At 43.0% G+C, this 72,089-nt stretch overlaps 1 protein-coding gene across 6 annotated transcripts; it reads left to right on the top strand.

Moving 5' to 3' along the window:
• Positions 1 to 974: 974 nt before the first annotated feature.
• On the top strand, positions 975 to 35,614 carry FAM124B (family with sequence similarity 124 member B). 6 transcript variants are annotated; one of them, XM_042853589.2, is made up of 6 exons: positions 975 to 1,682; positions 7,083 to 7,114; positions 14,614 to 14,966; positions 20,039 to 20,162; positions 23,550 to 24,292; positions 32,192 to 35,614. In XM_042853589.2, the coding sequence occupies exons 5-6, from the start codon at positions 23,561 to 23,563 to the stop codon at positions 32,834 to 32,836; spliced, it is 1,377 nt and encodes a 458-aa protein (XP_042709523.1). In that variant the 5' UTR covers positions 975 to 1,682; positions 7,083 to 7,114; positions 14,614 to 14,966; positions 20,039 to 20,162; positions 23,550 to 23,560; the 3' UTR covers positions 32,837 to 35,614. The 6 variants fall into 6 exon arrangements, with proteins under 6 accessions (XP_042709523.1, XP_023958998.1, XP_023958999.1 ...); XM_024103230.3 differs by lacking the exon at positions 20,039 to 20,162 and having other exon boundaries at positions 14,614 to 14,680; XM_024103231.3 differs by lacking the exon at positions 20,039 to 20,162 and having other exon boundaries at positions 976 to 1,682.
• Positions 35,615 to 72,089: the final 36,475 nt, after the last annotated feature.

Below are 72,089 nucleotides of genomic sequence, written 5' to 3' on the forward strand. Positions count from 1 at the left end.
GGGCCACCTCTTATGGTAGTATAACCTAGTGGATAGGGCTCTGATCTGGGACTCAGGAGGTGTGGGTCCAATTTCTGGTTCAGCCATTGGCCTGCTAGGTGATCTTGGGCAAATGATTACATTGCTGTGCCTCAATTTTCCCATCAATTAAAAAAGGGGATAATAATATTGACCTTGGAAAAGGGCTTTGAGATCTAAAGATAAAAAGTGCTAAATTAGCAGTATTTATTTATTTATTATTAATGGAGTATCCCATAAACCAACTTTCCTTCTCACATACTTTTGGATAACAGCCCTGTAGCAACCACAGCAATTGCATTAGTATTAGAGCTGATCAAAACCCCGAAAGTTTTCCCAGGAGAAATTACAGTTGAAAAATCTACATGTTTGAAATTTTTCAATTGCAAAATTTGGGTTTCCTGTGGGAAGCTTTGAACTGATTTGAAACTATCAGTTGTTTAATTTGGTTTAAAATGTCATTTTGTTTGGTTCTTCAGTTAATCCCCTCCCTCCCCCAGATTTTTGTTTTAAACCAACATTTTGACTTACTGGTAAAAGTTTCATTATTATTTTTTTTTAAACCAAAACATCCAAACAACATGACATTTTAAGTGTAAAAGAAATAACATTTTGGTTTGGAAATTTCCTGTGAGAGAACCAACTATTTTGTCTGAATTGATACTGTCCAGGGGAAAACTTTGGTTTCCACACAATTGTTTTTTGCAGTGGGAAAACTTTCCTCATGAAATACTAGAGAGACAAGGTGGGTGAGGTAATGTGTTTTATATTGGACAACTTCTATTGGTGAGAGAGACAACGGTCAAGCTTACACAGAGACCTAAAGAAGTGCTGTGTGTGGATTGAAAGTTAGTCTCTCTCACCAACAGAAGTTGGTCCAATAAAAGACATTACCTCACCCACCTTGTCTCTCTAATATCCTGGGACCGACACGGCTACAGCTACACTGCATCCAGACGAAGAATGTCGACCAGTTTTATTTAATGTTAGGAAAGTTTAAATGTGTGGGTAGCTGTCTTTAATACAGTGTGATAGCTGGAAAGGAAAAGAAGCTAGCACCACTCGGCCAGGCAACTCTGCAGGTGGTCTGCGGCTCACTGTGGTGGTCCATATACCACAGTTAGGGAGTCTCTGGTTTGGAGCCAGGATGAGATAATTTAAGGGGAGAGTGCTGGCCTGGTGGATTTAGCTGGCTGGATATCTTCCTCCCACTTCTTTCCCCCCCAATCTCCCTTTCCTATGGCTTATAAATTGACTATAAAATGTCCTTGATTTGGTTGCAATGTTTTATTTCTCAAGTCGCTCCCCTGCTTCTTCCCCTTGGTAAGTCACACATGCACCCTCCCGCCTTTCCTGTTCTCTCCCTGGAGGTATCTGCAGCTGCTGTCCCAGACTAGGATTTATAGTCCTCTGGGATGATCTCTGGACCAAGCTTCTAGCTAGCAGCTGCTGGCTAGGGCAGGGGAGGAGCGAGTTGAGTGGAGAGGAGGGAGGCGTGTGGTGCAGCAGGCTGGAGTGTGACTGGCAAGTCCGGGCGGGGGTAGCGAGGGTCTTGCTGGCTCAGAGCACTGCACTGAGAGCTGCTCTCTAGATGACATGCTGCTGTGAAAGAACATCCTCCTGCTGCAGCATGAGTGCCTGGGCTCAGGGGAGGATACTACAGGGTAGGTGGGGGCTGCTGCTCTTGTGTCTCGGGAGGCCGTGGGGTGTAAGCTGGTTACTAATGGGTTTGTTGTTTGGTATCTAGGTGGCAGAGCTCAGACAGTCCTTTCTCTCGGACACTCACTCTTGCTGCTGGCGCCGCTTTACATAACATAAGAATGGCCACGCTGGGTCAGACCAATGGTCCATCTCGTCCAGTAGCCTGCCTTCTGACAGTGGCTGGTGCCAAGTGCTTCAGAGGGACTGTACAGAACAGAGCAATTATCTAGTGATCAATAATCTAGTGTGGTCCAGCCCCAGCTTCTGGCAGGCAGAGGTTTGGAAGTGGGCAGAGATGAGTGTTGTGTGTGTACGCAGTATTGTAGAACAATGATTTCATGCCAGTGTGAGTTTACCTCTCTGTACTTGAATTTCTTTCTTTGCAGAGGGGTGGGTCTAGTGGGTGCTTGGTAGAACTAGGGAAGGGGAAATGGATGCAGGACTGGCTGTGGAGATGGAGTTGGAGTCCCTGCAGTAGTGGAGCTGACTTTCTAAAGCTTCCCAGCCTCTTTTATCCCTTTGCTACTAGACTGACAGACCTGGGAGCGGGTGGGGGGAATGGAGGCTCTGTCAGACAGTCAATTCTTCAGGGCCGGAATCTTGCCTTGTTCTGTAAAGTGCCATGTTCAGTTCTGGCACTCTGTAAACAATGACTGTCGGGGGTGGGATGGGGGAGAATCACTAGAACACTTCTATTACTAAAACTGACAAGTATCTGGTGGCTGATGCCGGTTCTGAATTGGTCAGAAAATATTCACAGACCAAGTCCTAGCCCAGCCCATGAATCTTGTGCGGTGGGGACTTGGAAAGCAAAGAGTTTAAAATGTCAGACCCAATGCAACAGGCATGCTATTGTATTCCTCCCAGGAAGGGGGCATTCAAATGGCTACGTAGATTTGCTGTGGGATCATGTTTCCTCTTCGCCACTTTATTTTAAAAGTTTATTTTAGAGTGTGTAAATGTGTGTGTAAGTGTAACCCAACCCCACTGGAACTACCTGGATGTGATCCCACTGTTGAGAGAAATCTGAGCACACACAGATTTCTTTCTTTCCCAGCTTCTTCAGGTTTTACTTTTTAATCAATGAGAAATAATTGTCTTTATTTAAAAATACCTACTTTCTCTGTTTCACCCCCTTCTCTAATACTTCAAAATGTAAGGACATTTTTGGTGTTGGGGAAAACTCTTTGTTCTTGTGGGATCAACTAACTGGCTAAGAACATGAGAGGTTACCATGGTAACTTATGCTTATTCATTTCCTTTCTGGGGTATTTGAGAAATGTGCCCTTTTGACTTGTGTTAAACTTCCCTTACTCTAGTGCTTCTCTCCTCTCAGCCCTGCCCTGCAATCTGAAGGTAAATGTAAAAACAAGTGATAGGGCTCGTCATTGATTGTTTTGGCATTGCTCTTGATTGTGAGAATGAGATACATATTGGAAGCCAGTGAAACCAATTCGTTTGCCTGTTGCTGTTCTTGCTGATGTTAAATGCATAGTGCGGTTTTGATGAATCCAATAGAAAAACAGTCTATGTTGCTTGAAAGAGAAGTGAGCTTTATGGTTAAACAACAAAACCAATGTGGGGAGAGGACTTTATTAACCATGTGTTAAATTAACAAATTATAAAGCACTGTTTGCAACATAAGCATGTAGCCGACACTGTATGTACAAAATATCATGGCAAAACTAGTGTTAAACTTAATTGCTATGCAGTTGTAGAATGAGCTATTTATGGGGCTAAACCCTGTCATGATCTATAGAATCACAGACCTTCTTATACAGAAGGTATTTAGTAAAGAAAGCAGCTAAAACTAGAGACCCAAACAGGCTTCCACAAAGCTTGAGTTCCCACATTGTTTACCAATCACCACACTTTGGAACTCTGTCCAGCACACAGACACCTAGTGGCTGAATAATATACTACAAATAGACATTGCATTTCAAGCCCTCTCCTTCATGAGTGCAGGAAGCCCTGTCTGCAGTAGAATCCCTGTTGAGGGAGAGGAAGGATTTCAGGAGCTTGTGCAGGGACTGCAGAACCCAGCTCCCAAGGGGCTGTTACCGAGGCTGACCATAGTACCTCAGGGATGAGGCAAGTGTATCCAGTCCTCAGGCTGGAGTAGTGGCTACAGAGACGTTCTGTTCTTGCTCTGTAGACTGTTGAGAGGGTCTCCAGCCCAGGTGTTTGGGCTGGTGTCTGGAAACAAGATTTGCCCCTAAAATTAATTTAAAAAAAATGCCATCCCCCGACTCCTACACTCATATGTGTGCATGGACTTAGTGTTGCTCAGAGTAATATGGACTCAGCTGTGAGTTTGAGCCGCGTACAGAGTAGGACCCTAACCATCCTAAGGAACCATTGGTGCCCATAAAATGTGCTGAGGGAGCCAAGGATACATTTGTTTAACTGATTCCAGAGGAAGCAAGTAATTACTTCAGAGCTACATGTTAACTCTGCAATAATGGGCTCTTCCTCTGAGGAAGGCATTTGCCTATAAAGAATGTATACTTTTGTGGGGTTATTTCTCAGTGGAAATGTTTCACAATGGACTTTTATTAAAATGCTTATATTCAGCTCACTTCCCCCTTACATAAACCCTGTGTCCTAAGACAAGGGAGGGTGAACAGGATGACCACATGGGCAGCTCTCTTCAGTGGAAAAAATGTTGCTAGTGCTGTGGACATTGCACATGTTATGGTGACTTGTTTTCTTCCCATAAAGAAAAGGTGCATCTTCCTGATGGGAGCATATCGTCATTCTTTGTTTCCTCCTATCCATGCAAGTTCAACATGTGTTTTTCTTCTTGCTAAAACTCAGTGTAATGTCCAATTGTATCCATTGTGAATACCTTAGACACCTTTTGAGGGGCTCAACGTACTTCACCTAAGTTATGATGATGACAATTTTTCATTATTTGTATTACAGTAATGCCTAAAGGGCCCAATCAGGGACCCAGGCCCCATTGTGCTAGGCACTGTCCACACATGTAATAACAAGAGGATCCCAGCCCCATAGAGCTTATGCTCTTAGCATATGATAAGACACAAAGAGGCTACAACTAAATGGGGGTAAGGACAAGCTAACAGTGAAATGTTCATACTTAATATAACTAGCAGCAGTTGAAGCACACCACCAGCAGGCTCAGATTCACCTGCTCTGAGTTACAGGACAAGTGTGCTAGACTCTGAGCTGCACTACATGTGCTTACCGATAGAATTCAAGAGTGAAACTGAGTTGCTCACATGAATCAGTTGTTTTTTCATTAGTTCGTTATTTCTCTTGAGCCTGTCAATCAGGACAGTGAGTAATCAGACACCTGCTCTTCAGTAATAATTACTGTAAAAGAATTGGCAAGGCACCACGCTGCGTTCTCTGTGTTTATATCAGGCTTATTAATCAGATCAGTTGAAGCATTTGGTTCCGGCCTAACAACATTCCATGACTTTGCTCCATGCTTCCAGAGTTTCTGTGCTGTCCTGTAATTTGTTGCGAGGCCAGTTCTGCCTTTGGATACATGAGCACAGCTCTCATTAACTCCAGTGGGAGCAGTGCCCAGGTAGCTTAAGTATGTTGGTCTGAGATGTTAGAATGGGCTTCTCCAAAGAAATTGCCCACCTGCCTGCCTGAAAATTCCCTTGTGTGAAGAGAAACATGTTTCAGAGGATCAGTCTGATGACTAGATTAGGGCTAGGCCTCCCCGTAATGTGTTAGAACTTGTAAGAAGGTAGAAAAGCTACAGAAAGGGTTTCTTTCTTGGGGGACTAGGCATGCGCCAAGCTCTGCAAATACATCCCTATCCCTCAGTTCAAAGGCGGCCACCACTATCATGTCCGAGGATTGTTCTTCCCTGCCAACTGTGGGGCCATTGCTGTCTACAGTGCCCTGGCAGCATGACTCCAATGGAGTCATGCTTTCAGGGTTTCTTTCATTTACAGCAGTCCCATCCATGAGGGGACATTCCAATGGGGGGAGGGTGTCTGCCGAAAGTTAACACAGCTTGTGGATGAAGGATGATCTTGTGTTTAAGGCATTCAACTGAGTCTGGGAATCCATTCCTCTGTCTGCCACAGATTTCCTGTGTGACCTTACGCAAGTCACTTAATTTCTTTCAGTTTACTATCTGTAAACAGGGTTAGTTGTACTTACCTAGCTCAAAGGGGTGTTGGGAGATTGATGTTTGTGAGGTGCTCAGCTCACTGTGGGGGACATATAAGTACTTTGATGGAATATTTTGCAGTGGAGTTCCTACTGGGCGCCATGCTTTGGTCAAGGGAGGGAGGTGCCACTGAGGCTTCTGTCTGCCTCTTTCCTTATTCTTAAATCCATACGTGAAGGGTTCTAGGGAAATGATCTCCCCAGTAGCAGTTCTGTGGAAGTGCTTTGGGTTAATTGCCAGTCTAAGGTAGTGTCCTTTCTCTGCTTTCAATCAGAAGTTCTGAGAGAGAGCCTCATGAATGTTTGTGAGGAGAAATGTAGGTGGATATTTTGTGTATTGCAACAAAAACTGTAAAATGTGCATTCCCAACCGCCATCCCCTGGGAATCTGTTTTACTGATCCCACTTGTTTAATATTAAAGATTTTAGTATTAGGAAATGAGTAGTGTGAGAGGTCAAGTTACTTAAACTTAAAATGTCAGAGCAAGTTGGTAGTAGATTGGAAATAGAATCCAGGAGTCCTAAATCTCAGTCCCATGCTCTCACTACAGGACATTCTGCCCTGATTAATTATTATTATTATTATACTACATTCATTCACTGACCTTATTTATACCCTTCCATAGCTGCTAATGGATGAGAAATTTTGAAACTCAATTAAAAGTGTTCACATTAATTGATTTAATTGGTGAGGATATTTTGCACCTGCTGTGACCTTCTTCCCTTGATGAAATTGCAGAAGCTTGGTAACCTTTCTGAGACAAAGCACATAGTTGTATTGGCAGAAAACACTATTTCCAAGGTGCATAATGAACTTGGACCAGGATTAGGGAAGTGAAAGCAAGAGGTAACAACAGACATTGAAAATGGAGTCACACCAAAAACAAAGTGTTTCAAGCTCAGTGCATTCCAACAGTTCATCTGCAGCTGTGCGACGTGACTGCAGTTGGGAAGCTTCAGACTGTAGAAGGCTTTAGAAGGGAGCATTTGACACTGAGGGCAGATTTTACTTTCCAAAACTGAATATTGCATGAAAAATTGAAGGCAAGCAAGAGCAGTGGTATCTCAAGAGTATAATGGAAGTGATCAATTTTAATAGTGAAGATAGCTATTGACTCATCCAGCTGTAATTCATAGTTTGTAGAAGCTTTTAATTTCAAACACAATATTGGGCAAAATAGCATTGACACTTAATTTTGTTTTCACAGATCTCACTGCACTGGAATGTGATCAACCAGCAGTAAGTAACTTTCCCCCTCTAGACAATGCACTTGTTTATTAAATAAATTTTAAAACAGTGTGTGGGGTGGAGGGACAAGGAGGATAGTGCTAATTCAGTTCTTCCAAGATGAACTTTCTAAGAACCTCGCTGTACTTACTTGGGCTTTTTCCCTGCTGAGGACTGCACCCTACCAAAGACTAATACCATTTAAGTCTTCTAATGAGCTTCAATGTATGGGTCTAATCCTCAATTACGCAAAACACTCAAGGCCGCCCCAGAGGTCTGGGGCAAAGCAATTTCAGGGGCCCATTCCATTAAAAAAAAGTTGCAATATTATAGTAACATGTATTTGGAAATGTAAAAAATAGCCAGTGAAAGACATTCAAAAATTAATTTTTAATAATTTGAAAATACATGAAATACATTATTTAAAAACATTAAACCTTAGTGGGGCATTTGGTCACTTCCTGGAGAAAGGAATGTTGAAGTTAAGTACCTAATCAAGAGACACTTAAAGGACAATGAATCTTGGAATGCTCCAATCCACATAAGAAGTCTACTTGAGGACATTCAAGGTGGTATGTAAACAGTGGATGCTACTTGTAAAAACTGTGAGTCATGCATGGACATGTGACTTGCCCAGGTAACTCCTAAACTCCATCTTGGAGCTGGACTGTGCATAGGAGTGAGGAGGGGGTCTCCACCCACAAGAAAAAGTCTATTTAAACCCCTGGGAGACCCCTCCATGGTGGTCTTCTGCTGGCTAAAGAGAGAGCCTTCCTACCCCCCAGGATACTTGAAAAAAACTGGAACAAAGGGCAGTGTGCAAGGGGTGTGAGTGATTGCTGGACCCAGGCTAAAAGGAGATTAGTCTGTAAAAGGGAGAATTCTGGAACTGGTGAGGATCTTATCTGTATTCAGTTTGATTAGACCTAGATTTGTGCATTTTATTTTATTTGGCTTGGTGACTTACTTTGTTCTGTCTGTTCCTATTTGGAATCACTTAAATCCTATTTTCTGTATTTAATAAAATCACTTTTTACTTATTAATTAACTCAGAGTATGTATTAATACCTGGGGGAGCAAACAGCTGTGCATATCTCTCTATCAGTGTTATAGAGGGCAAACAATTTACGAGTTTACCCTGTATAAGCTTTATACAGGGTAAAATGGATTTATTTGGGTTTAGACCCCATTGGGAGTTGGGCATCTGAGGCAGGAACACTTCTGTTAGCTGCTTTCAGGTAAACCTGCAGCTTTGGGGCAAGTAATTCAGACCCTGGGTCTGTGTTGGAGCAGACGGAAGTGTCTGGCTCAGCAAGACAGGGTGCTGGGGTCCTGAGCTGGCAGGGAAAGCAGGGCTAGAAGTAATGTCTGGGCATATCAGGTGGGTGGCAGCTCTCAGGGGGTTTGTGTGATCCAAACCATCACAGGTAGTTAATTGAAAAATTATGTACCCCATGTGTTGCCCCCAGCCCCTTACCATGCCACTTACCCCCGCCCCTCCCCTCTCTCGGAGCCTCAGCACGCCGCATCCAGGAGCTGCCCTCAACAGCGCTGCAGTGGCATGACTCCAGCGGGACCTGAGCTCTTGCTGCTTGGCCGGAGTTTGCAGCCCTGCACCCTTGCCACGCGGCTCTGAGCAACAGGAGCTCAGGTCCCGCCGGAACCACGCCGCTGCAGCGCTGTCCAGGGCCGTTCCTGGACGCGGCGCGCTGAGGTGCAGGGGGATGGGGGAAGGCGGGAGCGGGGCCTGGGGCAAATTGCCCCACTTGGCCTCCCTCCCTCCCCCCTCCCCCCCGCCTCCCCCCTGGCAGCCCTGAAAACACCTATTGGAAACAATGGGAATTCAGCACAAGTCAGAACTGCTGGATTCATCTGTGGATTCTTAGCAGGGAGATGTGTGTTAATAATTCCTAGGAGGGAATGTGTTACGAGGGGAGCTGGTAATTACAGTAGTCAGAAAACTGGCAAAACTTCACTAAAAAGTGAATGTAAAAAAAAACAACCCTAAACTGAGTCCATCTTAATCCAGTGTTTGAACAGAAACCTATGTGAAGCATCAAGGCTTGATTCTCCATTGCTTTGCACCTTGTCTAGTCACTCAAAGTGGGTGTAAAATACTACCCAAATCAGAAGAGCAACATTTTAGACTCAATCCTTCAAATGAAAATGGCCCGATAAAGTGCAGGGCAACAAAGAGTCAGGCCTTCAGTTTCTTACTAGGAACTGGCAAAGAACCATTATAGAGAATTAACCTATTTTAAGGGTTAGAAAGCACATTCTTAAATCAATGTGCTGCTGTGCTTTGAGCATTCAGCTCATTAGCTGTAATGGGAATTGTGCAGAACTCAGCATATACCCCAGGAATGGTAATGCCTTCTCTTTGCCATTATCTTCACTATGGTAGTTTCTTCCTCTTTTTAATCATAATGATGTAATATTCACATTACAGTAGCACCCAAAGGCCCCAACCATGACCCCATGGTGTTAGGTGCTATATGAAGAGAGAGGTAGCCATGGTGCCTGCTTGGAGCAGTTTACTGCCTGCTATTGTGTTGGCCATCCAATGTGAATTTCTTTGGTTTTACAGCATTTGACATTAGGCCAACTCTTTAAGGGTCAGCAAACTACTAAAGTATCAAGAAATAGTGAGACAGAGGGAATAACACAGTGCCAGCTGTGTTGTAAATTATCTATTGGACAGGCTGCCAGACCCTCCTTTCCACTTGGACAAAAAGTGGACTTAGTTATGCACAGTCACAAGTGCAGCATAAAGCAAGATCTGGCTGCTTTTCACATACGTTTTCTAATGCACGGAGTGCCTAATGCTTGCACAGGGCTCCCAGGATCAGGCCAATCATCCTGTGTCATGAGTCCAATTGCTACAAATGGTTATTTCTAACATGGTCTGTTGGCCAGAGGTGGTGAACTCCAGGCTTCTGAGTTTGCAACTTCTACCTAGTGTGGAACAAGTCATCCCAAACATTTTACACAGCAGTATAATATATTGTACCAGTTCCACCATGTAAAGCTGGAAGATCACTGTCCCTGTTTTTATGTAATTCTGTCCTCTGCCCAAACCTTTCCATAATGTCGTGCACTAAATAATCCCAGGGGTTTTGCTGTGTCTGCTGCAGAAGCCATTGTAGGACCCTGCACGTCACTCCCCCAGATGCTAATATTCAATGCTTTTCTTGTGTTTTCTGGTTAGAAGCTGCCCCTTTTAAAATTCCCCTAGAGGGGGTTAATAATCTCTGCAGCTTCTCCCTCATGATGTTGGCTGGCAAGTTAATCAGTGACAAGATCTTAAACTCCCACATAATGTAGGATCCATGCCTGGTTTTTTAAATTAGAATTATAGGTGTATTATTCACTATCTGGAGGAGTTGCCTTGAGGAAGGGGAGTAATCTGGAGTCTCACACAGCATGGATCTCAATTGTTGCTTAAAGTGAAGACTAGATTCATTGGCGAGCGTGCCATCTCCTGGTGACTTGCTCTTATTAACACTTTTTAGGGTGCTGTTTATTTCAGCATCAGTTTATTGGCCTCTTCCAGACCCGAGGGAAAACTCCGTGTGGCTCGAAAGCTGGTCCCTTCCACCAGCAGAAGTTGGGCCCATAAAAGATATTATCTCATCCACCTTTTCTCTCTCATTGGCTTTTTAAGCATTTCTCTGTAAATCACCTTCAATATAATTAAATTTAGACTCATTAAATAATCCATGAGACCCTGCATGCTGCTATTTGATTTAGATCTAGTTTGTTCCTGGAAGATTTTAAATTGTGGTGTGATTTCTGTAAATTACCAAAGCTAAAATTTTCAAACATAAGTGAGTGCCTGAAATTAGGCACCTAAATCATATTTAAGTAGTCTTATTTTCAGAGGTGCTGATCATCCGCAGCTCCAGCTGGCTTCAGTCAGAGAAGCAATTGCTTAGAATCTCTGAGAATCAAGCCATTATTTAGTTGCTTAAATATATGGATGTTGGTGTTTTGGTTGCAATCCTGCAAGCAGATTTGCCAATGCAGATCCTTAGGCTGTGTAAAGAGCTCAGCTCTCATTTAAACACCAAATAAAGGCAGTGAGATTTCCAGACTGCTCTGCATTCAGAACTCCCATTGTTTTCAGCTGGGGATGTGGGTAGGAGATTATCCATTGTTCTCAATGGGAGCTCCTCAATTCTTGTGAAGATCTGGCCACTAGGGGCTAATTTCAGTACCACTAATTTCTCTCCAGAAAGAGAGGTGCACTTAAAGGGTTAACACAGCCAGTAGGAAGTGTCTAGAGGAAGGAAAGGTAAAAATTGAATTTGTTTTTCCCTACTGATTCTGATTTACTTTGTTTACATTTAGCTATTGAATATAAGTGAATTTTTCACTTTAGTTTGGAGTCTTTTTCCCTGCCAGGTCCCTGTGCATTAGCCCAGTCTGCAGATACCTCAAAGGAACATTGATTTGTTTGTGTGTAAAAAAAAAAAAAAACCACTGTTTCCACTAGAAATTTTGGAGACGTTCCTGGAGCCATTTCTGTTGGCTTCAGGGTCTGGAGAAGCTTGTTTTAGGGCAGACCTGGCCTTTTGCATTTGTCTTCTAGGTGGCCAGGAGCATGGTGTGCCCCTGCACAGGTGCTCTGGGGAACAGGGCACAGGAAGCATGTGCGGTGGTGTCAGCTGCAGTCATGTTCTTGGCAAGTTCTAGTCACTCCAAGATGGATGTGGCAAAGTTAATGGTCTTGCCACCATCTCTGCACCAGCCAGCAAAGTTGGCAAACCCTGGTGTGTTCCCACAAGGGTATAGCAGCAGCTGCCCTGTCCCTGCACATCAGGAAGATACAGGGATATTTTCAATTTTTTCCTTATACCCTGACATCTTAGTTTTTTATTGATGTAAAGATATTTTTCTAATGGTACCATTTTATTTTTTAAAATTTATTTTTCTTCTTCGTAACAAAAATCTTTAGTCTCCAAGTCAATGAGCAGGAGCTGGACACAAAGTCCTACTCCATCCTATTACCCCCCACAATAGTAGATCTGGAACTGATAGTTCCCTTTCAGATGTCCGCCATCTGTACCAAAGAGATATTATAATTATAGTGTATAATACCCAGCTATGACATAGCACTTTTCATGTGTAGATCTCAAAGCACATTACAAAGAAGGTTACTACCATTTTACAGATGGTAAACTGAGGCACAGAGAGGGGACGCGATAGGCCCATGGTCACTGAGCAGGTCAGTGACAGAACTGGGAATAGAATCCTGGTTTCTCAAATCACCATCAGTTGCTCTATTCGCTACACCGCATTGCCTCCTTTATCATTGCACTAGTAGAACTGGTTGAAATTTTTTGAACAAGAAGATTTTTCACTGAAGAATGTGGGGTCTTATTTATTTAAACAAAATGTTGTGGAAAACTTGACTTTTTTGAGGTGTAATTTTTTTTGTAATTTTAGTGAAAAATATTGATTAAAAGTTGTGAATATTTTTATAAAAAAAAAAGGGGGGGAGCCTCGCTGGAAACTTGTAAAATGGGAAAAATCTGAAATTTCAGTTTTTTTGGAGAATTCTTTTTTTAAATTCAACCAGTTCTAGGTAGAAGGTGTTTTTCCCCCAGATTTTAATGAGCCTCCACAAGGCTGATTTACTGTCTAGTGCAATATTTCCCAAACTTGGGACGCTGCTTTTGTAGGGAAAGCCCCTGGTGGGCCGGGCCGGTTTGTTTACCTGCCCCGTCTGCAGGTTCCGCCGATCGCGGCTCCCACTGGCTGCGGTTCGCTGCTCCAGGCCAATGGGAGCTGCTGGAAGTGGCGCGGGTCGAGGGATGTACTGGCCGCTGCTTCTAGCAGCTCCCATTGGTCTGGAGCAGCGAACCGCGGCCAGTGGGAGCCATGATCGGCGGAACCTGCGAACGGGGCAGGTAAACAAACCGGCCTGGCCTGCCAGGGGCTTTCCCTACACAAGCAGAGTCCCAAGTTTGGGAAACACTGGTCTAGTGCATTATAGGTTTTTAACTATTTTTATGAAAGGTTAAGTACTTAAGAAGAAATCTTGGAGCTGGTTTAAGACTATCTTTTTGGAAATGCCACTCATCTTTCTGCGGTAATATAAACCAGAATTCTTTGAAGCTGGTATATGAAAAGGGAGAGAAAACTGCCTTGATCAGTCTTCTAACCATTTGCCTACTTACAGCTATAATCAGGCTAGCACATACTATAGTTACCCCAGTTTTATGTTACTCATAAGAGGTTGAAATGGGCAAACCATATTTCACAGCTTTAAAAAGGCATACAATGTGACCGCTCAGAGCTGAGAGTTAGGATTTCGAGCGGCCGGAAGCTGAGGCACATGACTTTTAGCATTCAGTCAGGAAATCCTAACTTGCTGGCGCTTGAGAGTGCAGGATTTTCTGCAGAGTGCTCTGTGCATCTTTGGTTACAGCAGTTCCCTTGATGGCTCTCCATCATTCTTGTCTCTGGATTGATTGGAAAGCGCACATCAAGAAAGTAGTTCATTTGAAGGACTGCAGAGATTTCCTTCTTCACTTGATCCTTTCATGAAATTTTTACTTGGATATAGTTGTGGTTGACTTTAGCTGTGTAATCTGAGAGAGGCAAGTTTATGGCTGTCATCTGTAAAACCACACACGTCCCTGCCAGGGCTGTCTGAAAATGTCTAGTAGTGGGGAGACTGATTTATTCACTGTGTTCTTTGTTCCTTTACCCCTCTTCAATCAAGCTACTGTCTCTCATGCATTTAATAAAAATAGGAGCTGGCAGGGGTGGGAGGGCACAGCAGCCTGGTTTAACAAAGTTGCTGAAGCTCACAAATCCAGTCCTCCAGAGTGTAGGTTTGAGGCCACCATCTTTCATACCTATCTTCAATGACTCACTCCTTTATTTATATAGAATTAGAGTTCATTCTTGATGGGCCTGATACAATGATGTCAACAGAAAGACTCTCACTGACTACAGTGGGCTTTGGATCAGGCCCCAAAAGAGCATTGTGAAATCTGAATCCACCAATCTCCCTCAATCTGAAAAGTGGGTTCTCCTTTTCTTGTACTGATCGTCCATACAGAACCTATCCAGGCCATACAGGAGGAAATATTGGTCCCCCTGAAGTCAATGGAAACTTTGCTCATAGAGTTTTTACGTCAACGCATAGTCTCATTCCAGTCACCTTTCTGCCTCTTAAATTGCCTTTGCTGCTGGTGGTCTTTGTCCATTTTGGTGTTATCCAGTGTGATTGGATGGGAGAGGAAATGTTCTGACAATTATGCAGGTTTTATAATCTGAGAGACCAGAATCTGTATGTGCAGCTCCCATTGATTTCCAGAGAGATGCCCAACTTTGTGCAGAACTGGGAAACTTTTTTATGACTCAGTTTCTCCTCTCCTCTTGCATGGTTACCTGCTGGGTGTGAAGGGTTTTTTTTTTTTTTCTTGAAATAAGACAAGCCATGCAGTCTCTGGGAGGAAATCACAAGGAGTCCTCATTTTTTTTTTTTCCCGATACAGACTAACACGGCTACCACTGAAACCTGTCCATGAATGAACCATCAAGAATTAAAATCACTGGGTGAAGGTAATTAATGCAAATCCTTAGACATGGAAACATGTCCCCAGAAGTACCACCCCCAGAGGAAATCCCATATCTTGGGTTTGCCCAGGTTCAAGAGGCCCAGCAAACAAAGAACTGAGAATTGTATAAAGTGATAAACCTGGTAAGGGGTCATTCTCACCTGATCCAAGAACTGAAATGACAACATGGCCAAGAGGGTTGAGATCCTGCTGAAGGGGTTTGAAGGACTTTGAAACTCACGAGGAACTCCATGTGGAAAGTGGGTGACACCTGGTAAAACAGGATGCACGTAAGCTGTTCATTGTTTTCAAGATGTGTTTTTTCAGTAATGCTGATGTTCTGAATAAATATTTTTGCTTTATGAAGGCTGGCTGGTCACTGGCTAACCTTGTCGTCGTCCATGGGAGCGAACATGGTGGCCGATACTAAACTGAAGTCAGACTTGCTAAGGTGATCGCAGTGAGTTGCAGAAGGAAATAGCAGCTTTAAATCCCTGATCTGGAGGAATAGGAATGCAGGATTGGACCCCAAGAAAGGTGATGGCTAGAGGCCTGAGGCCTGAATGGGGTGCCCTCAAGGAGATCATGAAGGGATCGGAGCTGCAGTTACCTCAGGAGCTGTGACATGTTAACGGAGAGCAGGATGTAGCCCTCAGATGATCACTGCTCAAATCTGAAGGAGCCAGAAGCAGAGGATGTGATGATGCCTCTTTAATTTAATTTTAAATGTTATTAATGTAAATATATGTATTAAATTTATTCCAACAGCATGAAATGTATGGTAAGCTCCATGTTCTCCCAGTGCACAAATAACTCTCGGGACCACATTCTATTATCCTTTCCAACAGGTTTTAGTCTGAGAATGATTCCTCCTGGCCTTGCATTGACACCAAAATACTTAGGGGTTGTGCTAGGATAGACTAAAACAAACAAAAAAAGAAAGTCTTTTCCTGCCACCGCCCTGACCACATGGGATTCTGTGCTATCCTGTTCAATGAAAGGATAAAGGCATTAGACTCCTTTAATTTCAGAAAACCTGACCCGAAGTAGTACCTTCCGCCAATTTAAACTCCCTCTAGACTCGGATTCACTCCTGTATTTTGATTATAGTTAATCTGATTCATTTTCTTCTGAAATATATACATTAGGCTCATTTTATATTGTATCAAAACTGCCTGGATCTTCATTTACTGAGCTGGAGCAAACAAAAGGAAAATAAAGGTTGTTTCCAATCACAGATTGTGAATGGGCTAGAGAGCACTAGTCACCGTAGCTCATATTGTCTGAAATCGGTCCCTGTCAATCTCCTCCTGAGGAAACCCACATCAGCTCTGTCACTGTGGCTTTCTTGCCTCCAGATAAATAGCAACAGGGTATTTAAATAGGAGAATTGAACAGGAAATGTCCATATCTGCCCATAATTCTCTGAGTGCCACACTGCCAAGGGAGTGAACATTCCCCAAGCTGTATTTTTGAGTTAGCAAAAAGCTGCCTATCATCTTAGCCAGTAAGGGAACGTTGTCTGGCTATAGATCTTGTGAGCCATGAAACTCTATCTTGTCTGTCGATCTCTTTGAATACTGTTTCTTAAGGAAAGAGTCTCAAGCTGCTGGGGCTGTCTGTGAGAGCTTGTCGGAAGCTTGTTTTCAAAGGCAGCCTTTGGCTAATTTTTGAATCTTCATTCCTGATGAAATTTTTGAATCTTCATTCCAGCAGCCTAAGGTGCAGCCTCCTCATTAGCTCCCTCAGGTAAGATAATCGGGGGATGCTGAGGTTCCACTTCATTCTCTTGTTGTCTGGTATGATCTCATTGTCTTATGAAATCAGACCCTTTTGCATCCTAGCATAGGTCTGCATTTTCTGGACCTCTTCGATCATTGTTAGTTTCCTTTTCTGTGTTGGCCAATTATGGATAAGAAACTGGAAACTACAAAAGAGAAGCCTGTGTGAATGCATTTAATATTCTAGCAACGAGGGGTAGTTGTTTTTTTCTTTCTTCCAGTCATTGTGGTTTTACTTTCCTGGAAAGTAGACATAAGCCACAGCCAAACTCCTTTAAGTTCAGGCATGTTTAGATCTGAGCCTGACCACAATGAATAAATGGATTGGTCAGTGGCTGTTATGAAAATGCTTTGTGTTTGGTCTTGGACCTTTTCCAAGTGGTGGGTCCAAAAATCAAGTTAACCAGGATTCAGAAGGGTGGGGATGTGTCAAAAATCAAAATTCCAGGTTGACAATGACATGCATGCTCTTCATGTTTCTTCTTTCTTTATTGGAAAGTGCTGAAAACCTGGCATTTTGGAATGAATTTTACAGTAAAAAGGATGCAAGAAGTGTTGGTAAAATCACCTGTTTTGCAATCGTTGTTGTAGCGTATTGATTACACAAGGCCCTGTCCAGAAGTGCTTAGGCAATTCTTACTCAAGCTAACCTCTTCTATTGACTTCAGTGGTAGCTTTGTACCCATGGGGGTTCTGAAAGGTATTGTGTTTAAGTTCAGAGCCATAGTTCCGTTAGAGCTGAGAATTCATTGACTATCCTGTAGCTAAGAGGGTCTTTAAGAGTACATATATGCTACAGCTGGGTATGAGCCAGGGGCGGCTCCAGGCACCAGCACACCAAGCGCGTGCCTGGGGTGGCAAGCCGCAGGGGGCAGCCTGCCGGTCGCCGTGAGGGTGGCAGTCAGGGAGCCTTCGACGGCGTGCCTGCGGGAGGTCCGCCGGTCCCGCAGTTTCAGCAGCAATTCGGCGGCGGGTATGCCGAAGGCGCAGGACCGGCAGACTTCCCGCAGGCATGCCACCGAATCCGTGTTACCAGCAGACCTCCCGCAGGCATGCCACCGAAAGCCACCTGACTGCCGTGCTTGGGGCGGCAAAATACATAGAGCCACCCCTGGTATGAGCCTCCCAGCCCAGGCAGACAGACACGCACTAGCTGTACTCTAACTAGTTCGCTAACAATAGCAATGTGGCAGGGGCTAGCTGCCTGAGTACAAGTCTGCCCAGCCCACTGGCTCCATGTTCAGGTGGCAAGCCCGTGCAGCTGTGGCACTGCTATTTTTAGTGTGCTAGTTCGAGTATAGCTAGCGCATGTCTGCCTAGCTGGGCTGGGTCCCAGCTACAGTGTGTTCATACCCGAAGAACCCACTTTTTTACCTGACTAAAATCACTTGCCGATTTCCACATTAGCGCCTTATTTTGGATTGGTATAACCCGGCATGTATTGTTGCATCCTTTGAGATATCAGTAGCTGATTTTCTTCTCCACCGAATGCTGGGAGAATGATAGGAGCCATGAACACCAGATCAGAAGTGGAGCTAGAGTTTTTGCAAACTTGTTCATTCACATATGGTTTTTTTTTCCTTCATTTGCTCTCCGATGTATTAAGTACATTGTATAGCCCCTCTGGTGTGAATATATAAAAGCACCAAACACTTGTAGGCCACTTAAGAGAAGCACTGTGCTTTTAGGGCCTAATCCAATGCCTCGGAGGCAATGAGCATCCCCAACCCCTCATTGACTTCAGTGGGAGCGGAGGGCTCTCAGCACCATACAGGGTCGGGCTCGTGCTATACATTCCATGTAAAAATGAAATGCTAATAACTTTGCAGTTAATTGCCTTTCATCTGAAGATCTCAAAGCACATCACAGGCATTAATGTGGCAAACCTCACAATGACCCTGTAGTGGGGGTAAGTGATATTATCCCCTGTTGTACAGATGTAGAAATTAAGGTTCCAAGAGCTTAAATAACTTTTCCAAGGTCACTGGCTCTGTGGATATGGGGAAAGCAGTGGATGTGATAGATCTTGACTTTAGCAAAGTTTTTGATAAAGTCTCCCACAGTATTCTTGCCAGCAAGTTAAAAAAAAGTATGGATTGGATGAATGGACTATAAGGTGGATAGAAAGCTGGCTAGATTGTCGGGCTCAATGGGTAGTGATGTCTAACGGCTCGATGTCTAGTTAGCAGCCAGTATCAAGCAGAGTGCCCCAGGGTCGGTCCTGGGGCCGGTTTTGTTCAACATCTTTATTAATGATCTATGTGATGGGATTAAATGCACTTTCAGCAAGTTCACAGATGACATTGAGCTGGGGGGAAAGGTAGATATGCTAGAGGGTAGGGATAGGGTCCAGAGTGACCTAGACAAATTGGAGGATTGGGCCAAAAGAAATCTGATGAGGTTCAACATGGACAAGTGCAGAGTTCTGCACTTAGGAAGGAAGAAAAACATGCACCACTACAGGCTGGGGACCGACTGGCTAAGCAGCAGTTCTGCAGAAAAGGACTTGGGGATTACAGTGGACAAGAAGCTGGATATGAGTCAGAAATGTGCCCTTGTTGCCAAGAAGGCCAATGGCATATTAGTAGGAGCATTGCCAGCAGATTGAGGGAAGTGATTATTCCCCTCTATTCAGCGCTGGTGAGGCCTCACCTGGAGTATTGCATCCAGTTTTGGTCCCCCCACTACAGAAGGGATGTGGACAGAGTCCAGCGGAGGGCAACAAAAATGATTAGGGGGCTGGGGCACATGACTTACGAGGAGAGGCTGAGGGAACTGGGGTTATTTAGTCTGCAGAAGAGAAGAGTGAGGGGGGATTTGATAGCAGCCTTCAACTACCTGAAGGGGGTTCCAAAGAGGATGAAGCTAGGCTGTTCTCAGTGGTGGTAGATGACAGAACAAGAAGCAATGGTCTCAAGTTGCAGTGAGGGAGATCTAGGTTGGATATTAGGAAACACTATTTCACTAGGAGGGTGGTGACACACTGGAATAGGTTACCTAGGGAGGTGGTGGAATCTCCATCCTTAGAGGTTTTTAAGGCCCAGCTTGACAGAGCCTTGGCTGGGATGATTTAGTTGGTGTTGGTCCTGCTTTGAGCAGGGGATTGGACTAGATGACCTCCTGAGGTCTCTTCCAACCCTAATATTCTATGATTCTATGTCACACAGGAAGTTGGTGGAAGAGCTGGGAATAGAACTGAGGTTTCCTGATTCTCTTTGTGATTTCCTTTGCCCCCTGTTGGAAAGTGGATTTCTCTTTTCTTTGCTCCGATTGCATTTGTACACTAGTTTGTTGTTGTAGGGTTGCTACTGAATTGTTGTTAGGATTGATTTTCTTTTATATAAAAGAAATGAAGCATTTGTTGTGAAAATAAAACCCAAAGGTAAAGAATTACACAAACGTGCTTGCAATTGCTATAGCTTGCATATACATTTCTAAAGTACATTAATGGCCTGGTTGTATATTGTACGGTGTTTCCCAGACAGTTCCTCTGGCGTGTGAATGGTCTATTCACATGATATTCCTTGAGTGGATTTACTGTTCTCATGGGATTGAACTGCTACTTTTCTAATCTCTTACAGAAATCTTCCTTGGTATGTTCAGCTCTAAGTCTTTTCTCTGCATAAGAAATTAAACTTGTCTGCTGAAAAACCTTGTAAAACTTGAATGGGTTAAAATTCCAGCTACTTCAGAATCCACGTCTGGGTAAGAGATAAAAGCACATCATGCTCAACAGCCTCGCGGCATTATCCTCATGCTGATGCTGACCCCGCTGAAGTCAATGGAAAGACTCTCACTGACTTCACTGGAAGTTTGATGAAGACCTAATGCCTATATATTTTTTTAATTTTAATAATTCCCCTGCCTCTCTCCCTCCACAAATGCTAGCTTGTAAAATTTCACTTTAAAATACTCTTACATTATTGAATGCAACACAAAAAACATCTCCTCCCTGAATATATTTTTACATCGATGGGATTTTTTCTCAGCCACGCCAGGATGTCATAGTGATCTGAACAGAGGTGGAAAAGCTGTTTGTGTTTGCAGAGGTATTGCAGTGAGCTTGATGTGACTCACCACGAGGAAACTAGTTCTCTGTTCACACCTATGAAACCACTGCTCTCTGTTCACACCTATGAAAACTAAAGGCTTGCCAAAAAACTAGTATATCAGCTCCTTCGCTCCTGAGTGTACATGCTGTACTGCAGAAAGGGGAGGAGACAGCAATTACTTGTAATTGGATTATTACTGCACTGATCTCTTCTTCTTTACTTTCTTCCCCCCCCCCAATTTAGGGGCTTTCTGGGACATAGGAGCGGAACAGGTTTTTTCCAACGCTAAGCAAGAGGAATGCTTCTGTGCTCCTTTTTCAGTGCTACTCATGTACTCAGTATGTTGAAACTGAACATGATCATGCCACTTTCCCTTTGGTGCTCTTGCTAGCACCCTGGGGAAAACAGCATATTTAGAAGTAGCAGCACATTGGTGATCCTGGGGAGAGCAAGTGGGGACTAAGGAGGGAGAAAGATGCACACACAGACAAACGCACACAATGGGAGTGAAGAGAGAGAGAGACACAATGGGAATGGAGGGAGATGGGGACACACACAGAGTGGGGATGGGATGGGGTGGAAACTCACAAACGGGACAGTGGAATGGAATGACTGCTTAGTCAGGGAGGTATCCAAAGTAGTGGCTGATGATTCAGGTGTTTGTGTTGGTAAAAGGGTCAATAAACACAAGGCCCTGAATATATTTTATGCTCTGATCAGTTACAGTGCGGTTTCTTTATTTGTCTCCTGGCTTGTATCATCATCTTCATCCTTCATCATCATCTATATAGTAGGTTGATCATAAAACAACCACAATAATGGTTTTCTTTTACATATGAGCACAGTAGTGACCCGATAGCCTAGGATACCCCCTCCAAGCTGCTTGGCTCAGCTGCATCCTGCCTAAGAGCATGGGTATCATTTGCACTAATGTTACTTACTGAAAGCCTAACCCTGAAGTTCCTTCTTAGTGCTATTCAGTCCTCCTCACTCAGGCAAACACCCCATTCATCTCAAACACAGAGGAAGCCAGCTGACTTTGCTTCCCCATTCGCTGGCAAATGAGGTTCCACATACAGTTAATCAAATATTCCCTTCCCTTTGGGCTGACAAAGGTGCCTTAGAAAAAAATGTTATTCAGAATTCATTTACAGTGTTTTATCTGAAGCCTTAAACACTTACATTGCTTGAAGTGCTATAATTGGTTTCTGTTCTCCTCATCTAATTCCTGTAACTGTCGCCAGGGTAGTTCTCCCCACCCCTCCCAGCATTTCACTGCAATTATTGTCAAGTAGCCAGGGCTGTAAAACAAACAGATTTTTGTATAAACCTTCCCCAGATTTTATCTATATCTAATCTACAATTCTGTATTTTATATTGGGATTATCACCATGGTCAAAACTTAGATTAATTAAAATAAGACTGATTCTCTCTCTCTCTCTCTGTTTATAAAATATATATTTTAAAGGCAATACAAAAGTGGTCCTTTATAATGAGACACATAAGGCCACAAGGTTCAGATATGGAACCTTCCAAACTTTGAGGTTGTTCAGACCTGGTGTTTTGGTTCAGTCCATTATGGTTCAGTCCATAACATTTGGACTAAAATACAAACTTTAATGAACAAGGCTGCTGTCTGCACTGTTGGATCAAAGTTTGGATAACAATCCCTTCAAAACCAGAAGGTTTTATTAATGTCTGCGTTTGGAAACACCGTCGTTGAACAACAATAGCTGTCATTTTGTGCACCCTACTTATTTGGAAAGAGGAAATGCAAAGAGAGCTGTAGTTCCTAAACATATGTAGTCAGATGCATCACCAGAAATTATAACCCTTGACCTAAAGACATGCAGAAGTAAAGAAAGTTCAATCTGAAGAATGGAGGTTAACTTGCTCTGTGTAAATTGCTTCTGAATTGGCAACATGATGAACAACCCAGGAACAGTATTGTTTAGGGCTCCTAGAGAAAAGCTGGAAGGAGTAAAGTTTTCAGCATTCTTTTTGTAGTTGGGTAGAAACTATATTAAACTGTAAAGGCAAAACAATGGTTATGATCTGCTTCATGCATGAATAACAAAAATGTACCAGCCTATCCAAATACAGCATAGCAATAGTAATGCACCAAAAAGGAGGGGGGGAAACCTGATACTGGGATTGCTTTGGAATAAATGTAATAAACAGGGCACTGTAATATTTCTATTAGAACTGAAGGGCAGCCTGCTCTCTATGCTGTGTAAAATGACACAATGGGAAAATTAGATTTAAGGCATCTCCCTAAACTCTTATCTTTCCTTAGATTGATTCACATCTGCACTAATTGTTATCTGTGCAGTTCACATTTGTTTTTCTTTTGTTAGCCTGTTTCCCTTTCTTGTTTTAAAGAATAGTTTATCTGCACACCCTGGAAGGGTGTTACTCATAAAGATCACAAGCTTTTAGATCAAGCAAAACATTGGCACGTTGACTAAAAAAACAAAGCATGCTGAGGCTTTAAAACACAAGTGCCGCATTGCATTTGCAATGAGGCAGTAACTGTGTCTCTTGTTGTCCGTTGCCAGGGTTCTGCTAGATCTCAGAGTTTGCATTTCCATGGTCAACTGGCAAGTATATTTTTAAAGTAATCTATGCATTTGAGAATAACTGCGCTAGTATTTCAGTGTTCTTAATCCCCACTGTATTTCACGATGGACGACAAAAATGTTAGGGCTTGGGTTTTTTGTTTTTGAGGGGGAATGTCAGATGGTTTCTATTTGTATTAGTTGGTGGTTAAAGGACTGGGAGTAAGGGAATGAGATTTATTCCCAGCTCTGTCACTGTTCCTCTGTATGACCTTGGGCAAATCCCTTAACCTCTCTGTGCTTCACCTTTTATCTGTAAAATATAGATACAGCTACAAGTCTTTACTTCACAGGGATGTGTGAGGCATGTAAAGCATGCTGAGATCTTCAGATGGGAAGCAAAAGAGAAATCCGAAGTATAATTGTTTAGGATTATTCAGTGTATACAGAAGCACTCATCTGTCTTTATTTTTATTCTCAAGGTGATTTTACAATGGATGGAAGAGCAGACTCGTTAGTGATGACTGTGCATCTTCTTGCCACCTCTGGGCATTCATTACTCCTGCAGCAAACTCTTGATCGGCTTCTGGGGTGGATCTGTCTGGATGTTCGCCTCTTCCTTGTATCCGAACGTGTTACTCCAGTGAAGTATTATGAGAAATATCACCGGAAAAGCTCTGGATTTCCTGGGATGTCCATTCTCCTTTTCCTGCATGAGGACTTTGGGGAAGAACGGATTTTTCGGGTCCATGATTTTTTCCAGCACCCTCCATGGCAGGATCACCACATGCAACATGCTAATGGGAAACAGTACCCTTATGCACCTGCTGGCCAGGAATTTTATGGTCTGGATGAGCATATGCCTGTATGGGGTGTACGGCAAGTTCATTATGGCACTGAAATTCTGCGCGTGACTCTCTACTGTAGCTTTGATAACTATGATGATGCAGTCAGACTTTACGAGATGATCCTACAAAAAGAAGCAACTATGCAGAAGAGTAACTTCTGTGTCTTTGTGCTGTATGCAACACAAACCGTTGCTGTTCAGCTCTGCTTGAAGCAGCTGCCCCCGGGGGTCTCTGTTGAACTGAAAGAATCTTCCGTGTTGCAATTCAAGGTCCATGAAATTGGGCAGCTGGTACCTCTTCTGCCTAATCCATGTATTCCTATCAGTAGCACCCGATGGCAAACTCAGGACTACGAAGGAAACAAAATCTTGCTTCAGGTATTGGGTTTTTTATGTGTGCTGTCTTTAATTCAGTAGGTGACTTGCCAGCTAGGAAGAACACAGGGTCTGATTGGAAGATAGTTATTTATTATTATTTATTTCTTCCTTCGAATTTATAAAATATTTATAGCTGTCTATCCCATACTCTGGGTGATTTCTCCATTAATAAAACCACCCAAAGTAACATAAAAAGATTGCCAGATATTTTTGTAATATCTCCCCCTGGGCTGATATGACATTGTGCAGTTAGACTTGATAAATTATAACCTGAAATGCAAGTACGGTACTTTGCAGGCTGGTCTGTAGACAGAGTTTCACCCTCAGATGAAATTACTGTAAGTGCCTGAATTATTTCTTTATGATAAGGGTTTAGAGTGGAAATGCTTTCAGAAGCTGGTTTCTAGCTGTGCTGTTGGGTGCCACCCAAGGAAGGGTATGTTTGGGTGTATGGTATCTGTCAATTTTTGTGAAAGTTTAATAGTTAAACTGAGCTGCCTAGGCTGTACTGTACTGCCTAGGTTGGAGTGAATAAATCATAGTGAATAAAGGCTTGTTTCCATGGGTGGGATTTTTCATGTTAACTTTTGTTTTTTGGCTTAAACTGACTTGTGTTCACATGGCACAATTCTTTTTAGAATAATCTTGTGTCCTTTTGCAAATTAGGTAATCCATTTTGAAAGTGGATTTAGTCCATTTCAGGATGAATTATTCTGGAAAATGGTTCAAGTGGACCTGTCTGTATTTTGGATGAACTTTTCCACCTCTGGCAGTCCTCCTGCTGTCCCATGCTCAGGGCCAGCTCCAGCGCAGGAAGCAGGTGCTTGGGGTGGCCAATGGAAAGGGGTGGCACGTCCGGCTCTTCGGCGGCAATTCGGCAGCGGGTCCCTTAGTCCCTCTCGGAGGGAAGGACCGGCTGCCGAACTACTGCCGAAGAATGAAGCGGCGCGGTAGAGCTGCCGCCGAAGTGCTGCCGATCGCGGCTTTATCTTTCTTTTTTTTTTTCTGCCGTTTGGGGCGGCAAAAAAGCTGGAGCCAGCCCTGCCCACACTGCGTTGCTTTACATCTGATTTGACCTGTCTGTCTACTTATGTGCACTTTACTGGTCTGGAAGTTGGGAATTTGCATTCACCTCCCCCTCAATATTTCCCAGGAAATCCACTTCAAACATATTATCCCAAAAGGCCATTCTTGTTTGGCACATTGTTCAATATAGTTCTGTGATCATTCAGGCCTTACATTACATCTCCTCCCTAGAGGTTACATACGATCCCAGCCCACAATAACACAAACTTTGCATTTAGTACAATGGACCCTAAGGACCCTTAATTCAGTAAGGTTTCTTCAAGGCTATGGCAGGCTATCATGCATATCAGATATTGTGCATATCTGTCACAGGTAGCATCCCCATTGTACGGTTGGGGAAATGGAGGCAGAAAGATTAAAAGCTTGATGCGTCTGAGGGCCTTGTCACAAGCTGGAGATAAGCATTATACACCTAGCAGGAAGCATCCAGCACTTGGTGTTATTGGGCAGTAAATGAGTCACCCAGAGCTAGAAATGAAAAGAATGAATTCAGTGGCTCTGATTCTCCACTCACTTTAAACCAGTTTAACTCCCTTGACTTTAATGAACTAACTCCTGATTAGCACCAGTGTGAGGGAAAGAATCAGGCCGAATAGCTTTTAGACCATAAGCTATTTGAGGCTGGAACTGTCATTTCCTATATGGATGTATAGCATCTAACACAACGGGGCCCTGATCTGTAGGCTCTTGGCATTGCTGTAATATAGTAATCATTACTAAGAGTTAACCTTAAAATGGCTTCACCTTCAAATGGTGGACAGGAGTAAGAGCTATGAGAGCAGGCCTAGTATTTGTAACATGCTTTTGAATCAATCTACCTGAACAATTTAGAAATGTCAATTTTGGGGTTGGAAAATAAAAAATTTTGTGCAAATTTTTCAACTAGTTTATAGATTTAATAGATTTTTTTGGAAAATTCAAAATTTCAATGAAAACATTTCAACTAAGTGTATCGCTGAATAATTATTCCTGTGGATCTAAATTACTCAACATTTTCCATTTAAACATGTTTATGTCCTAGTATTTTCATTCATTTTCTCATACTTCTGCGTACAGTATAGTTTGGATTATTTCAATAATTTGTAGCAATCCTGCGTAGTATTTAATTTTTCTCTGATTCTTTGGCAGAGTGATTTTGCCTTCATTTTATTTTTTCCCTTTCTATTCCTTCTAGAGATTATTTGGTACAATTCCTGCTAATCCATCTGCATGGCTAATTTGTTCACTGATCTCTCACTGTTAATCCTCAGTGCAGCTTTTGCTTTTATGTGTTCGTACTTTTCATCCTGTCTGTCTGCAAACGAGGTGGTTACCACCTGATATAGGCAAGGGCTTCACTTTGACAGATGCATTTGAATTCCCTGGCAGGAGAGGATTAGGATTTGTTTTTTAGCTGTGACTCATCCTCCTCCTGTCAAGGGAACTAGGAGTCAGTCTGAACCTGGGATTTGTGTTTTGTTTTGTTGCTTCAAGCAGCACATTGATATGCTGATAGTTTGGCATGAAGAGCCCGATCCTGTGATCCAGGGACTATCATATCCCACTAGAGGTAATGGCAGTTGATGGCTCTCAGCACCTCCCAGGATTGCATCCTTCATGCTGAAGAAACTACAGTATCCCTGGTTTGTCAATTAAGAAAAGGAACAAATCCTACCGAAGTCACAAAGGTTCCATATGATCCCTTGCTAATGACCAATTAGCATTAGTTAGGGCATCTCCATGTTGAATGACTCTTTGGAAACCAATTTAATATTATTTAATAGTTTGTCTCTGTTAAGGGATCACCTTCCATCTTTTCAGTCTGTCCTTCCCATTGCAGAATATATCTTGGATGACGGTTGATCAATTACAAGTATAAAATGTCCTTGGCTTATCACACTTATTAGTCAGTCTGTCTATTCTTCGGAGAATCATAGGTGAGCATTTTTCCCGTTATGGCAGGTGTCAACAGGTGGCGCTGTTGCACATAACCTTCCAAGTTCTTTTGTGTTATGACTTGTCTACATGGTAACACAGTTGCAGCAAGGTGTGAATGTAAAGTGCTGCACTAGCTTGCCTTGCACTAAGTGGACCCTACTACCACGCACTAAAAGGTCTGTAGTGCGTTTTGACACTAACAGCAGTATGAGGAAGCACACTACAGAATGTTTAGAACATGGTAGCATGGTCCACATGGCAACTTAGTATATGTCAGGCTAATATACAGTACGTTCACACCCTGGGTTGCCACACATTAAGTTGCTGTGTAGACAGGCCCTAAGTGTTTGAGCAAATGTTCAGTCTTAGAAGGACATTGCTATGTGTTGTTAGTGACTTAGTTACACTAGATTCTGTGTATAGGCAGTCTAAGGAGAGGGAGCTGTGTGAGCAGCAGGAATGTTTGCTCACTGCCTTGGTCTCCGGTTAGAGTCAGTTCTTGAGGCAGAATTGCTCTCTGGGCATTAGTGTTGAGTTGAGATGCCTGAAAGAAGGGATTGCCCTGCATGCTGTTTGTGTTTGTTTCTGTTCCAGGACTGGCATACGTGTGTAAATAAAACAAATTACACTTAGAATACACCCAGACTCTGTCACTGATTTCTTCACCACTGGGAAGCCAACTTGCAATGCCTCAAACATCTGATACCACTTGGCAGAGGGGCAACTCTGGCATCAGACTGAGACATGGATAATGTAATGTAAGAGGGGGCAACTCTATTCAGATAAAGATGCTTGGTTATCAAAATACATTTGGTGACTTAAGGCCTGAACCTGCAAACCCTAACTCACATGACTTGTGCTTACTTGAGTGAGTAGTTCTATTACTTCTATGGACTTTATTCCTTACTAAGAATTACTTCCAAGAGTCAGGGTTGGCAGGCTCTCCCCCATAACAAATTACCATTCTCCTTCCGATCCCCCTGGGGTTTTTTTCTTCCAGCAAATAAATGATGCAAATTGGAGTCCATTATTATGCTTATATTTGGGTTATTTATTATGGGATAGATAATGTAATTGATAAGAGACCTGATATTTCACATGCTCACCCATCCTCAGTGTTCTCAGTTGTCTTCCTTGAGTTATCTTTAGTTACTTTACTATTCCGTTCTTTGCCCTTTCCCGAAGGGTTTATAGGTGATTCCTAATGCTCATATTTTTGATATAATCATAGAATTGTAGGGCTGGAAGGGACCTCAAGAGGTCATCTGGTCTATCCCCCCCATGCTGAAGCAGGACCAAGCATACCTAGACCATCCCTGACAGGTGCTTGGAGGTTTTTAAGACAAGGTTAGACAATTATAGGGATTCAAAACCTTCCTTGGTCACCTATTCCAGTACTTAACTATTTTTATCATTAGAAAGTTTTCCCTAATATCTAATCTAAATCTCCCTTGCTAAAGATTGTCAGCTACTTCTTGTCTTACCTTCAGTGGACATGGAGAACAATTGATCACCATCCTCTTTATAAAACACCTTGACATATTTGAAGACTGTTATCAAGTCCCCCACAGCCTTCTTTTCTCAACACTAAACTTGCCCAGTATTTTTAACCTTTCCACATTTAAAAGGTTTAGAAAACCTGATCTCTTTTTAGTTGCTCTCCTCTGGGTTCTCTCCAGTTTGTCCACAACTTTCCTGAAGTGTGGTGCCCAGAACTGGACACAGTACTCCAGCTGAGGCCTCACTAGTTCCATGCAGAATGGGACAATTACCTCCCGTATCTCCCATATGACTCTTCTATTATAATACACCCCAAAATGATAGTGGCCTTTTCTGCACCGGCATCACACTGTTGGTTTGTATTCAATGTGTGATCCATTATAACTCCCAGTAGTATTGCACTACAACTGTCTAGCCAATCATTCTCTGTTATGTAGTTGTGCATTTGATTTTTTCCTTCTTAAGTGTAGTACTTTGCACCTGCCTTTAATTAATTTCATCTTCAGAACATAAGAAATGCCATACTGGGTCAGACCAATGGTCCATCTAGCCCAGTATCCTGTCTCCAACAATGGCTAATACCAGAGCTTCAGGGGAAATGTACAGAACACAGGGCAGTTGGCGAAATCTACCCCTGTTTTCTTCTCCTGTCTTCTGGCAGTCAGTGGTTTAGGACTGCCCCAAGAGTTGGGTTGCATCCCTGACCATCTTGGCTAGAAGCCATTGATGGTCCTGTCATCCGTGAACTTATCTAGTTATTTTTTTGAACCCAGTTATATTTATGGCCATCACAACGTCCCCTGGCAATGGGTTCCACAGGTTAATTGTGTGTTGTGTGAAAAAGTTACTTCCTCTTCTTTGTATTAAATCTGTTGCCTATTAATTTTTTGTACATTATGGGAAAAGGTAAATAACACTTCTTTATTAACTTTTCCCACATCATTCATGATTTTTAGACCTCTATCTCATTCCCCGTTACTTGTCTTTTTTTTTTTTAAGCTGAGCAGCCCCAATCTTTTTAGTCTCTCCTCTCATGGAAGCCATTCCATACCCTTTATCATCTCTGTTGCCCTTTTCTGAACCTTTTCCAGTTCCGCTATAACTTTTTTGAGACGGGGGTGGGTGGGAAGGGAAGACCAGAACTGTGGGTGCACCATGGATTTACATAGCGATTATGATATTGACTGTCTTACAGTCCATGGTTTGGGAATCTTCTCTACATTTGCATATCATGCTATCCATTTGTGTAGTAGGAAATTGTGATGCCTGTGTGAGTTTCTGAGGCATTTTACTGTGACCCTTATCTTACATGGCCTGGCAAAGCCAGGTAGCTGGTTTGTAGGATCCATAATGAAATCTTGATTCTTGACCTTGCTGTTTTCCCACAGCCTCTGCCATTTTTTGGTGATGGTCCCAAGGTTTTGAGAGCTTTGGCCATTAACCAGAAGTGATTTCAAGATTTAAGGCATCATTTGGGGGGCTTTTGAAGGTCTTCACAGAAAAGTTAGTCTGGATTTGTTGTATTCTCAGATTTTTGCAAACCACTGATAACTACTCTGAGTGTGTTTTTTTAACTAGTTGTGCACACACCTTATAGTAATTTAATCTAGACCACATTTCCTTAGTTTGCTTATGAGAATATCATGTGGGATTATGTCAAAAGCCTTATTATATCACATCTACAGCTCTTCCTTGCTCCAATAGTCCAGTAACCCTGACAAAGAAGGAAATTAGGTTGGCTTGGCATGATTAGTTCTTGAAAAATCCATGTTGGCTATTACTTATCATGCTATTATTCTGTTGGTGCTTACAAATTGATTTGTTCCAGCATCTTTCCATGTATAGAAGGTAGGCTGACTGGTTTGTAATTCCCTAGGTTCTCTTTGTTCCCTCTTTTAAAGATAGGTACTATGTTTGCCCTTCTAAAGTCCTCTGGGACCTTGCCCATCATCCATGAGCTCTTGAAGATCGTCACTACTGAGTCCAAGACTGCTTCAGCTAATTCCTTAAGTAGCATAGAATGAATTTAATCAGGGCCTGTCTAGAATATATCTAACTTATCTAAATATCCTTTAGCTTGTTCTTCCCATATTCTGGCTTGTATTCCTTTCCCCTTGCTAATATTAATTGTGTTAAGTATGTGGTTGCAAATTATGTTTTTAGAGGAGACTGAAGCAAAATAGACATCAAACACCTCTGCCTTCATTATATCATCCATTAGTAGCTCTCCTTCCCTGCTAAGTAGTTGACATAGCCTTTCTTTCTTTTTTCTCTTATTCCTAATGTATTTATAGAACCTCTTCTTATTTCCTTGCATGTCCCTTGCTGGGTGTAACTGTTGTTGTGCCTTAGCTTTCTGATTTGTCCCTACATGCTTGTGTTAGTCTTTTGAACTCATCCTTAGCAATTTGTCCATGTTTTCACTTTTTGTAGGATTCCCTTTTGATTTTCAAGTCATTAATGAGCTCCTAATGGCGCCAAATTAGCCTCTTACTATTCTTGCTATTTTTTCTTTGTCAGTATAGTTTGCTGTTGTGCCTTTAATACTGTCTCTTTGAGAAACTGTCACTTCTCCTGAACAATTTTTTCCCCTTCTGTTCTTCCCCTGGGACCCTACCTATCAATTCTAAGATTGTTAAAGTCTGGATTTTTTTTTTTTTTTGAAGTCCATTGTCCTTATTCTGCTGCTTTCACTCCTTCCTTTCCTTAGAATCATGAAATCTATTGTTTCATGATCACTTTAATCCAAGTTGCCTTCAGTCTTCAGATTCACAACCAATTAGTCCCTGTTAGTAAGAACCAAGCCTAAAGTGGCTGCCCCCATGGTTACTACTTCCACCTTCTGAAACAAGAAGTTGTCCCCAACACACTCCAAGAACTTACTGGACACTTTGTGTTCTGAAGTATTACTTTTTCCAACAGATTTTAATCTTAAAACTCATAAGAAAAGTGCTAGTTATTTTAATACAGATCAGACTGGATTTTTGGAGTCTCTTAGAACTAAATCAGCAAACTAATTTAACGTTTGTATGAGATCATAAAAGTCAGTGCATGTGTGACTTAAAATAAGATTAGAATTTGACTCTAATGGTACCACTGAATCTTTGTTTTTGTTTTGTTTTTTTATCAAAAGAGTGAAAATTGTGATCTGTGATTAGTTTCAAACTAAAATGAAAATGTATAAATGTAATGGTACATTGAAATGAATGGATCAGCTCATTCATAAATTCTTTAGCATGGGTTTCTACGTCCGAGTTGTAGAAGAAGATAATGGAACCCGTAATCATTGAGTTGTAGATGATTTCAGCATGGTAGCCGCAGTTGAGGACACAGTAGTCACTTCATTGCTGTTCAAACAATGATTTAATTGTGTTCTCATCAATCTTTCTTTAACAGGTTCAAGGCAACTCAAAACACAATGAAAAAAATGACGGGCTTTCTAATCAGCACAATAATGCAAGTGAAGAAAAGATCCTACAGAATTCCACGCTAGCCCCCTTTCCCACAAAGTGGGTTAATCCAGAACAGAAAAGCCGGAAGATCAGAATGATGAAGTGTAAAATCAAATCAGAAGACAGAATTATTTCTGGGAGCGTTAGCAGCACCCCACAGAGTAACTCCTGCTCTTCATCCCAGGCCAGCAGTCCAGCAGCTACTTCACGGTCTGATACCACCTCTTTCAATGTAAGTGCAGGAACTAAACTGAACATCTCCAGCCAAGAAATCCATTTTCAAAGGCAAGAAGCAGAGACCAATGTTGACACAGGATTCACGGTAGTAAATTCTGAATGCAATCCATCTCCACTTAGCAGGTTTTCAAGGGACTTGCAGGACAGTCTTCCTCAGCCACAAGCACCAAACTATTCATTAGCTGCTGCTGGCTCCAGAATCAACTTGCCTTCTGAGGATAGAATCCATCTGTCATTATCTGCTGTCAAAAGAAATAAAGGAGCAGGACAGACAGCTTCAAACTTTCATTTGCGAATATCAAGAGCAAACCATGGAAATGGAAATGAAGAGGAGGAGGAATTCTTTATTTGACTTGAAACAAATGTGCCTGACAAACTGACTTTAAAACTGATAGATAAATGCTTTATTCTGGAAACAGAGAGAAAGCAATCTGCATGCTTTTAACTCTGTGTTTATACAGACACCAAGATGCCTAGGCTACCTGTTCTGTTATGAAAAAAGACTTCAGTGGGGTTTTATTGCAATAGAGTCACTTTATGTACAAAAATGCTAATGGGACAGAGGGCAAAACCAGAAAAAAAAAATCATGTGCAGTTACACAGTGAGTTTGATTCTTTTAAATACAGAACACCCAACAGCGTAATTGTGCAATGAATGGGAATAAGCCATGTGAGTCCTATTACTGTTTGTAAACGTTAATCAGTAGCCTGTGACACATTGTCTTGTGTAGTTGCATTAGAGGGATTTGGCAGTGGGGAGGCAGTGGAATGCCTAAAAATAGCAATGTGGATATGGGAGACACTGCATGAGTGTGAAGAGAGTTGTGTAGGGTACATGGAGTTCAGGTGTGTAGGGCACTCTACTCATAGGGGGAAGGGATAGCTCAGTGGTTTGAGCATTGGCCTGCTAAAGCCAGGGTTGAGAGTTCAATCCTTGAGGGGGCCATTTAGGGATATGGGGCAAAAATCCGTTGGATGATTTAATTGGGGATTGGTCCTGCTTTGAGCGGGGGGTTGGACTAGATCTCCTGAGGTCCCTTCCAATCCTGATATTCTATGACCTAAAGCAATGCCTCACCATCTACTCTGCTATTTATACCTGTGCTAGCTGGGCGTGCAGCGCCTGTACCCTATACGCTGCCATAAGTGTACATTTACCTTAGGTGGTGGCATGGTCACAACGTGTGAGCAGGCTTGCAATGTCTTTCTCCTTCTAGGTGCCCTCTCATTTCTCCTTCTGCCATCATCCAGACTTGAAAAGTGTGAATGTGATCATTCGAATGCATTTAAATGAGACTAAATCACACCCTGATACACCCCCATAATGCTACTTTTAAAATCAATCGTTTGAACTCTGTTTTCTCCCCACGAAGCATACACCCCCTGCCCTCTAGTGCTCCATGGAATAAAGTTAGAAACAATATGCATGATCTTTCTTAGACCTCTGTGCAATTATCAACAGGGTGAAAATCCCAATTGAATTTTAAATGGCAGGAGACAAACAGGAACCCTTGGAGCTGAGAGAGCTACCAGAATGGTAAAAGCTAAAAATTCAGTAAGCAGTGCTCACCAAAGGACAAATTAAACCATTCATTTAAAAGAAACCAATGTTTGTTATCAAGATTAGATTTATTTAAAGTTTTCCTACTCGAGAACGATTACCTGGGCCAGAAAGGAGGAGAGTTAGAGGGGGTTGACTGAGGGGGTCAAAAATTACGAAGAGCATGGCAAAAATCTGATCAGCCCATTTTACTCTCATCCAGAATATGAGGAACACATGGACCCTCACTGCCAAAAGAGGGTAAATTTGGAGTCATGACAAGGAGATGCTACTTTACACTGTGCCCTCGTGAAAGTGTCTGTTCTGTCCTGGCTGATGGAATGTTTCATAACAGAGGATTAGGGCTTGGCTAGGTTTACGTTTGTCATGATCTCGGCTGCTCTGAGGAGGAGTGGACTAGGGAGGGGATGACCAGTGCTGTGCCCCATTCATTTCAGATTTAGCCACATCACCATCCCTAGCCAGTGACTGGCCCACCTGAGACTTGTGAACTCAGGCAACCTGTTTTAAGCTTTGCACAGAGTATGCATTATACCAGAGCGCCTGAGGACCCAAGAATCCTGCAGCAGAATTAAGGTCCTGCTTACTGCTGAGTACCAGGGCCGTGCATATAACACTCCTGCTGCTACTGCACAAGGGCATTGAGACGCCCACTGCAGCTTGCCTGTTATGATCATTAACAATATTTGCGTCTATGCCAGCTAAAATAAGGAGGGTAAACATACCCTGTGCTTCAGTGTGTGACCTTGATTACCCATGCAGGTCCAAAAGGGTTAATTTCCCCTTTGTGAACAGCCTAGCCTAACTAGCCAGGGGGGCGCTGTGGTTTGTTGGCATTTTGGCTTGGGCCAGGCTAACTCCCACTTTCATTCCATCTACTTTCTCTTGAATAAATCTGCAAAAGGCTCCTGCTTAGACTTTGAAGTGTGGGTCTTCTCTAAAAATTAATTGTGTGATAGCACAGCATCCTCTTACTCAGCATAGCTGCTCTGCTCCTGTGGTCTCCGAATCCTATCTGTGTATTTTAGTGACACAAAATAAGCGGGGTCAGCTCCCGTATTAGATGCCCTTGCGTTGTTTGAGTAGGAGTTCTTTCTTTATAGGATTAAATGCCTGATTCTGAGCAGTGCTGAGCACCCTCCGTGGCCATTCAAATGAATGGGACCTGTGGGTTTTCAGGATCAGGCCCTAATACTGCCAAGATGGAATCAAATGAGCAAGAGCTATTGAGGCTGTTGTTCTCCAGCAGCACCGTGTGTGTGCTGGGAGACTGTGTCCTGATGACACATGTTCCTAACATTATTTTCATGTGCCACATATTGTCATACCGTGCCAGGCTGTCCTGAAAACATATTCTTATTTTCCTGTGTCCTGTGCAAAGGAAACCATACTGTGTGGCTTGACATTCAGAGTTATAGATCCGAGTTAGAACGTCCATTGCCAGAGATAACTGATCTTCCATTTTATACTTATACCACAAGACACTTACTTTTTTAAAAGATATTTCATCCTACAGTCTGTAGTAGTTTGAATTGTTTTCAATAAAACATAATGTGACATTTTACTGCACATAAGCTGATTATTAACAACAACACAGAATGGTATAAATTTACCCGGCACTTCACAAACCCAGAGCAAGGTGATTTGCCACCACTGGAGACATGCTAATATGAAGAGGCCAAGCCAACACAAGACAAGGGACAACAGTTCAGGCAAGGATTAGTGGTGGTGAATTACTGGAGAGGAGAATCAGGTAGTGGATGGATTCCTGGAATAAGAGGTTTTAAGAAGGGAGTTAATGGCTAGTGCCCTAACTATAGAAGTGTAGCTGTGATGGCATGAGTGGCAGCAGGGGTAGCCACCCAAGTATGTGTCTAGAGTCAGGAATGGGCTTGCACTTGGGGCAACTAACTTCTTCTGTCACTTGCATTGCTGTGCTTGCACTTCTATTTTGAACACACTAGCTTGATCACTTTCCAGCTCCAGTGAAAACAGACCCTGATTTGAGTGGAGCTAGTCCTAATTTTCCCTAGGAGAATCAGGCCTTGGGGGGAGGGTGGGGCAGAAGGGTGCCTTATGGACAAAAAAGCCAATGTCTCTAGCAAATAGAAAAGAATGGTGGTTCAAATTTAACAAAGGGAGGAGGCAACACTATGTTGGTGAGTGAGGTTTAAATGACTAGACAGGTAAGAGCAGTGAGGAGAAAACTCGGAGGAGCATAGGGAGCGAATAATGAGATCTACACAGGCCCAAGATCACCTAGGTCCTTGACACTGAGGGTTAGGAGCTATACTCTGATTTCTCTTCAGAGCAGTTTTTCCTAGTCGATAGAGCACTGGATTAGGACTCCGGAGCCCTGGGTTCTATTCCTAGCTCTGCCACTGGTCTGCAGGGAGACTTTGGGTAAAGTCACGGTCAGTCGCCGTGCCTCAGTTTCCCCCTCCGTAAAATGGTGACAATGATACTGACCTCCTTTGTAAAGTGCTTTGAGTTACACTGATGAAAAGTGCTAGATAAGAGCTTGGTGGTAGTATAACTTAATGTATTGGTATTTATAAAAGATGTTATTCTGGTAACGGGTGTCCCCTACAACACACTCCCCACAAGTCAAAGTCATAGTCTTGTATCGCCATTTGAAACAACAAATAATAAACTGCTTATTCCATTACAGGCTGCTAAATAGCTAAACATCTTCACCCTTGAATTCTCCAAGCAATGGATAGAACAACGTTCATTTCCACTAGTACCTGGAAGCCAACGTAGGCCTTGAAACATGTGCAGAAAGTAAATGTATCTAGTGGCCCAGTTCCCACTCACTACATGGAGGGCACATTGGTGGTATGTCCAGAGCTCACAGTTATTCTCTGCTTACCAGGTTCATGAAAAGCAGAGTGTAATTTAGAGCAGTCCAGAGGATGCTTTAACTGACAGCAGGGGCTGGGTAGGCTCTTGGTTGCCCCAAAATATGAATGCAGAGGTATCTAAAAGGCACTTCCAAGGCCCACACCACCCTGTTCCTATCCCAAATGCAGGAATAGAATCATACAGAATTGGGGCCAGTATTTCCCCCAGAAGAAAGTATTCACAATTTCAGCCACACACATGTAAAAGGAAAATTCCAGTGTCAAAATCTGATCTTCTTTTCATATGTCCAAACCAGCTAAGCCTGTATTCCCTCAGCTTTTCTGTAATTGGTACCACCTTTGCACTTCCCCTGATTCGCTTGTTCTAAACATGGTCCATCCTCGTAACTCCAAACATCCATTTTAACATTTTCACTTCCACTGTATCCAAGACCTGCTCTTGTTTAATCACATATAAAAGTAAATACGAAATTAAATGCATTTAAAAGAATAATTGACACTGAACAATTATCCAAGTGGAGCCTTGCTATTTATCAAGCTGGATCTACTGCAAAGTATCCTTACAATGGTATTTTCCACTGAGACCATTTACAGCTATGGGTATAATGAGGGAGTGACAGGTATTCTAAGAATGGTTCTGAATGATCACATGCAATGGACATAGTAGTAAATAACCATTTCTATAACAAATCACTGCCCTTTTCCTTAGCCTTATTGGTCTAGCTTTCTTGGAACTGCAGGTTCAGATCCCAGTAGATTCATATCCTTTGTCCTTCAAAACAGATGAACAAGAATGTGAGCCTTCCTAATATGATCTTTTAACAAACAAGGCTGTATCTGCCCAGTGAGGGCCTCTGCCCAGCCATTTTTTGTAAGAGTAGAGATTTAGCTCAGTTTTCACAGCTGATATGTCCTTCCTCTCTGTAGGATGCTGTACGCTCGTTGGCCCATAGCTCCCCAGCCTGAAGCATTTCACTAGTGCTGTTTGTCTGCAGTTTTGTGAAGTACTTGTGGGTCTTTTGGGACAAAATTCCCTAAATAGATGTTTGTATCCCAAGCTCCTGGAGCCTTTGTTCTATGGTTCCATTTAAAGGTTTTCTCTAATATAAATGGGAATTGCTATTTCTTTTCAAAATGAGCAACAGTATCTTTACAGTGATGATCAAAGTGTCCTGAAGAGAGAGACACAAGATAATGGCCCAATCCTGTTCCACTGAAGTCAAAGGTAAAATTCTCATTGACTTCAGTGGAAACAGAATTAGGGCCTTAAACTCTCTGAGCAATTTTACGTTAAAAAAAGTATTTCCATAGTAATCCCACAATGTTCAGTTCATAAAGAAAGCACAGGTGCCTTTCCAAACTCTCTGCTTAACACAGTGTACAGAAATGGAAAAGCAATGCTTGTTAGAGAAAACAATGTGATGGTCAGAGGTGGTCCCTGCACTCCCCTGGAGCCTTGTTGTTTTGTGGATCCACACAGGTGGACTCCTGTCCCTACATGGAGCCCTGCCTAAGGGTTCACACACATTCTTCACACTGCAAAACTGGGTCCAGAATCAGGAAATAATGCTTCAAAGCAATTAAGGGGTTTTTCTGAGCTGTTCAGAGTGCTGGAGTTTTTGCCCAGGGTTTTAGGATTAAACTGAAGGACACTTGGACCCTGGTGGTTCCTTAGTTTGGTTCTTTAAATACCGTGCAGCTTAGTATAAGACAAAATCAGTCGTATGAGATCTCCCTGCCTTACATTCATATTTAATGGTATTACACTGAATAATTTAAACCTCTGGTTTTCTATTGTAAGTTAAATTCCATAGCTCACTTTAAGTTTCACCTTGCTTGAATACTGGGCCACTTTGTCTCCAGTGTGCTAGTTTGGGTATCTCGCTGACTTCAGTGGAGTTATCTGAGGGGTGAGTTTGGGCTCCCACTGTATATTCTCTCTGCCTCTTCCAATTCAGAGGCATGAGTTGTTTCCAGTGTGAGTTAGTCAGAGGTGCTAAATGTGAGCTCAGTACTGCACAAGGCATGGACTGAAGACAGTGCTCTCCCCAAGGAGCTTCCAAAGAAGATGGGGCAAAGCTGCAAGGCCAGCAATTTATCTTTAGTTATTTTGACCCCTTTTTGTGAACATCACAAATGAGTCTTTAGGACGGACTTGAATGTTGGAGGTTGATAGTGTGGCAAATCAGAATGGGGGAGTATTGCATGAATAGAGGGGGGGTGTTGGGTAAAAAGAGAGAGATGGGATGGGATTGGATGGGGTATACTACCCCCGTAGGTCTTGGAAAGGCCCCAAACATGTTGGCCAGAATCACCCAGAGATAGAACTAAACTCCACAAACATTCCTGTTTTCTCAACCAGGGACAGACTGCCAGGGTGTGTCTAGAGAGTAGACGTAGTTTATAAAACTCTGCGGCCTAGATGCCGTACGTAAAGGGGAAGCAGAAGAAAGAAGTGACTTAGTGGTAGGCTATGCTTGAGCAACCTGGTCAAGCTTGCTAGGGCCTTCTAGAGCCCACACAAGTAGTGTATCCCAGGCCGTTTGTGGGTGAAGTTGATAAACAGAGTATCTAGGTTTGCATTGCTGGCTGAAGAGAAGAAAGGCTTTTATCCATTATCTTTTTTACATAATATTTGTTCTAAAGTCTTAGTTATAGCAAAACAAGTAAGAATAAACATGTCTTCATAGAGACCTGAATAATGATGCACAGTATTATACCCGGAGGTGCTATGGAATTACAACTGAGAATAAAAAGCAGAAGAGAGAGGAAGAAGTCACATACTTTGTTTATACAGAGACTGAAATGATGCAGTTCCAGTTTGGTTGGCCCCCTTGCACTGTAGAAATGTTAAATGAGAAGGGTCAGCAGAAGAAAAGTAGGTAAGAAATAGAGTGATAAGGAAAGAATGCAGTACAATAGAGAACTGCTATAGGAGTAGGACAACTGATATTACAGGCTTTTCATTTTCAAAACATTAGGCCAAATTCTTCCCTGGTGTAATTTATTGGCTTCTTTGCAGTCACACCAGAAATGAATTTGGCCCAATGGACATGATTCTAACCTAACCCTGATTTTTAGATTGAAATTGGGCCTAATTGCTGTGGAGATGCTGATCAATAATACTGTTAATAAGTTATATGTTTATAAATTGTGTCTTTATCTAGTGGCGCTGGATGCTCTTCAGTGTAATGCCATATTCTGTGCTATAGATTAGCAATCCAGAATCCCCAGCAAACTATCTAGGCATATTGGGCCTGATTCAAAGCTTGCCTAGATTGCTTCAAATCAGGAATAATGACACTGAAATTTCTGAGGGTGTCCATTTGTTTCTATTGCTACTTTCTTGCAACACTGATGTTGGTGAGCTACAATGCATTAGTCTGCAGGTGGTGTAGCCCTGGCACTACTTTGAGTAGAACAACCGGAAGTGTGAAGGTGAATGATGGCTTACAGAACAGCATGGATTTAGGCTACAGTCTGACTGGCTCAAGAGGGTGCGAAGACATGTAATTAATTTCCTAACAAATGTACATTTGATGTGAGGGCAGGCTATAGTCAGTCTTCAGATTGCACTGCCCTTCACACAGTGTTGATGATGGAAGCAGGACTATGACCCAGTGACTCATGTGAAATGAATTTGGTTCTCGGTAGGCAATTATCCATAGGGCAACTGACGAACTTGTTAGCATTCTCAGCAGAGATGCCCAGGATTGACTGGGCGTGGGGAATGAAATAACCCTTGACCTCTACGGGTGGTCCTTTTAGATTAAGTCTGAGGAAATATCGGCAGTTTAGAGGTCAGGGTCGGGAAGCTAAATAGACAATTCCAGTCTATAGGGCTGTCAATCTGGAACTCTTTGTGAGCACTACATTCATAAACACTATCAAACATTTCCAAGACACACAGATCAGATTTCAGTTTCACCAAATCAAAAAGAAATCTAATATGAAGGACAAATTCATTCCCAAACCAAGGCCAATAGCAGTATAATCTCTGAGGGGAAAATACTAGGACTAAATTTTCTTTCTGTTATATCACATTAATATGCATCTGCTCTCATCCACCCTGCCTATTGAGCAAATCACCCATTGAACATTTTAAAATGCTCTTCTAATTTTGATGGCTTTTGTAATTACTAACTTTGTAGAAGCATTCTTGCCAAGCCACGCTGGAACTAACTCAAAAGATCGCTTTAAATGATGCCTAAATAATTAATTGGCCAGCCCTGCTGAATACAAAAATGCTGCAATGGCTTCATTTAGCAGGAGACTCAACCAAACAGTTTTAGCCTAAAATAAAAGGTTATTCTCTCATTTGCTCAAGTCAGATGGTGTCAATAATGGGGAGTGGGCTATTCTGGAGATGAAAGAGCCTGTCAGTCTGAGAGAAGAGCAAAATGAAGGTGGCATTTTGGAAAAGAAGGGAGCACTCCGTAGATTCTACTTAATGCAAACTACAGGCACTGTTGATGCTGTTGCTTTCATTCTTCTAGCCCCTGGCTACAGTAACAGCGTCTTTTGTCTAGCCTGAAAGTATCAGAATGGTATTTTCTGAAGCTCAGGGGATGAGTTGCCAGGGAGAGAGAGAGAGCAGCGTTCCGTAGCATCCTAGATACAGAATATAAAAAGCACTGGGCTTAACGCCCAGCACATATTGGCCTTGGGCCCAGGAATAAGGTAGATACTGTGGGCTAAATTAACCCCTGGTGTAACTCCACTGAAGTAAAGTTATGCCATGGGTCGCCGTGGCCTCTTATATTGAAAAAAACATTGGAATGGAGGCTTAGAAGACTTGGGTGGAGAAACAAATGCTGGATGAAGTTCCTCTGTAGGGATTAAGGCTCATGTCTCAACATTTGGGATCAAATTCAGCTCTCATTTACACCTCTGTGAATCTGGAGTGACATCAGTGACGCTAGTCCAGATTTACACTGCTGAGGCGGACACAGGAGTTGGTCTCTTTCCCTTGTCTTAGCACTGGCAGGATAGATGTCATCTGTGTGTGTTTATAGTTTGCTCTCTTCCTCATGTGCTGACACCCAAGACCATTAGGACCTGGCAGCAGTTTGTGTGGTGTGCAGCACCTGGGAAATCCAGATAAGAGGATTAGCAGAAAAACAGGAAGAAACCTGTCACTTTAGATGAGTCCAAACGAGGAGTACTTGGCAAATTTGTATTGCAACCAGCTGCAGTTTTTATCCTCATGATGATCAATAAACTGGCTTATGACATAAGATTGCTGTTGGCATTTTAGCATATGTTGCATTGAGACCCAATGTGTTATGTATTTAAATAGTATCATTAAATGCACGATTACAATTTCATTTAAATGCTTTAAATTGCTGGTAAAGAGTGCAAACTGGAAGACATGAACAATGGAGCCCTCAGGTTTATCCACAGTCAGGTACAGGAGGCAATATGAGCTTCCCCATGTTGCTTTGACTTTGCCCTGACCTACCTCTACAGTGTAACTCAAGCTTCATTCCTATTCAGTCCTTGGGCTTTGCTGAGTCTGGCAGACAATTTTTTATGCTTTTATTACTGGTCTATTGTGAGCAGTCCACATGTCAATTCACTTCATATGCTTCATTGAAGGGCCATCAGCTGGAAAAGACTTTCAGTCTCTATTGAACTGGATCAAATTACCACCAGTGACCTAGACGTGAAAGGCACAGCCCATTACCAATCTCCTGAGCCATCCAGCCTCCTGTTCACTTACAGCTGAAAAATGAAAAAGCCCTTTCCTCTAGAATTTTGGCTGTGTAGAGCATGTATATTCCTCCAATTCAGAATATAGCACTCGGATCATGGAACTAAGTCTGCTGGATCTACTCTGGCTCAGACAACAGGCGGACTCAAAACCAAAGGAAAATACAAGGTCCATGTTTCAGCATGAGTAGAGTAGTTTTGCTGTATTAACTATTTATCTAGTGCCAACAGGTACACACAGTACTCCTGTGTGTGGACTCTGGACGTTAGGCCTTTGCCGAATGAAAGATACATCTCTGCCTTGAGCACAGGACTGCATGAAACAGAATAAAAATTGAATGGAATGTCCTCATTGGAGCTGGGACACTGCATGGAACAGGTGAGTTTTTAGACCTTTACTGGAGGACAGACTTTGGACCAGCTTTCCAGTAGAGCGCAGGCTGAAATGATGAAGTGCTAAATCCTGCCATTCTTTTAGTGAAGCAAAACTTCCATTGACTTTGATCAAGAACTGCAGAATCTGGCTGTTGATGAAAGAGACAAGGTGTTATATTCCACGCTGGTGCAAAGTGACATCATTTACATTAGGGCCAAACTGGAGTGGCCAGGAAAGAAGCTGTTATGGAGTGTCTCACGCTGTCTGGAGCGGCTCATGACTGACAGTGCCGACTTCAGGGCAGACTGTCAAAAAGCAGTCTGGGGTAGACACCCCAAACAGATGGTGAAATCTAATTATATAACATACCAACCCAGTAACAAATGTGAACTCCCAAAGTGCCACAGTAGTCTTATAATGGAGTCACAGACAGTCCCGTTAGACATTCCAGTCTATCTTGCCACCAGGGCAAGTTGGATTATGTGATAAGTTGTCACTGACACCAAAAAACACAAAATATTCAAGTTACTCCCAGTCCCAAGAGACCCGTCACTTACCCCAGATCTATTTGTACCTTAGATCTCACACCAAAGACAATGCTGGTAACCAATCCTGTAATTAACTAAAGGTTTATTAAGTAGGAAAAAGAAATAAGAGTTATTTACTGGTTAAAGCAGGCAATGTATACACACAAGTGATTTCAGTCCATGGTTTCAAAAGGTGACAGATATAATAATCTGTCAACGCTGGATGTCTTTTCAGGGCTAACCCATGCCAAGAAGCATGGGGATCTCTAGGCATATGTTGAGGACCTCCTGCCCCTCAGAATCCAGACAGCATAAAAGAGAGTTAGTTTCTCCTTGTCGAGGATTTTTATCCCCTTTCTCTAAAGTCCAAAACTGCTGGGATTAATTCACATGTAGGTCTCTTTCCTGGAGGGAGTTAGGATTACCATCAACAGAGTCTCTGCTCTCTGATGCTACACAATATGTCATTTGCCTTCAGTGGGTCATCTTGGGTGGCAGACAAGCACTTTACCTCAATCAACGCTTCTTTTTCCTCTTTGTTGAGTTACACAATTAGACAGGTTTACAGTGCAAACACTCAATATAACTTTATATCATGGGCTACAGAGGTTATAAGTGAGATTAATACATGCAGCGTCCTACAAGCATTTTATAAAGTCTAAGCACATTCTTATCAACTTATCTAACATCTATTTTGATGATGCTAACTCACAGGTAAGCCAGCCTGGTTTCCAGCTATACATTTGTAAGCGTTCAGTAAGGCCTTGGCATGAACTGGCACCTGGTCTGTCAGCGTCATAGTGTATAGGGAGACGATGAATAGTAGGTGGCACTGTAATTATGAAGTGCTTTGGAAGTGAAGAGAACCTTGAATTTAATGTGGAATAAAATGGGAAACAGGTGCAGAGAGTCAACAATGAGTGAACATAAAAATGGCCATACTGGGTCAGACCAAAGGTCCATCCAGCCCAGTATCCTGTCTACCGACAGTGACCAATGTCAGGTGTCCCGGAGGGAGTAAACCTAACGGGTAATGATCAAGTGATCTCTCTCCTGCCATCCATCTCCACCCTCTGACAAAGGCTAGGGACACCATTCCTTACCCGTCCTGACTAATAGCCATTAATGGACTTAACCTCCATGAATTTATCTAGTTCTCTTTTAAACCCTGTTATAATCCTAGCCTTCACAACCTCCTCAGGCAAGGAGTTCCACAGGTTGACTGTGCACTGTGTGAAGAAGAACTTCCTTTTATTTGTTTTAAATCTGCTGCCCATTAATTTCATTTGGTGGCCCCTAGTTCTTATATTATGGGAACAAGTAAATAACTTTTACTTATTCAGTTTCTCCACACCACTCATGATTTTATATATCTCTATCATATCCCCTCTTAGTCTCTTATTTTCCAAGCTGAAAAGTTGTAGCCTTGCGTGGATATCTTCAGAGAACTATCCACAATGACTCCAAGATTTCTTTCCTGATTAGTTGTACCTAAATTAGCCCCCATCATATTGTATGTATAGTTGGGGTTATTTTTTCCAATGTGCATTACTTTACATTTATCCACATTAAATTTCATTTGCCATTTTGTTGCCCAATCACTTAGTTTTGTGAGATCTTTTTGAAGTTCTTCAGAGTCTGCTTTGGGCTTAACTATCTTGAGCAGTTTAGTATCTTCTGCAAACTTTGCCACCTCACTGTTTACCCCTTTCTTCAGATCATTTATGAGTGAGACAGTCCTGACCCTCTGGAAAGGAAGGAGATATTGTAGCTGTGATTTGGATTTGCAGGGTGGGGGAGAAGGAGCTAGGGTGACCAGATGTCCCGATTTTTGGGTCTTTTTCTTATATAGGCTCCTATTACCCCCCACCCCCAGTCCCGATTTTTCATATTTGCTATCTGGTCACCCTAGAAGGAGCGGAGGTTGCAGTCATCAGAACTGAAAATCACCATGGTACGGCTTAAGGTTTTGGCAACAGGGATGGAGAGAAAGGGATGAATCTGGAACATGTAGAAGAAATGACCCTGCAAGAGCCTGGATGTAAGAGAAGGAAAAGGAAGAAGGAAAGGCGACATCAGGTAGTGAGTTTACAAACTGGAAAGGATGGGGCCGAGGATGACAGAATGAGGGCAAAGGAGAAGGTTTGGGGTAAAGAGAAGCTGGATAAAACCCATGTTCAGTCTGAGGCGAAGGTGAGTTATTTAGCAGACTGTTCTGCAGGGGGCTGACATGAAAAAGAGATGCAGAAGTGGATGGCAGGAAAGAAGTCAGGGGATGAACTGTAGTATTGGGAATAACCAGGGGACATCTGAAATTATGGGAGTGGATGAGAGGGCAGGGAGAAGAGCAGGTGGCTAAGCACAGAGCTCTTGGGCACTCCAGCCAGGAGGGAGAAGGAGTGAAGAAAGGTAAGAGGAGAACAAGCAAAACACTCATTGGCACCTCACCTTCTAAAACACTGTATGAAAGTTACATTACGGAGACCAGTCTTGCTTTTATTCGTTGCTTGGCCTTTAAGATGTTACCTACATTGTAAATGAGCCTTTTATTCATCTCCCCTGCCTTCTTCTGTTTCTGGCCCCAGAGAGAAGAATCCTCTGTTCCCAGTGTTAATCTCATAAGCAGTTTCCTCTAGGGAATTTGCTATAGCAACAGGTGGAAGAGGCAGCACTTGCTACTGAAGACAGATTTGCTGGAAAGAGGAGACCCACAGAGCCCGAGAGCAATAATCCACAGCCTTGCAGTGAGGCAATTTAGAGGATTGATAACCAACCCCCAGAGCCCCCAAAAGTTCCATAACTAATTGAGAGTCAAGGATGAGCTCACCTGCCCTCCAGGATGCCTGCAGCTAGCTGGATAAATATGTATTTGTACAGCATGAGCCTGGAAGTCAAGATTCTAAAGCAGACACAGAGCAAGAGACAGTCCTGTGTCATTCGGTTAATATATTCTTCTACACCAAGAGCAATGGATAATAGAAGGAAGTATCAAGGATACGTGCACCAGATGTTCTCTGTGCAGATTATTATTGTATTGTTGCTTTATTACTTGTATTATGATAATGGATTCAATCAGGGATAGAGGCCTCATTTTGCAAGGACCAGAACAAATAGATCACAGAAGATGGTGCCTGCCCCCAAGGAGCTTGCACTCTCCGTTTAGGCTAAGTTTCTTTGCGTGGCAGAACTTGCCTCCCAGTTGCTCATGCAATGGGTATGCAGTGTGACTTGTCTCAAAAGAAAAGGGAGAGTTCCTGCACTGTTTGGTACTTGTAACATCACATAACATCATAAGATAACATCACAACGCAGGTGGAGATGTCAGAGGCAGGCTCAGGTCCCAAGAATATGTTGTGCTGTGTGTATGTTTTTTCTAAATGTTACATTGTTGCTGTGGAGAAGACAATATACTCGCGCCTTTCTGGAAAAGTCAGAGATCTGATCTGATCTAACCTATCATAGTATTTTGTGTGTGTGTGTATATGTATATGTGTGTGTGTGTGTGTGTGTGTGTATGTATGTATGTGTATGTATGTATGTATATATAATGTGTATATGGAAAAAGGGAAGGCGTTGGCTATTATTATTATTGCTGGCTTTTCCAGCACGTTACCACAACTATTCAGCTTATCACTAATGCACCAGCTCCATCTTGTGACCAGAAATGGCACCTTTTTCAGAGCATTTCAAGTCCCTTTTGTGACCTAGTTTTCTCTCATTGGAGGTTGATAATAGCTGCACTTACGGTTTCTTTTAATCTTGCTTGTGTTTTTCAAAGAACATAATGTTCAGCAACAAGCATAGGAATGAGAATGGAATTCTGGCAGGAGAGCACTTGGATGCTAATGGTCTAGTTTGAAAGGGCTATGGTGGATGGCAGGCAGGGAGCCCCTTTCTGTCTCTTCTCTCTGGCCTGTATCTCTCTACTGGCAAGGGAAATGCTGAGAGAAAACAAAGCTGTTCTACATAACATGGGGTCAATTCACTTGAGGGTTATGCTAGCAGCATCTGCCAACAAGAGCCAGGACTCTGCAATGGCAAGTCTGCCTAGAAAGCATTTGTGCCAGTGAAAGATAGTGCAATTGCCACCCTGCCATAGAGACTGTGACTGGCCAGCACTGCTCCATGACCGCAAACTGACATGACACAGAGCACAGCCAAGGTAAACTGGGGCTACCCTGATCATAACTTAAAGCTGCATTTCTGTGGCAGAACTTCCAAGACTCCTTGCCGTTCCCAAGGGCTGAACGTCCCCAGGGAGACACAGCAGGCCCAGTGGGTTCATGGAAGTGCAATCTGTGCCTACATAATCCTAGTGGGGGTGAGGATGTAGAAGACAAGGGAACTGGCAATTCCAGTCCTGGGAATAGCAACTAACAGGTGGAAGTTGGGTTCCCAGTGGAGTGCAAGTATATCCATAACTGCTCACAGAGTCTTGGGCCTTTAGCTGGATACATATTTACTCCCATAATCATGGCACTGAGCATCCCTGGCATACAGCACCAGCTAAATGGTCATGCTGACTCAAACCAGAGCCAGGCAATCCCTCCCCTTAGCAGCATCCACTGCCTCTTACTTCATTCAAGTCACCTCTGGTTCTTCTCTCTCCCAGGCTGATAATCCCTGACTCTGTAGTCTCTTGGCATCTAGAAGCCTCACTAGACCTCTCTTTTGTTTTCCTTCTCTGGAACTTGTCAGCCTCCACGCAATATCTACCTAGAAGTGACGTGAATATCACTGCAATCCTCGCTAGGGGGTAGGGGTTACCATCAGAGGTGAAAGTAAGCCGATACGCCGTACCGGACCGCACCAGCTTCTGCGGGCGGGATTTAAAGGGCTCAGAGCTCCTCGCCGCAGCAGGGAGCCCAGAGACGTTTAAATCCCGTCCGCGGCTCGGCGGCCGGGCTGGGACCAGGATTTAAAGGGCCGGGAGCTCCCGCTGCTGCGGGGAGCCCAGAGCCCTTTAAATCCCATGGGCAGCTCTGCAGCCAGGCTGGGGACGGGATTTAAAGGGCTCAGAGCTCCGCGGCGGCCGAGCCCGGGCCATTTAATTTGCCCCTGAGCCCCAGGGGCTCCCAGCCACCTCTGCAGCTGGGGAGCCCCCTGTTGATTTAAAGGCCCTGGGGCTCCAAGCCACAGCCGGTGCTCCAGGGCCTTTAAATCTTGAGAGGCCCCGCCTCTTCTGGATGAGGCCCCGCCCCCTCAGGAGTCTGGCAGTACCGGTAAGTCCTGAAAGTTACTTTCACCTCTGGTTACCATCCTTTCATAGAATACTACAGCATTATTTTCTATCTGCTTTCAATTCTGTCTCGTCTTCCTAATGGCCTCTGTACTCAATCATCCTGCAAGTTCAGCAGACATCTTCACTGACCTACTCACAATACACCCCTAGATTTTTATCCTCAGAGGATCTTGGTAGATCAGAACTGACTGGGATAGATAAGAAATCTTCTCTGTATGCAACGCCTCTTATTTATTTCAATTGACATGTTATCTGCCATCTTGCTGCCCCATCCACCCACTTGATTAGGTCCTTCCGGAGTTTCTCATATGCCTCTTTAGTTATCTCTGCCTCCAATTTGGGCTTTCAGCTCTCATCTTCATCAACACTACATTCACCCTAAACTATAAGGAAAGAATAAAGAATTTAATAACAAAAGGAGACGAATTTATCCTTAATTTAATGCATTTTCAGTGCTAAGAAACCATCCAGGCATTAAGGAGGATTGTCATGTAGGGGTCAGGAAAAAATGCAGCCCTTTCTCAGCAGATTTTTACCTTTTCCTGTAGACTCAGATACAGAGCCCATGCAATGTAATATACTGTTTCTAATTATATCCGCTAGGTGTGTGGATGAACGTGTGTGTACACACACACAAATGATTAGAAGATATGGAGCTGAAATGCCTAAAACACTGACACTTTGTTAAAAAACCTGTAGCAGCAAGGGCCGTCCTTAAGCATACGCAGCAGCACCAGCCCCGGTGACCAGCCTTATCCCTTGGCCAGCCCCCCCTGCAAGGGGCAGGACTGTCCCTAGGGCGGCGTGGGGCCCTGGACAACTCCAACCTTGCCTCTTACCCTTCCCCTCTGCTCCTACCCCAGCCCGCCCCCATTCCACCTCTTCCCCCAGCGACCCCGCGCTCACTGGCAGCAGTGCAAAGCGGAGCAGCCCAGCCCCAGCCCACTCTACTCCGCCAGCTCCCAGCCGTGGCGCTCCGCTTCCCGCTGCCGGCGAAAGGATCGCCCCCCACACTCACCGGTGGCAGGAAGCGGAGAGATGTGGCCCCAGCCTGTTCCGCTTCCCTTGCCCCGTCCCCAGCCATGCTGCTCGGGTTGGGGAAAGGACCGCCCCTGGCTCTCACCGGAGACAGGAAGCGGAGCGCCATGGCTGGGAGCTGGTGGAGTAGAGCAAGCTGGGGCCGGCCTGCTCTGCTTCCTGCTGCTGCTGGTGAGTGGGGGGGGGGGGTGATCCCTTCCCCCCAAGCCTCCTCTCCCAAGCAACATGGCTGGGTCTGGGGCGAGGGAAGCGGAGCGGGCTGCTCCTAGCCCCCCACTAATCCTCAGGGCCCTGCACAGCTCCTGCCTCCCAGTTCCTGGGGGGGGGGAGGAGACCTGGGACCCCAAGCAGGGGCTGCGTAGGGCACCCAAATGGCTAGGGATGGGCCTGATAGCAGCACAACTTTTTCTACCAGTTACAGCAAAAATTTAAAAGGAGAAGGGCCTGCTCCTGTTTGAAGCTGATAAGAGCCAAAGACCCACTCTGTTGGGATTCCAAGTTCCCTTCCTCCCCGTTTAGGTAAATGAGTATTGCAGATTAGCATCCCACAGCATCGAGCCTCAAAGCTGACTTAGTTCTGGAGTCAGAGTTCCAGTGTGCATCACAAACTGCATAGAAAGGGTGGGATCCAACATCTTTGACTCATGGATAAACAGGGGGAGAAAAATCTGTTGAGCTCTAGATTGTCCTAGAGTTTGGCTTGTGACTAAACGGGTCTCCTCCCTAAGGCTTGCTTGAAAAGGGAATTATGGAGCTAAATGCATATTTGACTGGTTCAGAATTTGGTAAAATACACACAGGAACCCTGTGGATTACAGCCATGTTTTATTCTGCTTACTGTACAAGAATGATAGTTCTCCTAACTATTAGAGGAGATCCAGCCCTAATAATTACCCAGTCTCCTGTTGGAAAGATGGACACACACCATCTTTATTGACTATCTTGCCCTAAAATACACAATAACTGGGACCGGGCCTAGAATAACCTTAAAGAGACAATAACTCGTGGACCTGAAGTGTCTTCTAGTAGTAATATTACCAAATCTTCATAAAGAAGTCAAACCCTTGTGATGAAATCATGAGAGTTTGCCATGCTTTATTGGATGGGATGCTAGAAGAAAGGTCCATTAAATCAAACAGGTGGGCTGATTATCCAGCTTCTTTATACACCTGATAGCCATAGTTGCCTTCTGGAAGTCTGAGACAAAGACTGGACAAAGAAGCTGTGATTGGGATCCCAGTGGGGGCCAGCTGAGATTACCCAATTAGGGTGAACTGCAAAGAATGGCGCAGACAAACCCCAAAGCTGGTGGATAATTCCATACTTAGATCTACCAAACCAGCATAAAACAGCTTCTTTATTACCTCACTGGTTGTCCAGAATCACAGTTCCCTTAAAGCAACCAAGCCTCAGGCCTCCATTCAGGTACCCGAGTCAAATATGATGAAGATTTCTGAAAATCTTATTTCATCATATAAAAGAAAAGGTTCTACCAATCCCAAAGGATCGGACACATTACCTCCCAGCTTAATGAATTCTCCAGATCTTACCCAAATACATGCATACAGCCAGTTCTTATTAACTAAACTAAAATGTATTAAAAACCAAAAGACAGATAGTATGGTTAAAAGATCAATATACATACAGACATATGTTCAATCCTTGAGGTTTAGATACATAGCAGAGATGGTGAGCTTTGTAGCTGCAAAGAGTTCTTTTAGAATTTAGTTCCTAGTCCAACATCAAATCCAGGGTGTACCAGGGTAACTGGGATCTCAGCTTGCGACTCAAACTTCCTCTGATGAAGCTTAAGCAGATCTGAGATAAACAAGATCAGGACCCGAGGATCTTCCATACAATTTCAGGTGGTCTATGATAAGTTGGAGTCCCTCCGGGAACAATAGGCTCTTATTTCCTAAACATTGTTGTTCATTATTCACACAGATTAACATACGGCAGTTTATCCATCAGGCAGTCTATCACCGGTACTTAGCTATACGAATTAACATCAGACAATCGCCTGTTCCTTCACCGTTTGCTATACATTTCAAAGAGAGACAAATACAGAGCTATCCCATGTTTACAATTCATTTAAATGCTAGGATGTTCTTTTGATCTCTGAATTATCAGAATACAGCACAGACAGGGACTGTTGATTATATTGTTGACCCTACTCATATATATATGGAAATGCACAAAAACACAAACATTATCTCCCTACATGTCTTTAAGGGTTGAATTTGAGTCGTTTATTTTGCAGGATGTTTAACCCTTTCTGGCCATGCATCACAGAAGCTTGTTATACAAATACTGTTGATGGAAAAATGCTCATGTTTTAATTAAAGATGTGGGACTAGATTTCCAAAAGGGCTCAGCACCTAACCTACGTCATTGTGAGGCTCAGTCTAGCTTTGCGTGAAGTCAGCATTCTGGTTGTCCAGATATTTGAAAGAGCTCAAAACCATAGCCCTTTTGAAAACCTGGCCATTTATTGTGTTGCTTAACCAGTTCTTGGTTGTCTTGAACTGTCTCCTTTTTTTAAAAAATAACTTAAACTTCCCTGGGCTATGATGTCAGGCTCCAAACACAGATGTGGACATTCAGAAATGAAAATGACTAATTTGCATTAGCTTGTAAGTGTACAATGCAGTGTAGCTGTAGCCATGTCAGTCCCAGAATATTTGAGAGAAAAGGTGGGTGAAGTCTTTTCTTGGACCAACTTCTGATGCACCCCCCACCCCCATGTGTACGCTCTGGGTGAGAGAGACAAACTTTCTAGCTCTAGCTCTCTGTGGCTTGAAAGCTTGTGTCTCTCACCAACAGAAGTTGGTCCAATAAAAGATATTACCTCCCCCACCTTGTCTCTAAGTGTACAAAGCATTTATAGTATTAAATATAAACACCTCTCCCACTATTCCCCGGTACCTAATGTATTTTAGGGGCCTGGATTCTTCAGTTGGGCTGTTGTTGACTTACTCCGTACCTGGCAACAGGATCCGAGGTGATCAGCGAATGGTGTGAAAGCATAGTGCCTCCCAAGTTGTTGAGGCTGCTACCTAATACGTGTCACCCTACACCCAATAACAAATTCAGAGTACAAGTTAATTTACCCAGTGCTCTAAGGAGTCAGTGAACCACTCAGGAGACAAACAGCAAGAGCCCTAGCACAGGACACTAGGAGAGAGTTTACTGGTGAAAGGGACTGTGACAGTTTTGGGAGTGTATCTGTGTCAGTTTATGAATTTCATTGTGTTTTACAAACACTATTTATGATTATAACCTTCAGTGTGGATTAGAACTTCCATTCTGTGGCAAAAACCCAGGCTATCTGGGGAACTGAAACAGGGCTTTCTAGGAGTCATCGACATTGGATAGCTCTGTCTTGGTGGGACAATAGGAGATACCAATAGAACCATTAGCTCTTAACAGCCCTTTCTGCCCAGCAGCCCATGGGGAGAGGGTGCGTGTTGGAGAATGGTCTATCCCAGCGAAAGAAGAGAAGCAGAAAAAGGTGACAAACTTCTTTTAAAATGAGATGCTGTCTATCAAAGAGGGCCAGCCCCTTGCCAGAATCAGACTTAGCAGGAGGAGAGGTGAGGGGGACAAAGGGGCTGTTCTTTCCCCCCAGGGACACTGACCAGAACACAAGGTCTCTCAGGAGTGGGAAGGACTCTGAGGGAGGAAATGGTGTTCAGGAATTTGTTGTTTTCTATAGATCTGTAACTGTTCTGTGCTCTCTAACAGGTCAGAGTGTGTGTGTGTGTGTGTGTGTGTGTAAGATGTCCCTTTGCTAAGCCCATGTTCATTTCTTTAACTATCTTGGAGTGTAAGTAGAGAACCCAGAGCTCACCCAGCCAGCTGGATACTGCAGGAAATGGATAGGGGCTTGGAGGAGTCAAGGCTCTGGCTCCAGCTTCTAGGTGGCTGGACTGCCAGTGGGGTGTCAGGCACAGACCTGAGGAGTGTGCCTGAGTGACCCAGAGTGAGAACCAGTCATCAGTCCTTACCCAGACCCAAGGAGCTTAGCAGCCCATGGGATTCAGCGGTTGGATCCCTTTACAACAGACTGGTGTCCATCCGGAGAATGTCCCTGAGAAGGGTATGAGACAGACAAAAGCTGAAACAAAGCAATCATTCATGAAGCAAGTAAACCCAATCAATCCACCCATCAGTGCTCACCAGCCAGCCATTCCCCCAGCTCCCAGAGGGCCTGAAACTGTGACCCTGTTAGTCTCACTGGACCATGTTTGGCACAATTAACATTTACTTGAGCTCTGATCTCTTTCAGGGCATTGCTGGCAGACACATGGCTGGAAGGTGTAGTCAGTAGATGGGAAACAGTCTTATACAACATCAGGAATTTAATCCCACTGGTAGCAGCAGACTGGGTGCTTGCTTCTCCTGAACACACAGCCCAGCACAGTATAGAACTGGGTGAACTTTTTCAGACTTGAACTGGGTCTTCTATATGCTAGGTGAATGCACTAACCACTGGGCTACAGAGCATATGGGGAGAGGGGGAAGGAGGTCCCACCACCCCCACCTTCTTCTGTGTGTTTCTAATGAAATTGTAGTTAAAAATACCCCAAATCTAAATAAAACATTTTGTTCAACCCCAAACTTTTTTTCACTTTTGTTTCACCAAGAAAACCAAAAAATTGTTTGTTTCGGGTCAACCCCAAAGGGATTTTTTTGCTTTGTTTTGTTCAGCCAGTGAACTAAAAAATCAGGTTTTTTTGCACAGCTCCAATTCTATGATATAATAGCAAGATCCCAGCCCCCACCCGAGTTGTCCTTCCACCAAGGGTTCTTTGGCCATACAGGCCTGATCCAAATGCCTCTGAAGTCAGTGGGATGCTGCATACTGACGTCAGCAGACTTTGGCTCAAACAGCTTGATCCTGCCCCCACCGAAGTCAGTGCCATTATTGCCAACTTCAATGTGTCCAGAATCAGGCCCTAACTAGACAATGACCCGAAGGGCATCCTCTATGGTTCCCACAAACCCAGCCACAGTGCAGGTGGGGGGCAGAGAGGCACTTCAGAAATGGAGACATGTGAGGAACAAGAGCAGGCTCGTCAGGCTACAGCAAGCAGCTCACTTCAGCTCTTCATGGGAGTTAAACTGGGGCTCGCTGTCTGAGCAGTGAGTCTCTCTCAGCTGGCCAGGCAAAGCAAACCCCATCGACTGGCGGTCAGGGGAAAGCACAGCAGGCAGTTGGTGCTGTGGAACCCATCCCAGACTTTTCCTTCCCTTCACTCCCCTCCCTGTGGGGAGAGAGCACTGGCAGCAGGGCCAACAGCATGAGCTGAGGGGCCCAAAGAGCTTGGTCCCCCTGCTCCCCATGCAGCCTGAGAAGGGCAAAGCAGAATGACGACCTCCTCGAGCTGCCACCCCAAGCCTGGTAAGGTAGGAGAGGGGACCCTGCTGTGTGCCCATTCCTGGTCTGGGGGAGGGAGGTGAAGAACCCCAGGAGGAGCAGAGGTGAGGCTGGGGACCTGAACTGAGGCGGAGGGTACAGAACTGCGGGGCGGAGGGTGGGGAGTGGAGAACAGGATTAATTGCTTGGCAGGGGATGGGCAGATGTGGGAGGTGAGAGCCCCTGTAGGTTGGGCCAGAATCCCCTTTCCCAATGAATGTGGGAGAGTGGGCAATGCATGCTGGGGATGGGCAGGGGAGTTCAGAAATCACGGATAGACCTTGTGATGCTGGCAGACCAAGGTGTCAGCTCATGCCAAGGCCTTGGCCCCACTGAACACTGACTAATGCATAGCTGAAAACCTGTCTGGCTTACCTGTGCGTTAGTATAGTTACAATAGATATTAGTGTTAGAAGAATGTGTTGAGACTTTATGGAATGCTTGCCGGATGCTACTTATATCTGTGTCCCTCGCTATAATGTAATACTCGAGTGTTTGCTCCATAACTGAAGCTATGTAAATCACCAAACAGGAAAAAAAACTTCACTGTATGCAAAATTCTGGGTTCCTACCGAAGGTGTCATCTCCTGCCCATCGGGAAGAACTATTGAATCTAAAGGGCCATTGTGGAACAAAGATTTTGTCAATTGTTGCCTGCTCCCATCCATGACAAGGTAACATGTGGAAGTGCTTGTATCATCAGCTTGGACTCTAATGAGGTGAGGATAAAAATCCCTGTTCAGGAGGAATTAGGGCTCTATGCTGTCTGAACTCTGAGAGGCAAAGATTTCTAAACATAAGCAAGAGCTCCCCAACCTGCTTGGCTTGGGTTAGCTCTAAAGGACACACAGATCTGCTTATCATAGATCTTAAGACTGTATCTCATTTGTGTACGTTTATCTGCTTTAACCTTGTAAATAACTCTCATTTCTTTTTTCCTAGTCAATAAACCTTTAGTTAGTTTTATTACAGGATTGGCTACAAATATTGTCTTTGGTCTGAGATCTGAATACATATGACCTGGGGTAAGTAACTGGCCCTTTGGGTCTGAGAGTAACCTAAATATTGTAACTTTTGGCATAAGGAACCATCTGTCACTAAGTCCGGCTTGCGTGGGTGGCAAGATAAACTGGAATGCCCAAGGGGACTGTGTGTGACTCCATGGTGAGACTGTTATAGTGCTTTAGGAATTCACACGTGTTACAAGGCTAGTGAAACATAATTATAATATATACAACCAGTTTGGGGTTTTTGCTCTGCTTCTTGACAGTTTGCCAGGAGGTTGGTACTCATGGTTGTGAGCCCCTCAAGAAAGCATGACAGACCTCAGAAGCAAAATATATATATTTTAAACATATTGTGATTTTTTTGGCCCAATCTCATGATTTTTGGGACATCTGATTCATGATTTTTAATCTCGAGGTTGGCAATACTGAGAACTAAAATATGTATGTGCTGTGTGTGTTGACATGAAGACCAATATGAGATCATTGCTTTTTAAAAGGGTATAGGGCAGTGCATTCAAGCCCAGGGATCTCACTAAATACTAATGATATAATTTTAAAAAATACTCATTACTGATTTTCTTGACTATTTTGCCCATTTTTACAGAGATTTCACTAATGCTGTTTTATAAATCTGGGGGCCCAGTTTTCCTCCTGAGCATGGGAGAATCCTGCAAATATAGCACAGCTGTATTATGGTGCATGGAAGCTTGGAGCACTACTAGAGTTTTCTGGTGAATTCTGAGTCACTTTTACAGAATGCCATTCATATAAAATCTGGATGGCACTAAAATGTTCTGAAGCAATACTCAACAGCACACACAGAATAGTTTATAACTCAGTATGTAGTGTAAGCCATTGACCACTGGGAGGCAGCAACCCTATTGTGCAACAGTGAACTCCGAAGTGTAAATGTGGCTTTTCAGTATTTGTTTCATTATCGCTGTTATGTGTAGGAAAATGGAGACTTAAATAAACAGGGCTATTCATTTAATCTTACTTTTTTGATCAGTTTTTTCTCTTGGCCTCCAATAGCCCATCTTGCTCCCATGTTAGGGATGTCAGGACCTTCCTTTGTTCTCAGAGGTATCTCTACACTGCAACTGGGCGGTGTCATTTCCAGCTCCAGGAGATGTACATGCACAGCTTTGATCGAGCTAGCGTGCTAATTGCAGTGTGGCCATGGCGCTGGTGGTGGGATGGACTAGCCACCTGAGTACGTACCTAGGATGGGACTGTACTCCAGCAGCTAGCCTGAGCTGCTGCCTGCCCCACCACTACATAGCTATTTTTATTGCACTCGCTCAATCAAAACTAGAACACGTACGGCTACCCGTGCTGGAAATTACAGCTGTAGTGTAGACGTAGCCAGAATTTCTGGGTGAAAACTTAATCTCTCTCTTTCATTCATTAAGGCCTGATCCAGCAAGCAGGGCCGCCCAGAGGATTCAGGGGGCCTGGGGCAAAGAAATTTCGTGGGCCCTTTCCATAAAAAAAAGTTGCAATACTATAGAATACTATATTCTCATGGGGGCCCCTGCGGGGCCTGGGGCAAATTGCCCCACTTGCCCCCCGCCCCCGGGCGGCTCTGCCAGCAAGGTACTTAAGCACATGCCTGTCTTGAAGCATGTGACGTCAGTGGGGCTACTCATACTTACAGATAGGCATGTGCTTAAGTACTTTGGTAGACGGGGGGGCCTCAGCAACGAGATCTTTGAGACTCCTGGTTAGGCAATACAATGGGATATCTAAACTTAAGTGAGTGCTGTCACCCTGCCTTCAATAGGAAACCAGGTAGATGCAAGGATCCATTTTTGTTCAGCTAAGCACTATAAATACTGTATATTTTCAAGGGTTCATATCAGTCACAAAGCTCTCTGTTGGTCACTGATTTATTAATTTGCCATATATTGTGATTATATAGGGTATTGTTATTCAAATCCTCTTTTAAATCAATAATTTGCTCAACTTAAAAATATAAATTAGCAAGAGATTAATTTTATATCCGTGCAGTCAGACACTTTACAATGCAGCTAATTTTGTAGTATAGAAAGTAGCATGCCAACTCACCTTTCCCTCCCAAAAGGTATTCAGTACCTGTATACGACCTATGTTTTCAGAAGTGACTAGTGATATTGTATCTCAGTTATTGAGGGTTCAACTTTTGAGATGCTTGAAAGGGGCCTGTATTTCAGAAAGTACTCATCACCCTTTAAATATATCAAGCTGGATCCCCCAAATCACTAGTGATTTTTCACTAGGAGATTCAAATATCTCCCCTTTGGTCTCTTCTTTCCCCTCCTCCTCCCTTACAAACACCTCTGTAGACTATGAAGCCCAATTTCCCAAAGGAAGGAGGTGGCCTATTTAGCCATGCGGCAGATTTGGTTGATCAGCTTCAGCCAGTCTTAAAATTCCATTGCACAACATTTTAAATGTGGAAATTGAAGGCTAAAGGACTTGGGTGAGGTCAAAAAGCAAGTTGGTGTTTGGCTGGTCCCAACCCGGATCTCCTATTCCTGATCCTGTGGCCTAACCAGTGGACTGTGCTGCTTCCCCTGAATTTCTATAGAATATACTCTACCTAGTTTTCCAACAGGCCACTCCAGTAGATGAAATTCTTCCCTTAATTCTTGCTTGCATTGGCTGCAATGCCATCCTGATTTTTAATTCTCACAATTTGAAAATGGGTTTGACAGGTTTCCATCTTCTCTGGAGCACTTGCATTAACATTCCAGTTCATAATTCCAGGTCTATTGCTAGTTATAGTACAGGTCTCATTTCTACAAGCTTGTGTTAATGTTCTTTAAAAGTCCCAAAGACTTTCTTTTCCCTCATCACCCTAGTTCAGGAGCTGGCAGTCTGGTTATGCTGGGAGATAATTAGGTATGTAAATTTGCTCTAGCAGACATGGTAGCAGCGGCTTCCTCATCTCAAATGAGTTACTATAATTGTGGCAGCCTACGTTTTTAATCGCATCCTAACATCAGTAAATGCCTTGTACAGAGTAGGTTTGACAGGAAGGAAGAGAGCTTTTCTAGCTCTAAGCATTTATAAAGAATCTATCACTCTGGCATCTGATCACTGTGCGAGGTTTAAAAATATCCTGACAGCTGCGGGGCGGAAGGAAAATACTTCTGGTCTAATACTAATCCCATTCTGTTCTACAGCTGTGATTGAGCATATTGAAATGGAGGGGGAAATGTTCCCTGCTGCCCTCCCCCTCCCCTTTTTTTGTCTTTCATGCATTCTCCTAGCCCAGTTTGGATTCTTTGTTGCTTAGAGTCTGGCATGCAGGTAGTCTTCATCTGACCAGCAGAGGGGGCCTATGGTCTTGTGTTCCAGCTCTAAAATGACAAGGGAGTCCCCTTCCCCATCAGATGTATGAGACACACACAGCCCTTGTCATTACATGGGAGCACACTGCCCATGTGAGCAATGCTTTGCGACCTCACACTTGGCTGCTGGAGTCCTTTCCAGACAATCAAGTTACTTCTTTCTACACCATCTGTGTCACAATAAATCTCTTCAGCCACATTAGCATGACATCACTTTAATGAACAATGGTGAATTATGTGTGGTGAGCGTTGAGGTGTAAAAGGAATGAGAAATTAGGTCCCCAGGCTGCTACTCTGTTCCGGGGGTAGGGAGCATCTTGTGCCTCTTCTCCTTTCTGCGCTCTGACCTGGCCAAACCACACACTAGTATTCAGAGGAGGCTGCATCCAGCTATCCTTCCACAAAGGGAATGTATTGAGAATGTGGGTGAGTGTAGAGGTGAGAGTTAGCATCTGAGGATGGGGAAGTCTAAGGGATCCCACATATCCTGCTGGCAGATCTGGCATAAAGTAGCTGTAAACAGCCAGGAGCCATCTTCTGTTGATGGAATATCCCTGGCAGATGCAGAACTGACCTAACCAACACTATATCCTGCCCCTCCCCACTAACACAGAGTGCATAACAGGGAGGGTATAGCACAGTGTCCTGTGGCTATTCAGAGTGTGAATGCGTTAGGGCAACCCTTAGGCTCCTCTAATCTGCTTCAGAGGCCTAAGTGGTCCCAGCAGCCCGGGCTTGGAGAGGCACAAGTTGCCCTGGCATGAACCTTGTACTGGGACCAAGCTCAGAACCCCTGCAGGGCTGAATTCCCTCCTCTGTCTCCAGTTGCTGCCTCTGTCTCAGGCTGGCTGCACTCTTGTTTTTTCCTAGTGTTTACACTGCGCCGAGAGCCTAATCTGGATTGAAGAGGCCAAAGTTCTCTGGTTGAGGCTCCACGCAACTCTGATTCAACCCGTTCCCTGATGTAATTGCACAATGCAAAATGGCATTTAGTCCTCTTGCCAGAGCTATGGACCAATCCTGTGCAATAGACTGGCACTTCACTGAACAACACCAAGAGCGGCTTGTTGTTAGTAAGAGCACGAGGGCTTGACATAAGATGATGTCATCTTTACAGCGCACAAAACCTGATAATATTTGTCTTCATTTTGTTATCTTACTTGTATCTTAACTTCCTGTTCCAACATCACCATTCCCCTATCCTGTGCCCTGCTCTCTGCCCCATCGGTCCATGCGTAATAATAGTTATTGCACTTTTTAACATAGTAACCATATAAAAGCAGGCCTAGCTTGACAAGTAGTAAATGTTAGTGTACAAACAGAGAGGTGGGTGTGTGCGCATGTGTGTACAATGAAACCTTTTAATAGCCACCAAAGGGATCTTTTCCTGCCCAATGTACTACAATTAGTTTGATGAATGTCCACCGCAACTGAGATTTGACTGGCTGTTAGAAAAGGTAACAATCTGTGTTGGTGGCATGTCCATGAAAAAGAAAGAGCTACGCTATGCCCATATATCTAATATCCACAATTCTGCTGGTTGTTAATGGAGCAACTGACTTGGGCTCCAAACCTGTACGTGATGGCATGCGGGCTGATCACTGCATGCACAATGAAGCTGCTTTAACTCTGTGCTGCTGCAGCAATCCACCTGCATGCTACATATTTAAGGCCCTTCATTTTTCTTTTTTATTCTATTTAAAATTTCCTGGGAATTTTTAATGCCAGCAGCACTCAGAGCCAGGAAAGCAAAGCAGCTACTGTTTATTATTTCTTTGTGTTTTGGAAGTGCCCAAAGGCCCACATCGGGATCAGGGTCCTCTATGCTAGCTGGTATACAAACACGTAGGTTGACATGGTCTGGCCCAAAGGGCTTAAAATCTAATTTAAAGCAAGATCCATGAAAGTCAATGGATGCACTGCAGACTGGATGAAATCAATAGATCCCTTCGTAGGATCTAGCGCTCATACTTCATTCTTGGCATCAACATCTATAACTCAACCTTATCGTTTATACTTTTGCAGTTCCACTCTTGCCGCACACAACTTCATTTCCCGTCTCTGGCAGCACACAGCGATTCTTTGGCTGAACACACTGAAACTTATAATTGAGCATTTGTCTAGTCTTGTGGGTTGATCTATCATGTAGATGTGAACAAATAGGTTTATTCATCTTGCTTACTGCAGTTGAAAACTCAAATTCAGAAAAAAGTACCAACGTTAAAAATGGTATGAAAGTAACACAAGGTATCTCCTGTCTTGTTTTTGGCCATCACATCAGATTGGGAGAGGCATGAGTGGTACAATACTAGACATCCTTCTTCATCTGAAAAAAGTTTAGCCTTGCTTAGCAAAAGTTTCTAGGCTCTCTAGACATTGATGTTTCTTAGCCTGACATACTCTTCACTGATACACAAAGGCTAGGATTGTCAAAGGATCCAACAGGAGGCAGGCACCCAAAACCCTGTGAAGCTGGACATCTGACTCAGTCAGACTGCTTTGAAAATTCCAGTTAAGTCTGTTTGGGTTTCTTTGGTACAGGAAGTGAAATTGCAACATTTGTTTATTTTCTGGCTACTTTAAAGTGATCTTAGCTTTAGAACTGCTTATTTTGACCTAAAAACGAATCTGCTATTTATTGCTGTTCAAGGATTGGTTTAAATCACCCCTGATGCTGAGTCAAACTGGTGGTATTTGTTCAAAAGCAAACAAAAGGGATTATATTCAGGAAAACTCCTCAGACATTCTTTCCCGGGCACTACTTATTATGCAATGGTTGTTTTAACAATTCTGTCCAAATGAAATAAACTAATCTTCTTGGCCACTCCTCAGATTGCGAGTTCTCTTTTACAGCCTGGTACTGAATATAAAAACTAGAGATAGTTTTGTTGTATTCCTTTTCCCACCCACGTGTTGTATTGCCATATTAGATTGGAAATAGTTGAAGACAGGGACCACGTGTTTGAATTGCACCTAACACAACAGGAACCCTGTTCTGAAACCAAGGGATTTGGCCATTACTGCAATAGAAATCAATCACAATAATTGGACGAACCCTCGGGAGGGGAGACATGAACTCTAGAGCAGTCAGTGAGCATTACAAAATGTACCATACTCAGGGACTGTTTTAGTGCCCAGTAAAGTCAGCAGAAGCCTTTTCGTTTACTTTAATAGGCGTCAAATCAAGACCTGTATGTAGAATGTATGTACATTCTATCATCAAACTAGCTCTTAAGAATGTAAGGTAATTTTTTCAAATGTGCCCAAGTGACTTAGGAGCTTAGGAGTTCAGTGGGAGTTAGGCACCTAATCAGCTTAGATGCTTTTAAAAATCCTACTATCTGCATCTTTAGATGCCTACATATTTTTAAAAATCTGGCCTAAAGTCACTTTGAAAATTAGACTTTGGTTCCAAAGTCACTTAGGTGCTTTTGAAAATACTACCCATGAGCTCCTTGGGGTAGGGACTCTTTCTTCAGCTGATTTGTACAGTGCCAAGCACACTGTCAGGGCATACTAATGATCATAATGGACTACAAGGATGGAGATTTTCCAGAATGCTTAGCATTAGTCCAACTCTGCTCCCAGTCAAGCCAATAGGTTTTTTACTATAGACTTTAATAGGTTTAGTTCAGTGCTGAATGCTTGTGAAAATTCCATGTTTAGTCTTCTTCCCATGCCCTATTTCTCTTCTTTCCCTAGCTGTCCTCACTGATTTATTTTAAATCCCTTTATTTTAACTCCTGCCTTTTCTGGTGTAGCTTTTGGAAAGTCCACTCTAAATTAATAGTTGTAACTATTCATAATCATTAAGTGTAACTAGCTGCCAAAGCTGAATCAACTAGTCTTGCTAGTATGTGGTAAAACCTAAAAGATCTAAAAACTATCTTACGACATGCCTTGTTATGGGAGCTCTAGTGTTTATATAGAAACTTTGCCTTATGGAGTTTTCCTGACTTTCCAAATCACTTAGTTAGAGGAGGCCTTTTTTTGGGTCTGAATCTGATAATAAACAGTGTTCCATGTGAGCACGTCATTGTTTTGAACACATAAATAAATCCCTAATGTTCTGTTTCCTCCTGTTTTATTGTGCTGCAATTGCTTCTACATTACCCACCACTTAGGTTTTTTTCTGTCATGCCCTGTTTGACATGGTGGGTTGGCACTGTCTTGCGCTGTTCTCGCACGTGATCTATTATGTGTGCATTTTATTAAACAGGAAATATCTTTCAATGACGCTAGTTCAAAGAGATTAAATTGGTTGTGCAATGTGTCAGAATCACTAGTACAGTCACATCTGTACCAGATGCTGTTCTCTTTATTGGATCTTTTGTATTTGGTACCATGTTTTGTGGGAGGAGAGACTGCTGTGCTCAGCACTGTAGATAAACAGCCTCTTTATTTATCTGCCTAACTGTGGACTTAAGGAACGGATCTTTAGGCACCCCCCCCCCTTTGTGTGTGTGTGTGTGGTAATCTTGGCCTTAACACCCAGCTTCATGGTTCCAACTTTTCTGATGTCAATTTACAGCACTTTAAGAAATACTGCAAGATTATTGTGGGCTGGAAGCCCATCTAAACCTAAAACAAGGCAGAATTGCTAGGGATGTTATGAGGTATTGTCTACCCTTTATTATGAGGGATGGACTGTTAGAATCAGAGTTTCCAGGAGGACTGGGAAACACGGTGGTGTGAGAACCTAGCAGAAGTTGAGTCAGTATCGCCCAAATATGCTATGAAATACTTACTGTGGTTGTGCCAGTAAAGACTCTCCCTTTCTGTCTGTGCATGATCCTAACAAAGCCTGTTTCTGTAGAATCCAGCTGGGGGAGTACAACATAAACAAAGTGAAGCAAGAGTGAACTGTAACCAACAGGCAGCATATGGTAGCTGTGAACAATTAGCAGGTCCTTGGAATCCTCTTTAGGGGTGGGAGTTCCTTAGTCACCGTAATGACATCAGCTCATTCTGATAAGTGTTGAAAATTTCCAGACAGCGAGTGTCACTGGAAGGCCTTGTAATTCAGAATGTTTTTTTAAAGGGCAGTGACAGTCTATACAAGCATAACTTCCGTGGGCTGTGAATTACTCAGAAAGCAATGTTGCAATGAAAGTCCCACACATTTACAAAAAGTCTGACTGATTTTTTTAACATATTGCAGTTGTAAAGTATTGTACCAGCTGACTGATTGTTAGAAGTTTTTTCTTTCAATTATTTGATTTATGATAACTTGTCCAAAACCCACTTTAAATTGCAAGAATTTACATTCCACCCAACTGAGTCATGTACTTACTATTTTGTGGTTAACAAGGTAACATTTAAGAGTCTAACTGAAACCATAAAAGCAAGGAAATTCTTTGAGTTAAGCCTGAAACTCTATCCCTGACCCACACAGTCACAGCTCAGTATAGAAGCTTGCCTGCTAGAACTCGGCAGTACCTGGATATTGTAGGGATCCAACTCTAACCCTTAACATGATTTGTATTTGCTGGTTTAATTCAGTCCCATATTGATACAGTGTAACTTTGAGATTTGACTAATTATTTTGGTTTTTGCAGAGGGCCAGATTCTGCTGTGTTACGCAGGGATTAATCGGGAAATGTTCCAGCAGATCAATGAAATTTGTGCCTATCAGATTGAGAGCAGAAACTGTTCCCAAGCTATTGATATAGGAACGTGGACGGAGGATGAAAATGCTTATTTAACATGATCTGAAAACCATAGTTACATCACTGGAGGGGATAGAACCTTTATAACTTCAGCACTGGAAACAGAGGCATCCATCACCTAAGCTATGGGAGAATGTCCTTTTTATTTAATGAGTAGCAGGCTATGATGAGGACAGCCACTAGAAGGTGATACTGACACACTTGTTGAGCCAATGTATTATAACAACATGGGATTTGATTTGCCCTCTGGATGCTTTGTTTGAGTCTTTACTTTGGCTCTAATTGAGGGCTCATAAGCTATGTGCACAATTACAAAAGCTGTTACAGTTTTGATTTAATTTGTAATGTGCAATTACTGCATATAATGTGGCTATTTTAGAGCTGCTGTAGTGCATATTTAATATTTATCTGTTTAATTTGCTTCACATACAAACAGCAGTTTCATATCCATAATACATTCATATTAATAGTGCCCTGTGTATTTTTATTATTGTGTATTAATAGTACATTGCGTAGTACCAAATGACCAGTGACAACTTGAAAGTAGATACATATGTGCAACATCTACCTTTACATTCTTAAATGGCCAATTTTTAAAGTCAAAGCAAGTACTCCCCTTTGCAGACTAACTGCTTACAAAAGGTAATCTTAAGGTAACTGCTAGTACAGAGTAGCTTTGGGAGGAGCGGTCCCTCATTAAAAGCTGCTTTGAGACTTAGAATGCTGAGCTTGGAGTGAATTTCCCATTTCCCACAGTGTTGGTAAGAGGCACAGCTGTAGCTTGTGTCAGAGCCAAACACAGCGCCATACTTGGTCTCCAAGGTGGCTGTATCATATTTCCCATTGGAAAGTGTGTGGGGGGACTCCAGTAAACAGAGCTGGTGTAACCCACACCCACTCTAGGTGACACTCTATCTCTCCACTAGTGGTAAGTGGAGTATAAAGGCTGAGTATAAAGGTTGTTGAACCTGCTACAGCCTTGAGGAACAGTGTCTTTTAGCACAGGCAGTAGATGTTCATGGTTTCAGATCCAGAAGTCTCGGGTTCAGTGACCCAGATCTAGAAGTCCCAGGCTGTCAATGACCCAGCCAGGGATGTTGTGTTACAAGTGGTGGCCTGTCTTTATGTGGCTCAGCCACCACTAGAGGGGTACAGAGCCCCGTGCTGAGTTGGTGTGGGTTATGTAGACTACCAGATTTGAGTTGCGGTTTTGAGTTGTGATTAAGCAGTCTTTTCTAAAACTAAAAAAGACTGTTAATTATAATGCAGTTCAACTGGAATCTCTTATTGAGAGCACATGTACTAAAATAATGCAGTGAAATGCAAGCTACCCCTCCTGCATTTATGTTGAGGGAGGCAAATGGATTTCTGGGAACTATAGGGTGGATGACAATCTTTAGCTCTTCCCCTTACATGTCGCTTCCAGAATTGTACAATGTTGGAGCATATCTTATTTAATATGAAGAAGATATCCAATCCCTCTGGGCATAATGTGGAGACAGTTTTTTATCTGCAGCAGTAGATTGCCTTCTAGAAATGGACACACGTAAATTGTCCATGTTAATTTTTGACCGGTATCAGCAATATTATTGATGAGGGTTTGGTGAGATTTGCAGTAGGCAATGGTCCTTCGGTGGGTTCATTGCTTTTTCTCAGAGAGAAAATGTTAATGGGAACAATTCCTCATGTAGCGAACTCTTGAGGGTCCTTCTGGTCATTGCGACTGTGTGTCATTTTTTGTTAGACATTTTTATTTGCTGGGTCCCCAACGTGTGTGTGCCACATTTATGTATTGTGGCACCAAAATTCATTTTGGATCTACACTTCATTTTCATCAGCCCCACATGCTGATGGAGGGGACAAGGACAAGAGCCGGGGGGAAGAGGATTTGAAAAGGCAATCTGGCTGAAACACAATTCAGCTAAGATAGAAAAGTTGCTAACAGGTATGGTACTGTACTGTGTTTAGGTGAATAAGTTGTGGGGAAGAGGTCATGATGGCTTCTTCTGTTGGGCAATATAATTTACAGTATTGGAGTTTTATCGAATCAGTCACTGCATCTGGATTCTCAGATAGCAACTATGGCATATTGTGGGTTGTTGTTTTTTTTGGTTTTTTTATTTAATAGGAGATTATGATGCTGTGACTGCTCCACTAATGACTGCAACCCCACCGCATTGACCCATATCTTCATAACTACAACACTGGATTACACCAATAAGGTCTACTAAATACCACCCTAGGGAAGGACATTGCAGCTTCAGCTAGTCCAGAATGGAGCAGCAAAATTCTTGGGAAGAGAGAAGCTTTTACAAGCATATAACTCATGCTCTGCACAGGCTGCCTGTTTATTTCTGGGTTGAGGTGTTGATTAAGCTCTATAAAGCCCTAATTGCTCTGGAATCCTGTTATCTAAGACCTCCCTGTATCTCTCAAACAGTATCCACTGGGTCACTTTCAGTGCCAGTTAATCTCTTCACAGCAGGGTATTCTCAGTGAAGGGCCCATGTATCTGATAACTGTTCGTGCCAGTTGTCCATCAGACCCAGAGCTGTTGCTTCTTAGTTGTTTTCTGGGTTGTACCATTTTTCCTTCCCACTTTATGCCAGTTCATAAGAATGGCCATACCAGGTCAGACCAATGGTCCATCTAGCCCAGTATTCTGTCTTCCAACAGTGGCCAATGCCAGGTGCCCCAGAGGGAATGAACAGAACAGGTAATCATCAAGTGATCCATCCCCTGTCACCAGGGCCGGCGCAACCCATTAGGCGACCTAGGCGGTCGCCTAGGGCACTACAATTTGGGGAGCGGCGACCGCAGCAATATTTCGGCAGCGGGACCTTCTGCTGTCTCTGTGGGGGGCGGCATTTCGGGGCGGGACCTTCCGCCGCCTAGGGCGGCAGAAAAGCTCCTGCCTGTCGCCAATTCCCAGCTTCTCGCACACAGGTGCTGGGGACACTTCAAAGTTCAGAACTTTTATTTAAAAATCGGGGTTGATTACCCTCCAGCTTTTAGATTTATTGCACAGTGAAGGAGTGCTTTAAAATTATTATATTCTGTTTACTTATTAGTGTGCGTATATATGTGTAATGCGTATGTATAGGCGTGTCTGTGTATTTACATATATGCAGTATACATATACACACAAGTCAATGGCATTACATTATATTCAGTCTTTCCTGAAAAACAGGCTAATTCATTCATTCTTCTAATGTTGAGTTTAAAAGTTCTCATCTTGCTGTTAGGCAATGGGAAAACCCTCACTTAACCGAAAGGGACAATAGTTTTAACATTCGTTACCTATGTTGGGGAAAAAGTGTCAGTTGTGCAAGAGTAATTTAATGCCTTAAAACCCAGAGTGTGTCTGGGTTTGTAGTTCAAAGAAGGATCATCTGATCTTGCAGTATTGCATAGCATATACCAGATCACAGCAGCTCTTGGGACACTATACAAACTATACAAACTTGCTTATAGTGTCACAATAGCAATTGTCTGGTTATGGCTGAGACGGCACTTTCATTTCAAGCCCATGTCTTCAGAGGCTTCCAACTTTTTGAGAAAATTATCCTGTGGGGTGAAATTTCTCATGCTTATTCTTAGCTTAATGATGTGTGGTGGGTTTTGTTTTTGGAAGTTGGCTGAAAATCAATTCATTTGAATTAAGAAATTCAGTCAATCTGAAATGGTTTAGATGTGTCCTTTGTAACCTCATACTTTATAGACATTTCAGTGGCACACAATAGCATCAGAGCAGACATTAATGAATTAAACCTGAAAACACCCCCATGAAGTAGGAAAGTATTAATCCCATTCTAGAGAGAGGGAAACTAAGGTACAGAGAGATTATACAGCATGTCCCACATCTCACAGGGAATCTGTGGAAGACCTATAATAAAAACCTGAACTTCTGTCTCTTAATCTTGTTCCTTAAGTATAATACCATCTTTCTTCCAGATGCTTACTAGCTTAGTTAGTAAAGGGTAATAATTGATACCACAGAGGACAGCCTTGATCAATGGATCTCTTCACAGGTCTAGTAGATATTGTCAGGGAGCATATGACCTGATTCAACATTACTTCCTGCACTGACATAATTTGACATCTGAATGGATTTCCAAAATTATGAAGCACATATTTAATGTTTTTAAAAAATCTCACACTGATTGAAATCTTCACTAGTCACATACTGAATACTCAGGCCATCATATATCTGCAGCATCTGCACTCAAGGCCCCGTTCTTGTTCCCTCCTGTTTTAGTCTTCCCTTTGTAAGTCACCTCTACATTTTGGTTGTAAGCACAGTGCGGTGATGGCACTCTCTTTAAAAAGTTCCTAGCACGTTTGAGTTGCTGTAGAAATAAGAGATGATAATGAAGTAGGCCTGAACAGAAAGCAAGCTAGGATAGCATGTCAGAACAATGAGGGGAGAGGACGGGCCACAGATGTCATGTTAATACCTATGGAAAAAAGGAGTTGAGGGCTAATAATGCCTTGCTGGGATAATAAGGGTTGGTTTAATTCATCCTTCTTCCACACAAAGTAGAAATGAAGGCATATGAGAATTCTTCTAAAGCATCCTTTGGAGAAATTGCAACGGACACAATCAATAGTGTACTTCACAAGGATGGAAGTGGCGTGGTTAAAAACAATCCATGAACAGCTCACATACTCATTCCTCATGTGTCTACAATAACTGGGGTAGATGTTCCCTACTGCTCTCCTGTCTTTGCAGGTGCTTGTTATCACAGACTGATAAAGCCTTCTCTGGATAATGGTTATACTTCGGTAGCAAGATTGGTCATGCTTGAAAACTAAGTCCTTGCACATTCTACATCACAGCTGTGAATTAACCTCATTCAAGAAGTCCTCTAACCCACAGTCTGTTACACACACGTATATTTCAGTAACTCAAATGTTAGTTGGGTGTATTTTAAAATACCATTGTCTTACCACTTCTCCCAATGAGATTGCATTGGTAGTATCAAGATATAGACTGATACAAATTCCAGACTGACAGAGCTGCTGATTACCTGATTATACATTCATAGCCAACACAGTGGAAGCCTGCATGCAGAACAGACCATTCACATCATTCTGTAAGCAAGGAGTTATGATGATCACCAGCCTCTTCCTTGTGAGTGGAAAATAATGCAAGAAGCAGATCCGACAACACTGTGTGTGCTTCCAGAAGCTTAAGAAATATTGTGATGGCTTCCAAAACCCATGTGCCCCCGGTGCAGCACTGGGCTGTATTGTTGATTTTGCAAAGACATTATGTTGGCGAGTTTCATTTGCTTTTTGCAATATTATGCACAGGGGAATCCAGATTAGACATTAAATTTTTTTTTACAGCCATTAACCTCTTTGTTGCTGGTTCTCCATTGCCCTTGTGTTACTGTCATTCCACCACATGCTGAGTTCAGCAGACTACCAGATTATACCTGATACCTTTGGCAGAAGCAGCAGCTGTTTTATCTAGGAACATACCAGCTGGTTCCCAACTTCATACAGAAAACATAGAAAGATGCTCTGGGCTGAATTATATATTTTTATCATGTCAATACCTGATTCAATTTTAAAGGGGCATAGTTTGTGCTACCATAATACAAACACAGGGGTACTTCCAGAGTACAACTTGCTATAGTAGCTTGTTAGTTGTGCATGTGATTATTTGAATTAAGTCCCCTTCAGTGATCGCCGAAGACTATAAATCACTGTAATATATTAGTTAACTGTAACCTATTTAAGGACTTTTAACCTCCCCATACCAGTTTTGTGTGTGTGTTTGCTACACTGGGAACTGAGGCACACTTGTTTTTCAATATTCTGTTCGTATGTCGTATCACTTTCTCCCACCCTTTATCTGGGTCCTCTGTTTAGAATATAAGCTCTTTAGGAGAAGAATTGTCTCTAAGCACAGAGCTTGGTGTGACATCTAGGTGTAATACTACTCATAATTCAGCTTATGGCAAGGAATTGTGTGGTTTTCTCAACCTTCTTCTTAGTTGTACAATTTTAAGTCTAATATAGTTAAAATAGTTTCTGTATCTCTTTAATTGTCTTCCATGTTCCTTCCTAGTTTGAAATAACTTTGTCTTGATGGAACAAATTCAGTAACGCTGGAGCTGCAGTTGGCCTAATGTCTTTAAAAAACCTCCCCTTTGGTCTTTTCTGCAGTGCTGCTTCCCCTGGTGTTTGTTCTCAAGTAATGTAGCTGGAACAATGCCATCCATGGAGTCTCTAATTGAAAGCATGTGACCACAGTTTTAAACCCGTGATGTGATTGCTCCTTTCAAGCCCTGCTGTGAGTCATGTAGAAGGTGAAATGTTTGCGTAAGGTAAATAATATCCTGTTTCATTAGTCAGCATTTACAGGAGATGGGTGGCATTGCCCTCAGTAGCAAAAAGGGTTGCTCAGAGCTGCCAGCTTGTTGCAACAGCTGCAATGCACAGTTATGATATGTAGCACTGCGGTATTAGGACACTCTAACCATACCACATGGACTAGCCTATGAACCATTCTATTCTTGATAAATATATTCACCATTTATGTTCCTAATATTAATTTGGGGATAGTACATATGGGCAGCTCATTGTTGGTGTTCTTCAAGAACAAGAAATCTTGTGGGATTATGCAGAGGATTGGGCGTGTGCCAGAAAGAAGAATGATGTAGACAGTAACATTTTAGAGCCAAATGAAGCAGTTCCATAACAACTTCCCATCCAAACGCTTTGAGATATAACTTTGATCTCTGAACAAATTTGAAGAAATGGAAATTGACAGCACATTGTAAGCTTTTCAGGGCAGGGCTGTCTTTGTTATATGTTTGTACAGTGCCTAGCACAAGGGGACCT

Source organism: Chrysemys picta, chromosome 9 (assembly GCF_011386835.1).
Source record: "Chrysemys picta bellii isolate R12L10 chromosome 9, ASM1138683v2, whole genome shotgun sequence".
In the NCBI taxonomy this organism is placed as follows: Eukaryota; Metazoa; Chordata; order Testudines; family Emydidae; genus Chrysemys; species Chrysemys picta.

What these genes read in the sequence shown, in the direction of transcription:
- FAM124B (XM_024103230.3), top strand. Translation starts at nt 14,647, where the DNA reads ATGAACCATCAAGAATTAAAATCACTGGGTGAAG. An exon ending in ATTAAAATCACTGGGTGAAG is followed by an intron (nt 14,681 to 23,549) that starts GTAATTAATGCA and finishes TTTATTCTCAAG; the next exon opens with GTGATTTTACAATGGATGGA. An exon ending in GAAACAAAATCTTGCTTCAG is followed by an intron (nt 24,293 to 32,191) that starts GTATTGGGTTTT and finishes TTTCTTTAACAG; the next exon opens with GTTCAAGGCAACTCAAAACA.